The sequence below is a fragment of the Eschrichtius robustus genome, chromosome 16, assembly GCF_028021215.1.
Source record: "Eschrichtius robustus isolate mEscRob2 chromosome 16, mEscRob2.pri, whole genome shotgun sequence".
In the NCBI taxonomy this organism is placed as follows: Eukaryota; Metazoa; Chordata; class Mammalia; order Artiodactyla; family Eschrichtiidae; genus Eschrichtius; species Eschrichtius robustus.
The window spans coordinates 15,258,214-15,319,161 of NC_090839.1; the positions used below are offsets into that span (position 1 = coordinate 15,258,214).

The 60,948-nt window shown below is 42.4% G+C and overlaps 3 protein-coding genes across 4 annotated transcripts; 2 read left to right on the forward strand and 1 right to left on the reverse strand.

Moving 5' to 3' along the window:
* Positions 1 to 25,128: 25,128 nt before the first annotated feature.
* On the reverse strand, positions 25,129 to 26,711 carry WFDC10A (WAP four-disulfide core domain 10A). 2 transcript variants are annotated; one of them, XM_068525164.1, is made up of 2 exons: positions 26,624 to 26,711; positions 25,129 to 25,259 (listed from the first exon to the last, which is right to left on the reverse strand). In XM_068525164.1, exons 1-2 carry the CDS (start codon positions 26,709 to 26,711, stop codon positions 25,129 to 25,131), a joined length of 219 nt encoding a protein of 72 aa, XP_068381265.1. The 2 variants fall into 2 exon arrangements, with proteins under 2 accessions (XP_068381265.1, XP_068381264.1); XM_068525163.1 differs by having other exon boundaries at positions 25,129 to 25,277.
* A 6,051-nt stretch (positions 26,712 to 32,762) lies between these two features.
* On the forward strand, positions 32,763 to 34,016 carry WFDC9 (WAP four-disulfide core domain 9). Its single transcript, XM_068524719.1, has 2 exons — positions 32,763 to 32,853; positions 33,868 to 34,016. The coding sequence occupies exons 1-2, from the start codon at positions 32,763 to 32,765 to the stop codon at positions 34,014 to 34,016; spliced, it is 240 nt and encodes a 79-aa protein (XP_068380820.1).
* Positions 34,017 to 37,626: 3,610 nt separating this feature from the next.
* On the forward strand, positions 37,627 to 60,633 carry WFDC8 (WAP four-disulfide core domain 8). Its single transcript, XM_068524720.1, has 7 exons — positions 37,627 to 37,849; positions 39,233 to 39,380; positions 51,117 to 51,226; positions 55,384 to 55,524; positions 57,132 to 57,299; positions 59,394 to 59,534; positions 60,494 to 60,633. The coding sequence occupies exons 1-7, from the start codon at positions 37,627 to 37,629 to the stop codon at positions 60,631 to 60,633; spliced, it is 1,071 nt and encodes a 356-aa protein (XP_068380821.1).
* Positions 60,634 to 60,948: the final 315 nt, after the last annotated feature.

Sequence of the window (60,948 nt, forward strand, 5' to 3'; positions counted from 1 at the left end):
TGTGACTGGCCTTACACTGTGTACTCCAATCAGGGGGCTTTGGCAGAAATCCAAGCCCCTCCCAGCCACGCCCACTCCAGGGCCAGGTAGTGTTTTCAAACGCACACCCTCGTCACCCCACTAATCCTGACCTTGTTACATCTCTCCTCTATGTAGATCTTGTTAGAATCCTTTCACAAAAATTTAACAAATTTTTCCACGTAGTTCTGGCATGTCTTTGTTATATTGATTCCTGGAGGTTTGAATTATTAAAGTGAAATTGTAAATAGTATACTAACTTTTTAATTATTTCTTTTCATTTGTTGCTAATGTAGATAAATGACTTTTGTATATTGATCTGTTTACCTTGCTAAACTCTCCCATTGTTTATCATAATTTCGGGTGTGTTCTTTTCAGTGTTCAATGTATTCAACATTATCTGCAAATAACGACTGTTGTATTTTTCCTCTTTGAACTTTATGCCCTTTTTAATGCCTCGTGCCGGTCAGGACTTCCAAACATGATTGTGCAGAAGGGGTGATAGTGTATGTTCTTGTCTGATTCCTGATTTAAAATGAAAGATTCTTAAGTCTCCCTTTTAGGATAGTGTCTGTGTGTTTTTTTTTTTTTAAATTAATTAATTAAATAATTAATTAAAAATTTTTTGGCTGTGTTGCTGTATGTGGGCTTTCTCTGGTTGCGGTGAGCAGGGTCTACTCTTCGTTGTGGTACCTGGGCTTCTCATTGCATGGCTTCTCTTGTTGCGGAGCACGGGCTCTAAGCGCGCGGGCTTCAGTAGTTGTGGCACACGAGCTCTAGAGTGCAGGCTCAGTAGTTGTGGTGCACGGGCTTAGTTGCTCCACGGCATGTGGGATCTTCCCTGGCCAGGGCTTGAACCCGTGTCCCCTGCATTGGCAGGCAGATTTTTAACCACTGCGCCACCAGGGAAGTCCTTTTTTTTAATTGGAGTTGATTTACAATGTTGTGTTAGATTCTGGTGTATAGCAAAGTGATTCAGTTATACATATATGTATATATTCTTTTTCATATTCTTTTCCATTATGGTTTATTACAGGATATTGAATATAGTTCCCTGTGCTATACAGTGAGACCTCGTTGTTTACTTATTTTATATATAGTAGTTTGTACCTGCTAATCCCAAACTCCTAATTTATCCCTTCCCCTCCTTTCCCCTTTGGTAACCATAAGTTTGTTTTCTATGCCTGTGAGTCTGTTTCTGTTTTGTAAATAAGTTTATTTGTACCATTTTTTTAGATTCCACATATAAGCAATATCATATGATATTTGTCTCTCTCTTTCTGACTTACTTCACTTAGTATGATAATCTCTAGGTCCATCCATGTTGCTGCAAATGACATTATTTCATTCTTTTTTATGGCTGAGTAATATTCCATTGTATATATGCACCACACCTTCTTTGTCCATTCCTCTGTCGATGGGCATTTAGTTTCCTTCCATGTCCTGGCTATTGTAAATAGTGCTGCAATGAACATTGGGGTGCATGTATCTTTTTGAATTATGGTTTTCTCCAGGTATATGCCCAGGAGTGGGATTGCTGGGTCGTATGGTAGTTCTATTTTTAGTTTTTTAAGGAACCTCCATACTGTTCTCCATAGTGGCTGTACCAATTTACATTCCCACCAACGGTGTAGGAGGGTTCCCTTTTCTCCACACCCTCTCTAGCATTTATTGTTTGTAGATTTTTTGATGGTGGCCATTCTGACCAGTGTGAGGTGATACCTCACTGCAGTTTTGATTTGCATTTCTCTAAAAATTAGTGATGCTTCTATAATTTTGTGTCTATATGAGATGATGGATGTTCACTAAACTTACTGTGGTCATCATTTCATGATGTATGTAAGTCACATCATTGTGCTGTACACCTTAAACTTATATAGTGCTGTATGTCAACTATATCTCAGTGAAACTAGAAAAAAAGAATAGAAAACAGGTACTAAAAAAAAATACTTGTACACAAATGTTCATACTGCACTATTCACAATCACCAAAGGGTAGAAACAACGCAAATGTCCATCAACAGATGAATGGATAAGCAAATTGTGGTATATACATACACATATATATGTGTATATATAACTGATTCACTTTGCTGTACACCTGAAACTAACACAACATTTTAAATCAATTATACTCCAATAAAAATTTAAAAAATAAACAGAAGAAAATTTTTTCCTTGTTATGATAACTCAGGATTTACTCTCTTAAAAACTTTTATATATAATATACAGCAGTGTTCAGTATATTTATAATGTTGCACATTACATCCCTAGTACTTATTTAACTTATAACTGGAAGTTTTATTATCTTCATCAATTCTACCCCCGCCCCCACCTCCCACCATCTATTTTCAATTCTTTTAAGTATATACCTAGCAGTGGGATTGCTGGGTCATATGTTTAATTTTATATGTTTACATTGAGGAAACTACAAACTATTTCCACAGTGGTTGAACATTTTTATCACTAATGCATGAGGGTTTCAACTTCTCCACACTATTTTCCTTTTTTTTTGGGTTATACTCATCCATGTGGGTGTGAAGTGGCATCTGACTGTGGCTTTAATTTTCACTTCCCTAATAACCAATGATGTTGAGCATCTTTTCAAGTACTTGCTGACCATTTCTACAACTTCTTCGGAGAAATGTCTATTCAAGCTCTTTGCAATTTTTTAATTGGGTTTTTTAATCTTTTCCTTCTTGAATTGTAAGAATCCTTTATATATTCTGGATATTAGACCCTTATCAAATACGTGATTTTGAAATATTTTCTCCCTCTTTATAGGTTGTCTTTTCACTTTTTTAAAAAAAGTTTTTTTCTTTTTTGGCTGCATTGGGTCTTCATTGCGGTGCATGGGCTTCTCATTGCAGTGGCTTCTTGCTGCGGAGCACGGGCTCTAGGCACACAGGCTTCAGTAGTTGCGGCATGCAGACTCATTCGTTGCAGCACGTGGGCCCTAGAGTGCATGGGCTTCCGTAGTTGCGGTGCATGGGCTCAGTAGTTGTGGCTCGCGAGCTCTAGGGCTCAGGCTCAGTAGTTGTGGTGCACGGGCTTAGTTGCTCCACGGTATGTGGGATCTTCCGGGACCGGGGATCGAACCCATGTCCCCTGCATTGGCAGGTGGATTCTTAACCACTGTGCCACCAGGGAAGTCCCTTTTCACTTTCTTTGATAGCCATTTGATGCACAAACTTTTTAAAACTTTGATAAAGTCCAATTTATCTATTTGTCGTTGTTGTTGTTTCTGTGCTTCTGGTGTCATTTCTAAGAATCCATTGCCTAATCCAAGGTCATGATAATTCACCTCTATATTTTCTTCTAGGAATTTTGTAACTTATATTTAAATCATTGATCAACTTTGAATTAATCTTTATATATGGTGTGAGATAGGGGTCCAATTTCATTCTTTTCCATGTGTCCTGTCATCATGGCTACTCCGTTCATGGGTCCATTGTGAAAGCACTGGTATGGCCTAAGACAGAGTCTGACCTACATGAATTGGCCAAGGCATTCAGTGTATCCAGGTGTATCATGCCTCTTCTGCAGTGATGCACACTTAGCACCCACTTCCATTCATCCAGCCACATCTCTTCTTCAAACTCCTTGTCTCCAAGCTTCCTGGCTTGTTGTTTCTTTCAGACCTCTGGCTAACCTGCCAAGCATTCACCACTATTTAAGAGTGCCACAAATACCCCTATCTCAGATCCCTTCTCCCAACTGATACTCCAGTTGTATCATCTGAACCTCTGTCCACAGGGAGGAATTCCTCTGCCCTGTCTTAAAAACAACACCTCAGGCAGCGCATCAGTAGGAAAGTAGTGTGGCATTTTCAGCTGACACACACATAGAGACCCAACCCATCCGTGAACCAGACTTCCTCATTTTTTCCTGCTGCATCAGCTGATAATTAGAGAATAGCTCCTGAAGCCACAGGTGGGAGCTGACAGAGAAGCTTAGACATAACAGTGTTAGGTGACATAGAGACCTAAACCACCTGTCTGTGTATTTTTCTTGCACTATATGGACCTGCTTGGCCTTATCCCAGATGTACGACTTCTAGTGTACAATAGATTGCTTCCGGTCTTTAAAATTTATTTTAATTAAATATTTTATTTTATTTTAAAATTTAAGTATAATTAACTTACAGTGTTGTGTTAGTTTCAAGTGTACAGCAAAGTGATTCAGTTATACATACATACATACCTACATACATACATATTCCTTTTCAGATTCTTTTCCATTATAGTTTATTAAAAGATATTGAGTATAGTTCCCTGTGCTACACAGTAGGTCCTTGTTGTTTACCTATTTTATATTTAGTAGTATGTATATGTTAACCCCAAACTCCTAATATTATCACCCCCACCCCCAGTTGCTTCTGGTTTTATCTGAACTTGTGTCTTGCTGGATGTGACAGCACCCAGCTAAAGACGAGCATGTTTGATAACAGCTACTTGATGCCATCATCTCAGGTACTCAGTCTTTTAAGGACCAGATTACATGCTAGAAGCTATTTTCTTACTGGTGTATAGTTTTCTCCTGCAGGAGGCTTTCCCCAAGATTAATGATAAAAGAACTAATGTGCGTTGAGCACTAACTTTGTTTCCCACACTGAGCCGGGATATAAAGTTTGCTACTCCCTTTTCAGAATCATTCCTCCAGGAATCCTTTAGTTATTCCTCCCAATTGAGGTCAGTAGACTCTTTTTTTAAAAAAATTAATTAATTAATTAAATTTTTGGCTGTGTTGGGTCTTCGTTTCTGTGCGAGGGCTTTCTCTAGTTGCGGCAAGTGGGGGCCACTCTTCATCGCGGTGCGCGGGCCTCTCACTATCGCGGCCTCTCTTGTTGCGGAGCACAGGCTCCAGACGCGCAGGCTCACTGATTGTGGCTCACGGGCCCAGTTGCTCCACGGCATGTGGGATCTTCCCAGACCAGGGCTCGAACCCGTGTCCCCTGCATTGGCAGGCAGATTCTCAACCACTGCGCCACCAGGGAAGCCCTCCTGGTCTTTTTAGAAGCCTGTGTGCAGCGGCCCAAGGCACCTCTTTACGGGAACCACAGTTCATATTTCCTGCAGTGTCCACACAAAACCATATGCTGTTCAACCTTCTGCGGGAACGTTTGCATGAACATCCTGTGAGTCAGAGAGCAGGCTGGGCTGTGCTTCCTGCTCCCCCCAACCCTCTACCCAGAGACTGTGCCTGCAGCCGAAGACAAGGACCTGACCACCCGGAATGAGGATGTCAATAGGAATGCCACCCTCCCCACCGTCCGAACTACCTGTTCCTGTCAAATAAGCCAGAACAAACGAGCAGGGACCTGCCTCATTCGCTCCCAGTGCTTGTGATCGTTGAGAACCCGGCACAGACCCCAGAGGGCCCCTGCCTTTCTGGGTCCAGGTCTCTGATCTCTTTCCCCTTGTCCTGCTTCTCTACCCTCCCTCCCTTCGGCCTCCCCGCCAGCCCCTGGCAGGCTCCGCCCCCTTGTTGCTCTGCTCACTGAACCAGTACTCCCAGGGGGAGAAACTGCTCATGTGTGGCATCTCTCGGTGCTAAGGAGAGCATTCCTCACCCTGGAGCCACAAGGGCAAGTTCAACATGAGATGCGTGGAGACTAGACCCTGGGACACAGAGTGGGAGGTCCCCAAGGAGGGCTCTTCTTAAACTTGGTCCATTCTCCTCATCCTCCTTGAGAGGTTCAGCTTACTGTCTCTTTACAATGAAGAAAATGAATCCCAGGGAAGTTAAATGACATGTTCAAGGTCAAAAGAGTGTGAGAAGTCATGATCTGGCTAGAGGAGGAGGTTTCCTCCGTGCTCCCTGTTTGCTTGCTTCTTGTGCATGTGGTGAGGCTGTCCACAGGGTAGAGAGTGCCTGTGCTGACCCTGACTCTCCCCCACTCCATCACCCACCAATAGGGCCGCTCTTGTAATGGGGCCTGGAAAGGGATGCCAGGACCTGCGACTCTGGTGAATTCCTTTAACTGAGTGGTTCCCCACCTTTCCCCAATCCTCCTTCTTATGGTTTCATTCTTCTTTTTTTTTAATTCAGAGGGAAGCCATAAGGTGGAGGAACAGGTGGTACATGGTGATGCGACTACGGATTAACTGGCATAGGATGGGTATGGGTCTCGCCCATGGTTTCATGGTGAGTCAGTGGAAATTCATCACTGGGGTACAGAGTCCCTACTGCTCTGCACAATCACCACTCCTCTGAAATGTTCCTGGGACTAAGTCCAGAGACTGGGTCAAAACGTGTGGCCAGTTGGGACACGGGGTCAAGTGTGAAGAATTCAGGTGGGCAGGCCCTGCTGGAGGAGGGGAGGCGGTGTTATGCTCCAGTCCAGTGCTTCCTGCTGAGCATCAGTGAAGGAGACATCAGAGGCAGGACATGCCTCCCTCGGGCTAGAGTCTCTGACCCACCGCAGAAGCATCACAGGGCTCCTGGTACGGAAGGATCTCCTCCATTCTGCTAAGAGCTGCCCTTGCACAAAAAGAGCTTAGGAAAGAGGTCGTGATCCACCACCAACACAGACATCATTGGAGGTAGTTGGGTGCTAAGAGCGTGCTGTCCAGGAACTCATATTTGGTGCTTCCTCAGATAGCCTCACTCTCCCAATGCTTGGCTACGCCCCAAACAACCTGGGAGAAACTATTAAGAGAGGCAAAGTTACCTGCCAGGGCCACATAGGGAACGACCTCACATGTCCAAGTCCAGGGCTCCCTACCACGTGGATATGCCATAGGTGCCAGGCTCACCTATTCCTTGCCACTGGCATGAACACCATGGACTATGAATTTTACTGGAAGGAGTTGCCCTTCTCCCTTGTGGTAACTGGTACCCTGACGCTCTCTGGACAGTCCACCCTGCCCTAGAGAAGTGAGAGGCTACACCTTGAATGCTATGGCTATGCCTGGACACCACTGCATGTCCTATTTTTATTGGAACAATTGCATGCCTCCAAATCAAGTAGAAGGGAGGAGTGGGGTCCCTTGGAAGACCTTGAATCTCATGGAGGCAGAAGAATAAGCAAATGCAGATTCTGCCATGATCTGGGTCTCCAAAATATTAAGTTCCAGCCTGCAGAGAATCGCAGATCAGGGCTGGTTTGTTTATGATCAAACACAAAGCCTCGTGATTACTATGACTTATTTATTTGTTTATTTATTTATCTATTTATTTATTGCGTGATTTGTTCTCTTCTCAAGCTCTAGATCTTCCCGTAGCAAATTTTTTCTTCCTATTCCTATCAACTAAGATAATCGGAAGTAGCTTTCTCACATGTATTGACCTAGCAATACACCTTCACTGTCTTACCTCTTACCTTACATACTGTCTTCACTGTCTGTCATTAGAGATGACTCATTCATCTCTTTGGTCCTTTGACTTAATAGTCTGAGGAGACTTTGATCACTTGATATTCTGTAAACCATCATCCCCTTTCCTCACATCTATGACATTCTGCTCACGGGCCTTAGAGAATGGAAATAGCAGTTATCCTAGGTGCTTTGTCACATGCATGCCAGAGGGTGGGCGATACACCTGATAATAGTCCAGGACTTGATCCACTGGTGAAATTTCCAGAGGTCAAGTTGTCTGGGGCATATAGGGATAGTCCCTCTGAGTCAGGGGACAAATTGCTGTCCACCATGAAGAAAGACACAATGCTTGGTGGGGCTCTTTGGTTTTCGTTGTTGTTGTTTTTCAGCAGCTCCACGCGGCACGTGGGATCTTAGCTCCCCGACCAGGGATCAAACCCGGGCCCCAACAGTGAAAGCCCCGAGTCCTAATCAATGGACTGCCAGGGAATTCCCTTGGTGGGGCTCTTTGGATTTTGGAGACAACAAAGGCCACTTTGGGGGCATTCTCCTCTTATCTACTTCCTGGTGGAACGTAAGGCTGCTAGTTTTGAGTGGAATCCAGATTAAGGAAAAATTCTGCAACACGTCCAGGATGTTTTGAAAGTTGCATGCCACTTGGATCTTAGCTCCTAGTATGTGCATTACATAAAGTGTCTGTGGCAGATTAAGATGCTGGATAGAACTTTTGCAAGTCCTAGTAGCAGAATCAGAGAATACACACCTGGAGTACTGAGGTCAGCCTTTTTCTTCTTCTGTTGACATGTGGTTTCCTTTTGAGAAACAGCTTCTTACTTGCTAGTGGACCCTGGTAAAGACCCGTGCCTAACCAGGGTACATCAAATCACTCTACAACTGGAACTTTCCATCACAATTTGGGGGTTATCTGATCTATGAAGTCTCAAAATGGGGGGTGTATAGAGGTAGTCCGTTGTCGAATGGAACTTGTATAAATGAGACTGGGCTTGATCAGTTCCAGAGGAAATGAGTAACCTGTATAATCAGGTGTTTGGACTCTGAGGACCCACTGATTTCTCCTCTTGCTTCATTCTTTCCCATTGCCACTAAGTCTACAAGAGGTGCTGCCCTTTCCGCATCACTGTTGGCACCCCAAGAAGTGGTGTCTTCCTGTCTACTTAGGTCTCTTGTACTTTCAAATCCCTTCTTTTTGATTTCTCAGGAACCAGGGATCTATTGTAAATGTCAGCCTTGTTCTCAATATTCTTCCATTTGAGTTCAGACTTCCATTTTCTGAGGGTGGTTTTATCTGTGTCCTATGCTAAGGCCCCCCCGCTCCTACCTTATTTCCATGCATGCAGTCTCTTCGGTCTTTGTATATACCTCTGCGTGAACACGGACTCTGACACTATGTCTGCTTGATTGGGGTGTTTATTCCTCTGCTAACAGATTGTTGGAAATTTGTAACTTTCTCTATTTCCTCATTAGGCTGAGGGTATAGGTTATGGACTGATTTATTTGCTCCTTGTTGATGTGTGTGGGTTTTCTGAAGAGAGCTAAATTTAGGCAGCCACAATTACACTGTGTCTATTTCTTTACTTATTATTTATTTATCTTGCCTTTAAGAACTTAAAGGAATTTCTGGCAGTTCTGTCTTGATTTTAAGATTCAGAAACTTAAGACTTTCAGAAACAGTTTTGGTAAAAAAGGCGATCATTTCACACAATTATCGATTTAAATTTTAAAAATCCATTTAAATATTTTACACTTCTTTGCTGATTCTCTTTTGAATTTCCTAGGACTGCCATAACAGAGTACCACAAACTGGATGGCTTAAAACAACAGAAATTTATTCTCTCATAGCTTACATGGCTCGTAGTGTCAGATCAGGGTGCTGGCAGAGCCATGTGCCTTTTGAAGGCTCTAAGGAAGAATCTATTCTATGTCTTTCTTCCAGCTTCCTTCAGCCCCTGGCAACCACCATTCTACTTTCAGTCCCTATGATTTTCACTACTCTAAGTATCTCATACAAATGGAATCACATAGTATTTGTCTTTTTGTGACTGGCTTATTTCACTAAGCATAATGTCCTCAAGGTTCATCTGTGTCATAGCATGTTGTAGATTTTCCTTCTTTTTTAAGGCTGCATAATATTTCATTGTATGTGTATGCTACTTTTGCTTATCCACTCACCTGTCAGTGGACACTTGGGTTGCTTCCATGTTTCAGCTATTATGAATGTGCATGTACAATTATCTCTTTGTTAATCTGCTTTAAATTCTTTGGGCATATACCAAGAAGTGGAACTACTGGATCATAGGGTAATTCTATTTTTAATCTTTTGAGGAACTACCACACTGTTTTCTATAGTGGCTGTACCATTTTACATTCGTTCCCATCAATAGTGTACAGGTTTCCATTTTCTCCTATCCTCATCAACACTTGTTATTTTGTTTTTTGATAGTAGCCATCCTAATGGGCATGAGACGGTATCTTGTTGAAGTTTTGATTTGCATTTTCCTAATGATCAGTAATGTGGAATATCTTTACATGTGCTTATTGGCCATTTGTATATTGTCTTTGGAGAAATGTCTATTCAAGTCTTCGCCCATTTTAAAATTGAATTGTTATTTTGTTGTTGAGTTTTAGGAGTTCTCTATAGATTCTGGATATTAATTCTTTATCAGATATATGATTTGTAAGTATTTTCTCCCATTATGTGGGCTGTCTTTTTACTCTACTGATAGTGTCTTTTGATGCACAAAGTTTAAAAATTTTCATGAAGTCTAATATTTCTATTTTTTCTTGTTACCTGTGCTTTTGATGCCATATCCAAGTAACTATTGCCAAATCCAATGTCATGAAGCTTTTGCCTAGGTTTTTTTCTGAGAGGTTTATAGTTTATAAACTACATAGAGACATTTATGTCTTTAATCTATTTTGATTTAAGTCGTATATGTGGCGTTAGGTAAGGGGCCAACTTCATTCTTTTGCATGTGAATATCAAGTTTTTCCAGCACTATGTGTTGAAAAGACTGTCCTTTCCCATTGAATGGTCTTGGCACCCTTATCAGAAAATTATTTGACAGTATATGCAAAGGTTTATTTCTGGGCTCTTTCTTCTGTTCTCTTAGTCTGTATGCTGCCTTTATGCCAGTATCCCTCTGTTTTGATTATTATAGCTTTGCTTTAAGTTTTAAAATCAAGAACTGTGAGTCCTCCAGCTTTATCTTTCTTTTTCAAAATTATTTTGGTTATTTGGAGTTCCTTGAGATACTGTATGAATTTTAGGATGGGTTTTTCTATTTCTGTAAAAACATTATTGGGATTTTAAAAAAGGATTATATTGAATATATAGATCACTTTGAGTAATATTGACATCTTAACAATATTAATTCTTCCACTCTATGAACATGGGATATGTTTCCATTTATTTGTGTCTTCTCAATTTCTTTCAGCAATGTTTTGTAGTTTTCATTGTAAAGTCTTTCACTGCCTTGGTTACGTTACTTCCTAAGTGTTTTCTTCTTTTTGATTCTATTGTAAATGAAATTGTTTTCATAATTTCCTTTTAAGGTTGTTCATTGTTAGTGTATAGAAATGCACTGATTTTTGTGCACTGACTTTGTATCCAGCTACTTTGCTGAATTCATTTATTAGCTCTAACAGATTTTTTTTGTGTGTGTGGAATCTTTGGGATTTTATACATATAAGATCATATAATCTGCAAAGAGACAGATGTACTTCTTCTTTTCCAATTTGGTTGTCTTTTATTTCTTTTTCTTCCCTAATTGCTCTAGCTAGAATTTCCAGTGCTATGTTGAATACAAGTGGTGAAAGCAGGCATCCTTCTCTTCCTGATCTAAGAGGAAAAGTTTTCAGTCTTTCACCATTGATTATGATGTTTGCTCTGGGTGTTTCATACATGCTTTTATTATGTTGAAGTTTTGTCCTTCTGTCCCTAGTTTGTTGAGTGTTTTTATTATGAAAGGGTGTTGAAATTTGTCAAATGCTTTTTCTGAATCAATTGAGATGATTATGTTTTTTTTTCTCGTTCATTCTGTTAATGTGGTGTATTACAGTGATTGATTTTCATATGTTGAATCACCTTTACATTTTTAGGAATAAATCTCACCCAATCATAATGTATGATCCTCTTAATATGCTGCTTAATTCAGTTTGCTAGTATTTTGTTGTGGAGTTTTGCATTAATGTTCATAAAGGATATTGGTCTGTAGTCTTCTTTTCTCGTAATCTCTTTGTTTGGCTGTGGTATCAGTGTAATACTGGCTTCGTAAAATGAGTTAGGAAGTGTTCCTTCCTCTTCAATTTTTTGAAAAAGTTTGAGAAGGATTGATATCAGTTCTTTAAAAATATGGTAGAATTCACCAATGATGCCATCAGGTCTGGGGCTTTTCTTGCTGGGAGATTTTTTGATTACTGAGTCAAACTCATTACTAGTTTTTCATCTATCCAGATTTTCTATCCTGTAAGATTTAGTCTTGGTAGAGTTTATGTTTCTAGGAATTTGTCCATTTCATTTAGGTTATCCTATTTGTAGTTCCTAGTACTGGTATAATGCTTTTATTTCTTTAGAATCAGTAGTAATGGGCACACTTTCATTGCTGATGCCAGTAGTTTGGGTAGTCTCTCTTCTTTTCTTAGTCCATCTAGTGACATGTTTGTTAATCTTGGTGATCTTTTCAAAGAACCAACTTTTGGCTTCATTGATTTTTTTCCCTATTATTTTTCTATTTTATTTATCTCTGCTTCATCTTTATTATTTCCTTCTTTCTGCTAGCTTTGGGTTTACTTTGCTCTTATTTTTCTAGATCAAGTTGTAAAGTTAAGTTGTTCATTTGAGATCTTTCTAATTTTTAAGTGTAAACATTTAAAGCTATAAATTACCTTGTTAGCACAGCTTTTGCTGTGTTACATAAATTTTGATTCGTTGTGTTTTTGTTTTCATTTGTCTCTAAGTATTTTCTAATTTTCCTCTGGTCCAGTGGTTGTTTAAAAGTGTGTTGCTTAATTTCCATAGCTTTGTGAATTTTCCAGTTTTACCTCTGTTATTGATTTCTAACTTCAACCTGTTGTGGTTGGATAATATCTATCTTTTAAAATCTACTGAGACTTAATTTGTGGTTTAAAACATATGGTCTCTCATGGAAAATGTCCCAAGTGCCCTTGAGAAGAATGTATGTTGTTGTTGTTGGGTTGAGTGCTCTGTGTATGTCTGTTAGATCTAGTTGTTTTACTGTGTTGTTTAAGTCCTCTATTATCCTAACTTATCTTCTGCTTAGTTGTTCTATCTATTATTGAGGGTGGGGATGGAAGTCTCCGATCATTATTGTAGAACCGTCTCTATCTTTCACCTCAGTTCTGTCAGTTTTTGCTTCATATATTTTGATGATTATCAGTAGGTGCATAGATGTTTATAATTGTTGTACCTTTTTGTGGTATTGAACCTTTTATTAATATATATTGTTCTCTTTGTTTCCTGTAACCTTTTTCCATTTAAGATCTATTTTGTCTGATATTAGTATAGCCACCCTGCTCTATTTTGGTTACTATGTGCATGGAACACCTTTTCCCATCCTTTCACCTTCAATCTGTTTGGATCAAAAGTGAGTCTCTTGTAGACAGCATATGGTTCATGTGTTTTTATCTATTCTGCCAATCTTTATGTTTTGATTGGAGAGTTTAATTTGTTTACATTTAAAGTATTTATTGATGGGGAGGGACATCTGTCATTTTCCATTTATTTTCTATGTGTCTTATAGCTTTTTTGTCTTATATATGTATATATTGATACATATATATGGATATACACAAATGTATGTGTGTATATATAAAATATATGTGTGTCTGTGTGTATATATATAAACACATACACAAAACTGTTAGCACAGGGTGACAAAATTAAAATTTTAAAATTTCTTTGTCATTTTCATAGATTTGCAAGATTTATGCACTAAGCATGGGATGTTCTTTTAATAGTGCAAAAGCAACAAATGATGTTCTGGAAAGAAATTATTTTTTTCTACAGAGAGAAGCAAATGGGATGAAGTGATGAGGGGCCCCAGGAAGAGGTTAAGGTCAAGGATATGTTGTAGCCCCCAAGAGAACTGGGGGCTACACTGTCTGGCATACATGGCATACATGGCTCTGGACCCACTTCTTTTTAAATCCTGTACCTGGCACTTACTAGCTGTGTGGCTTTGGGCAAGTTGCTTAACTCCCCTGTGCCTCAGTTTCTGCATCTGTAAAATAGGAATTATAGTAGTACTAAACTCATAGGGTCATTGAGAGTATTAGTTAATACATGTTAAATATCCGGCAGGTAGTGAACTTGGTATTAAACTGGGTGATGCTTGACACTTCATTGGTGTCTCATTTGTTTATTTAACAAACCTTACATAGCACTGTCTGTATGCCATACATTGGTTCTAAGTGCTTAACAAATAAATCATTCATGTAACCCTCACAACAACCCCATGAGGTAAGTATCGTTATTATCCACACTTTGCAAATGAAGAAACTAATGCACAGAGAGGATTAATGACTTGCCCAAAGTAACTGGGGGCTAGGATTTGAATCCAGGTTAAGTCTGTATTCTAAATCTCCATATTAGGTGGCCTTTCCCAGCTCTCTTTGCAGAACTCTCTTTTTTCATTAGATCAAAACCCACAAGACATTGTGATAAGGTAGTGTTAGGGTGATGTAGCCGTGGAGAAATCAACATAGAGATGGACAGGACTTTACAAAAGTCATCACACAAATTTTAGAGAAAAATAGATACACAGATCCTTCCCTACCTACACAGTCACCCAGACCTCCAGGAAATGTGTGTGTTGGGGGGAGGGGAGGCTCCTGCAATTCTACAGTGTTCTGCTTCTACCTGTATTACCTGAAGCAAAAATAAAAAAAGAAAGTACTCTTTGAATAGGAATTCAGTGACAATGTTCTGTACGTACCCAACTTACGGGCAGAACTCCCAGATCTGCCACAACCAGAACCATGATTACATTTTGAGTCTTTGAGCTCTGTTCTGCTCGTCAGCTTCACCCTGTGCAGGGGCTTGGTGGTTCCCAGAGACCAGGAAGAAGAGCCATCAGGCAAATAAATGCTGGCATTTCCAACTTGAACATCTTCAGAGGTAGGTGAAGGTCAGAGTCTTGGGGCTGGAAATGTGAGCCTGAAAATGCTTTCATCTGTGGCTTGTGTCCAATTCATGCCCCCAGATCATGCCAACACTATCCCTCTAGAAAAGAAGTAATTGTCCTTGTTCAAATGGAGAAACTGAGACAGAGAAAAATGACATGGGTGACACTGTGCCCCTTCACATGTGATACCCTGAGGACACTATGTATTGTCTACAGAGTATTCCTAGTGAGAAAGTATAACCTGCGTCTAATCCTGAAGAAATTTCAAACAAACCCCACACGAGGAATGTTTAATTAAAAGAAAAAAATGCCTATATTCTTCAAAGATTTCAATGTCATAAAAGACAAAGGGCATTATTGGGTGAATTTATAAAATGGGATACTGATGATAGATTTGATAAAAATATTTTGGAAATGTTAAATTTAATGAAGTTGATAGTTGTACTGTGATCACAGAAGAGAATGTCCCTATTGTTAATACTCACTGAAGTATTATTCCTAAATAAGGAACATGATATATGATACTTACCCTCAAATTGTTAAGGAAAAAACAACAGCAACAACAACAACAACAGAGGGAGAGAGAGAAAGCAATTAGGGGTAAATTCTTTTTTAAAAATTTATTTATTTATTTATTTATTTGGTTGTACTGGGTCTTAGTTGTGGCAGGTGGGGCCCCTCAACTGCGGCTCACGGGCTCCTTAGCTGTGGCTTGCCATGTCCTTAGCTGCGGCTCGCTGGCTCCTCAGTTGCGGCATGCATGTGGAATCTAGTTCCCTGACCAGGGATCGAACACGGGCCCCCTGCATTGGGAATGCAGAGTCCTGTCCCACTGCGCCACCAGGGAAGTCCCTAAGGGTAAATTCTTAAAATAGGTGAAACTGAGCAAATGGTGTGTAGTGTTCTTTATACTACTTTTACTCTTGTAACTTGGAAATTATTTCCAAATAATAGTTTTTTAAAAGTTAAAGGCAACCCATCTAATGGTCCATGTGCCTCAAATTTTATTTTACTATTTTATAATTTGTAACATATGCCAAGAGGAGAACTAGCTAGAGAGTTTTGCAAATTTTAAAATGTCTCTAGGTACTGTGTCTCCCTTTGAGCATCTGAGGGAATTTCAATCAATTCATGTAATTTATCTTCTGCTTCGTTGAAAACTTTGACGCAAAAATAAAGACTCTGAGGGAAAATTGGTTACTTGGAGGGAAAGAGACAGTTACTCCACTGTGACTGTTTAATTCACAGTATCCAGACTTCGCCTTTGTTTTTGCTTTTTTGTCTTCCTTTCTCTTTGGCTTCAGGAGCTTGGCGCACCAGGTTGGGGGTGAGAAAGGAGTGGGGAGAGGGAATTTTTTGGAACAGTACTTAACCTTTTCTTTCAGAACCCCAAATCTCACCACCAGCGAGCTGCCTAAAATAATAGCCAGCACTTATTTTTCATATTCTGTGTTCCAGGTGCTAAACCCTCTCTTATCTTCTCTCCTGAACACTGAGAGCCATCAATTGTTATGTGTTTCTTTTATGTATCTTGTTTATTGTCTGACCCCTCTACTAGGATTAAGCTTTATGAGGGCAGGGATTTTTGCCAGTTTTGTTCATGACTGTATCCTTGGTACTTAGAATAGTGCCTGGCTTATAGTAGTCACTTAGTGTAAATATTTGTGGGACAATTAAATTTAAGGCAGATGAGCAAAGGATAAAACTTTCCAAATAGGCTAAAGAGTAAAAAAAAAAAAAAAAGACCACAAAAAAGTCAATAAAATTAAATAACTTTCACCCGTCTGGAGAAGAAAAGAGAGTCTGAGCTTAATAATAATAATAATAATAGCCAACATTTATTTTGCACATTCTGTGTGCCAGTGATTTATATAGTCAACATTTGCTATGTGGATACTCTCATCCTCATACTACAGATAGGGAAACTGAGGCTTTGAGAAGTTAGGTGGTTGGCTAATCACGTAGCTTATATTAAGCTAGACGTGTTGGGGCTGAGATTCAAGCCCAGATCTCTCCGACTCCAGTGCCCATGTTTTGTTCTCTGTCTATACTACACTGACCGTCTTTAGTGTGGTACCAAGTGGGAGAGGATTTCCCTCCTATGGTAAGACAGGATGTGTATCCTGTTGGTAGAATAAACCAATCTTTTTTGTTTTTTTAAATTTTATTTGTTTATTTATTTATTTATTTTTGGCTGCGTTGGGTCTTCGTTGCTGCACGTGGGCTTTCTCTAGCTGCGGTGAGCGGGGGCTACTCTTCCTCGCGGTACACGGGCTTCTCTTGTTGCGGAGCACGGGCTCTAGGTGCGCAGGCTTCAGTAGTTGTGGCACGTGGGCTCAGTATTTGTAGCTCATGGGCTCTAGAGCGCAGGCTCAGTAGTTGTGGCACACGGGCTTAGTTGCTCCGTGGCATGTGGGATCTTCCCAGACCAGGGCTCGAACCCATGTCTCCTGCATTGGCAGGCGGATTCTTAACCACTGCGCCACCAAGGAAGTCCCAGAATAAACCAATCTTAATAGAGGAAGAATTGACACCAACCATACCTAGGGTTTGAAACAGGCAGTATCCTTTGACCAGGACCTCTGGATCTACAAATCTGTGCTCTGAAGTTAATAATGGATTTAACCAAATTTTAGTTGCAAGGAGGTTTCCAATGACATTTTTCCCCTAAGGAAGGGAAATCACAAATTTTCAGATGTCTTATGATCCATGGGAAAATATTAATGATATGTGTAACTAGCATGTTAGGAAAATATTCATGGGGAATATTACTAGTAATATGTCTAAAGGCTTGTCTTTTGTCTCATTTAAATTCATCCAGAAGAGCTACTTCTTTCCCTGCTTCTGTATGAGAGCTTGGCTATAGAACTAGATTTTTCTAGTCACTGCCTAAATTTAGAATATAATAATATATTATTAACTAATATAATAATATAGTCTAATATAATATAATACAATATAATGATATATTTAGAAAAAAAGTCTAAGCCCATGCAATAGTCAAAACGCTAAGCTTGAATTAAAATTGTGGCTTCCTCCACACCTAGAAACCTACAATTGGAGAAGAGAGTGGTGGTTTCCTTGCTCTTTCCTCTCCTCCTGCAGGTGGCTAAGTGCCATTTTGGAGGTGGAAGAAGAAGAAGAGATAAAGGGGTCAGAACAGCTCTTTTTGGCAAGCAGTGTTGCACTTTTGAACTTTGTACTTTCGGGGCTTGGTATTGCTTCAAGTTGACTCTGTCGTGGCTGGTTTCATGGGTTGAGTCTTCTCCCACCCCAGCTAATGGAAGTTGCTCACCTGTGGTTCTCTTGATCTGGCTGAATCCATCTCCTTTCTGGCTGGCTTATTGTGACAGCTTTCTCTGGCCACTCACTTTCTATTTCCTTCTGTTGAGTTCTCATGGCTTTTCCCAGCAACCTGCCTGGAATGAATCTGGCATAAACGCACACTGGCTCTTTCTTGCATTCCTTTGCCCTATCAACTTCCGTAGGGCAATAAGTAGCCTCTGTCTCGTGACCATAGGTGACTTCAGCTAGCCTCCTTTCCCTTTGCGTTCTCAGGTGTGACTCAGACACCCATTTACTGTGGCCCCACAAACACTTGGGGCACATGTAGAACTCGTGAGAGGTGTCCTTAAAGCCTTTCCAGTGACTTAGGATTGAGAGCTCAACATTCTTTAAAGAAAAGCTGCTCAAAAATCTCCTCCCCCAAATGTGTCAAATTCCTGACCATTTTCCACCTTTACAATGAGTAAGGGTTTTAAGAGTCATTTAACCACTTTTGGGCCATCTTTTTTTCTCTTTTTAAAAAAGTCCTTCAAGTCGATCTGTGACAAGCTCACTTTAGGGTCTATCCAAAGGTCTTTGCTAAAACTTTTATTTTAATATCAAGTTACAAATTTTTAAATAAAAAGTCATGATATACAACAGCAAGCCTGATGATTTCAGTTTTATAAAAACAATTCGTATTCATATATCTGCACCTATAAAAGACAGGATAACATACACCCATATAGTGGGATTACTAGAAATACTTCATTGTCTGCCTTGTACTTTTTATGTTTTAAGGATTTTGTATGGTGACAGCTGGAAACTAAACTTTTAAAAAAATTAATTTTATTTTTGGCTGCATTGGGTCTTTGTTGCTGCGTGTGGACTTCTCTCTAGTTGCAGCGAGCGGGGGCTACTCTTCGTTGCTGTGCATGGGCTTCTCATTGCTGTAGCTTTTCTTGTTGTGGAGCACGGGCTCTAGGTGCACAGGCTTCAGTAGTTGTGGCTCGCGGGCTCTAGAGCTCAGGCTCAGTAGTTGTGGCGCACGGGCTTAGTTGCTCCGCGACATGTGGGATCTTCCCGGACCAGGGTTCGAACCCGTGTCCCCTGCATTGGCAGGCGGATTCTTAACCACTGTGCCACCTGGGAAGCCCCTGGGAGCTAAACTTTTGGTGGCAAGCGTGCTGTAGTGTATATGGAAGTCAAAATATAATATTGTACATGTGGAACATGTAATGTTATAAACCAATGTCAGCTCAAAAAAAAAGAAGAATTAAAACAATTTTGTGGGACTTCCCTGGTGGCGCAGTGGTTAAGAATCCTCCTGCCAATGCAGGGGACGCAAGTTTGAGCCCTGGTCCAGGAAGATCCCACATGCCGTGGAGCAACTAAGCCCCTGCGCCACAACTACTGAGCCTGCGCTCTGGAGCCCGCGAGCCACAACTACTGAAGCCCACGTGCCTAGTGCCCGTGCTCCAGAACGAGAGAAGCCACTGCAATGAGAAGATCACGTACCACAAGGAAGAGTAGCCCCCACTCGCTGCAACTAGAGAAAGCCCATGCGCAGCAATGAAGACCCAATACAGCCAAATAAATAAATAAATAAATAAAACAATTTTGTAAGCTGAATTTGAATTATTTTTTAATCAAGGGAAGGTAACACAGTAAAAAAAAAAAAAGGTTTTCCTGCAAAAGGTAGGCATGAAGCTCGAGATGGAGAGACACTTTTTAGCAGAGTCTGTGTCCAGCTTTGGTGTGTACCTGTGACTGAGTGCTGGAGGGCAAGGAAGAATAACTAGAAGACAAAGTGTAAAGAAATTCCACGAGAATTTCCTCTTGCTTCACAACTCTCTTTATGTCTTTTGATCTCTGGCAACAACTGGGAAGGAAAAACTCCTGACAACACCTATTCAGGCGTATATGGTCAACAGCATGAAGTGCTGGACACCCTTACTCATGATGTTCCTCTGTATGGTGCTACTGTCTGTGCTGGGAGGAATGAAGGAAAAACATAACCGCAGGTGATGAGGCTGGGTTGGGGATCAAAAGGGGTGCTGGGGCTGTGCTTGTTTCTGGACAAAAGAAGAAGTATCGTGCCTGGCACATCTGACTCAGGACTCACCTTCCCTGGATCACCTGGAAAGGCATCAGTTACCTTTCTATACACAGAGATCCAAGAAATTATCAAGCTGAAGTCTTTCAAAGTCCTTTAATGCTTCCTTTTCCAACCTTGAAAGTAGCAATGTGTATCTGTCAGCTTTTAGATACATTCCATAAATTATAAGGATATAATATTTTCCCATGTCAGGCTATCTTTGAAGGGGAGGGGGGTACCAGTACAGAGCTGCCATATTTTCCCATTCTTCCAGAAGCTCTGTGTCCTACCTGTGTGCACTTTGAAGAGTACCAAATGGGCATTTCTTGATATATACCATTAATTTAGTGGTAGGATATTTCAGAATGTGAAAAGATAGAAAAGAGATATGAGATGGGGCCTTAGTGGGGCAATCATGGGGGCCATATGATGAGAAAATGAAGTCAGTGGAGGGAGCCAAGAAAATTAGGTGAGAGAGATAAGAATTTGGAGAGAGGCTGAGTTATTAAAGGCAGGGTCAGCAAGGAGGGGAAGAAAAGTGGGGAGAATCTCTTCCTTACTCTCCGTGGTCTAGCTTCCCACACTATGAAATAGGTGTGATAATGAGGCTAGAGGATATCTCAGGCTCTGAGATCTCCCATTGTAAAAATGTAAATTTTGTAGGAGGGCACATGAATGCTGGGAGTATACGGAGTCCTACCTCTAGGATGCTCAAAGAGGACTCAGAAGCCTGCAACACTGTAGGACTTGGGGAGCAGAGAAGGCAAAGAGGTCAGTGAAGATGCGATGGGGTCAGTGAAAATGCAATGAGGAGGATAAGGAAGGGGATTTCTCTTAGAAGGCGGATACCTTGGTGGAGACTTGGGGCTGGGATTCTAGGAGGGGCTGTTGAGCTTATGAAGGGCTTCTCTTCCCACACTTGCTATGTGGTCCCTGTCAGCTTCTTATCGTCTCATCTCAATTTCAGGTGGGAATTGTTACTTCAGGAGTGCTGGGGACAGCCAACAGTCCAAGAATGTGCCAAGAAGTGTTCTAGAACCTTTAGATGTGTAGAAATAAATCACACATGCTGCTGGACGTACTGTGGAAACATCTGCTGGGAAAACACAGTGAGTTTGGAGATGTGTGGTTGGGTCTATGTCTTCACTGATTCTCACCTTCTTCTCAGATGCTGTTATCCCTAAACAGAGGACTGAGGTACCCCAAATCCTAGGCACAAAAATAGCAGAAGACGATGTCCCCCTAAACCTGGAAGGCAATCCACTGGCAAATAGACAAAGATACCAGCTTGGGGCACCTTGCTTCTTTCATTATATAATCAATGCCTGTGCTGTCTTCATTACATTTTTCAACAGTTTGCTCTTTTCTTGTTTTTCTAGTCCAGATTTCTAGCCATTGTTTCCAGAGTCAGACTTTTCCATGAGCCCCGTTAGCTCAGCCAGGCCCCAAATCTCTACCTTTCTCTGTTCAATGAACCAATAACCCCCTAGTCAAAAGTAGACAATTTCTGTTGTTACATGAAGTATTCCTGTTCCAAGGTCTGGTGAGGATGAGTAATATTAAGCTTGGGAATGAATTCCTGCTTCTCAGAGTTTCATAGCCTCTGAGCATCTAACCTTTTTCTCTTGTAGATAATCACTGAAAGACAGCTAAAACCCTAACCTCACACTGGGACACCAGTGGGACACCGCTATTCTCACTGAGGGCTGGGCAGGAGTAAATCCTTGGCAAATAAACTCATTTGCCAACAGTGGTCTTTGGCTTTTTTCCACTTTATTCCACTACCCTTGAATCCCGCCCTATATTTTTCCCATCCTATAGGGTACATAAGTTTCCAACTCTTGCTTTCAACACAGCCAAAAATAAATAAATAAATTTATTTAAAAAAAAAAAAAAAGTGAAAATTGAAACATTTCTGCCGGAAAAAAAAAATTCTCCCACTAGAACAACCTTGAGTCCGAAAAGAAAAGTAATACACCACTGCAACTTTTGAAAAAAAATTAATTAATTAATTAATTTTTTGCTGCGTTGGGTCTTCGTTGCTGCGCACGGGGCTTTCTCTAGTTGCGGCGAGCGGGGGCTACTCTCTTCCTTGCGGTGTGTGGGCTTCTCATTGCGGTGGCTTTTCTTGTTGTGGAGCATGGGCTCTAGGCGCACAGGCTTCAGTAGTTGTGGCTCGTGGGCTCTAGAGCTCTGGCTCAGTAGTTGTGGTGCATGGGCTTAGTTGCTCTGCGACCTGTGAGATCTTCCCGGACCAGGGCTCGAACCCATGTCTGCTGCACTGGCAGGCGGATTCTTAACCACTGCACCACCAGGGAAGCCCCAGCACTGCAACTTTAATTACATATTTCTAAGTAAACATTTTAATGTATGAAAAAATACCTTAGTCAGAAATTTAAAAACTCAGCACATAGGTAGACAAAAAACCAGGAAGACATGAAATAAGAGGTTGATAGAACATAAAAAATTGAAGAAAAAGATAAAAGTCATCTTAGAAATAAAGACTGTTACAAGATACTTAGGACAGAATAAATTCAATTAAACTATAATAGGAATTGAGAAAAATAATGAAAGAAGCCAAGGGACCAAAAATAAATACATGAAGTAAAAACAGTAAGAGAGAAAAAGTTTGAGTTTTAGGGTTTTTCAAAAAGAAAACCTGAATCAACAACAACAAAAAGGACCATCATAGATCCAGCAAATATGATTCAGAATAGTCTCAGATATCAGATGCTTGGTGCCTTCTAATTTAGATTCTTACTTCTACCTTCTCATACCCTCTCACCAGTGGTTTTCAGGAAGTGAACCCTTCCCAAGCCAAGACACTGGACACTATAATAACTGATGGATATACTCCTAGATAATGTAATTTTAGACTTAGGAACATCTTCTGGAGAAAAAGTCTTCCCTGAATATTTCATGTCATGCCCATTCTAATTATATTTGGGCTGATGGGCATTTCTTGGTGGTAGATCTTACACTCAGCACCTAAACCCAACTCTTACATTCCAGATACCTTCCCTTAGCTTCTTAATTAGGCATTCTGGGTCTGTTATGACATAGACAGCTACCAGAAGTGGGATGGGACACACTTTGCTGATCAGTATGAACCCACCTGTGAACACTGGGGGCAGCCAAAGGAGTTGACCAACATCATGATGTATGAGATGAGGAGGATATTTCTAGAGTCCTTCCATATGCTTGACATAGAGAAGGAGCAAGAGAAGAGAATAAATCATGCAAAAGTCATTGCAACCGTGAGGCTGTGGGTTGGTCGAAAACAGATCAGTGCTGATCTGCGATTCTCTGCAGGCTGGACTTGACATTTTGGAGACCCAGATCATGGCAGAATCTGCATTTCCTTCTTCCTTCGCCTCCAAAAATTTCAAGGTATTCCAAGGGACCCCCAGTTCCTCCCTTCTACATATTATAGCGGCCTACAATTGTTCCAATAAAAACAGAACATGCAGTGATGTCCAGGCAAGTACTCCTCCTAGCCATAGCATTCTAGGTGTAGCTTCTGACTTCTCTAAGGCAGGGTGGACTGTCCAGAGAGGGCCAAGGTACCAGTTACCACAAGGGAGAAGGGCAACTGCTTCCAGTAAAATTCGTGGTCCATGGTGTTCATGCCAGTGGCAAGGAATAGGTGAGCCTGGCACCTATGGCATATCCACGTGGTAGGGAGCCCTGGACTTGGACATGTGAGGTCGTTCCCTATGTGGCCCTGGCAGGTAACTTTGCCTCTCTTAATAGTTTCTCCCAGGTTGTTTGGGGCGTAGCCAAGCATTGGGAGAGTGAGGCTATCTGAGGAAGCACCAAATAAGAGTTTCTGGACAGCATGCTCTTAGCACCCAACTACCTCCAATGATGTCTGTGTTGGTGGTGGATCACGATCTCTTTCCTAAGCTCCTTTTGTGCAAGGGCAGCTCTTAGCAGAATGGAGGAGATCCTTCCGTACCAGGAGCCCTGTGATGCTTCTGCAGTGGGTCAGACTCTAGCCCGAGGGAGGCATGTCCTGCCTCTGATGTCTCCTTCACTGATGCTCAGCAGGAAGCACTGGACTGGAGCATAACACCGCCTCCCCTCCTCCAGCAGGGCCTGCCCACCTGAATTCTTCACACTTGACCCCGTGTCCCAACTGGCCACACGTTTTGACCCAGTCTCTGGACTTAGTCCCAGGAACATTTCAGAGGAGTGGTGACTGTGCAGAGTAGTAGGGACTCTGTACCCCAGTGATGAATTTCCACTGACTCACCATGAAACCATGGGCAAGACCCATAGCCATCCCATGCCAGTTAATCCGTAGTCGCATCACCATGTACCACCCGTTCCTCCACCCTGTGGCTTCCCTCTGGATTAAAAAAAAAGAAGAAGAAGAAGAATGAAACCATAAGAAGGAGGATTGGGGAAAGGTGGGGAACCACTCAGGTAAAGGAATTCACCGGAGTCGCAGGTCCTGGCATCCCATTCCAAGCCCCATTACGAGAGCGGCCCTATTGGTGGGTGATGGAGTGGGGGAGAGTCAGGGTCAGCACAGGCACTCCCTTCCCTGTGGACAGCCTCACCACATGCACAAGAAGCAAGCAAACAGGGAGCACGGAGGAAACCTCCTCTAGCCAGATCATGACTTCTCACTCTCTTTTGACCTTGAACATGTCATTTAAGTTCCCTGGGATTCACTTTCTTCATTGTAAAGAGACAGTAAGCTGAACCTCTCAAGGAGGATGAGGAGAATGGACCAAGTTTAAGAAGAGTCCTCCTTGGGGACCTCCCACTCTGTGTCCCAGGGTCTAGTCTCCACGCATCTCACGTTGAACTTGCCCTTGTGGCTCCAGGGTGAGGAATGTTCTCCTTAGCACCGAGAGATGCCACACATGAGCAGTTTCTCCCCCTGGGAGTACTGGTTCAGTGAGCAGAGCAACAAGGGGGCGGAGCCTGCCAGGGGCTGGCGGGGAGGCCGAAGGGAGGGAGGGTAGAGAAGCATGACAAGGGGAAAGAGATCAGAGACCTGGACCCAGAAAGGCAGGGGCCCTCTGGGGTCTGTGCCGGGTCCTCAACGATCACAAGCACTGGGAGCGAATGAGGCAGGTCCCTGCGCGTTTGTTCTGGCTTATTTGACAGGAACAGGTAGTTCAGACAGTGGGGAGGGTGGCATTCCTATTGACATCCTCATTCCGGGTGGTCAGGTCCTTGTCTTCGGCTGCAGGCACAGTCTCTGGGTAGAGGGTTGGGGGGAGCAGGAAGCACAGCCCAGCCTGCTCTCTGACTCACAGGATGTTCATGCAAACGTTCCCGCAGAAGGTTGAACAGCATATGGTGTTTGCTTGGCACTGTTGGTGATGTGTGCAGGGGAATGTGCACAGATATATTTTGGCTCTCTTCTCACACTCCTTGATTTCTGGCGATAGCTGCTTTTCTGAAACAGAGCAGGAGCAGGGTCAGTGGAACCAGGCCCCTGGAGAACACCTCTCTAAAACCTAGAGCCAGACTTCCCTGGTGACGCAGTGGTTGGGAAGCCACCTACCAATGCAGAGGACACGGGTTCGAGCCCTGGTCTGGGAAGATCCCACATGCCACGCAGCAACTAAGCCCGTGCGCCACAACTACTGAGCCTGCACTCTAGAGCCCATGAGCCACAACTACTGAGCCCACACGCCACAACTACTGAGCCCATGCACCACAACTACTGAAGCCCGTGTGCCTACAGCCCGTGCTCCGCAACAAGAGAAACCACCAAAATGAGAAGCCCGCGCACCACAACAAAGAGTAGCCCCCGCTCGCCTCAACTAGAGAAAGCCCGCGTGCAGCAACAAACACCCAACGCAGCCAAAAATAAAAATAAATAAATTTATAAATATAAATAAATAAATAAATAAATAAATAAATAAAAACTTAGAGTCTCCTCCAAAACCCCAGGCACAGTCCCATTCATGACACTCTTGGACTTTTCAGGGAATTCACCCTCTGCCCTTCACCAAATCCTGGTGATTTACAATATCTTAAATCCGGTTCCTTCTATTTTTACCCAATAGACCTCAATGACTGGACTTCCTAGACCCTCTCCATAATCCTGTAACCAGGACCCCGTCTCCTCTATTAGTCATGGCCTTGGCCAAGTCACCCCCATAGAATCTACACCCTAACCCTGAGAACTCAACAAGTCTGGGACATCCTGCCAACCCTCCCCCACTCTCCAGAATCTTCAGAGAGGGAGATGAACTTGCCTCTTCATCCTCTCTCTCCTCTCATACTGTCACTGTCTGCAGGATCCTTGCCCCTTCCCAGAAAATACCACTTTCAATATTTCCCTTCCACTGTCACCATGCTGCTCCCTCTGAGATAACTTTAACTTGACCTGTGCACCCCAAATTTTGCTCTCCCATTGTCCTTTCATTCTACACCTACTCCCATGAACATCTCTGGATGGTTACCCATCACATTTGTGCGTAAATCAAAGAATAGTTGTTTTGTTTCCCTACCTGATTCTCAGCTCTGTTGTATCTTTCACTACTGTAGGTACCATGTGTCTCTGGATTTGGAGGATGGAGAATAAAAAGACGTAGTTTCTCCCTCCATCCCTATCACTCTTCACATGGCCAGATAAAGGAGCTGGAGGGCCATGGTTTAGGAAGAACCAGAGTCTTCATAGTGCTGAGGTCAGAATAGGATGTGCCGAAAAGTTCCAATTCCCAGGTTCTCCTTAGACTGGACACAGCACCCCCTCCCCCTCCCCCCCCCTTTCCCCCCTAGTCCATCACCTACTCTTCTTCTTCTGGTTATAGGACCCTCCCTGGGCCTGCAGCAGCAGAACACAGAGAAGCAGGATAGGCAGCAGAGCCTGGGTTCGCATGACTCTGCCCAGAGTGGGGAGCTCTCAATCTGGCCCAGACTCCCCTGGAGAGCTGAGTGTGGAGAGTGAAGGAAAGAAAGAAGAGGTGATCCTGGGCTCCTCCCTGCCTCTGCTAGCCAAGCCAGGGCAGAGCAAGGAGTCTTTGTTTCCTCCCCTTGCCTGCCCCTCACCATGGCCCATTCATGTGAGACTTGGGCTTCTGCAGAGACGACTCCTCCTCTCACATAGCTAACCCTCTCCTTTTTTATTTTTTTTAAAGGTGTAGGCTTATTTATTTATTTATTTTTGGTTGTGTTGGGTCTTCGTTTCTGTGCGAGGGCTTTCTCTAGTTGTGGCAAGTGGGGGCCACTCTTCTTCGCGGTGCATGGGCCTCTCACTGTCGCGGCCTTTCTTGTTGCAGGGCACAGGCTCCAGACGTGCAGGCTCAGTAGTTGTGGCTCACGGGCCTAGTTGCTCCGCGGCATGTGGGATCTTCCCAGACCAGGGCTTGAACCCGTGTCCCCTGCATTGGCAGGCAGATTCTCAACCACTGCGCCACCAGGGAAGCCCCCTAACCCTCTCCTTTTGCAAACAGAATTTTTGTTTGCTGAAAGATGTAATCTATTTCTATTTTCTAATTACAAAATAATTTATAGAAAAGGGAAAAGCGAAAAAGAATATTAAAAAAGGTGGTCATCTCACTGCCTAAAATTAACATGAGCCCTGTTGTACTAGCTTTCTAGTTTCTTTGCATATTTACTATACGCGATTTTTTGTTTTCTCACGTTTTGAATCACCCACCTTTTGTGACCCATCTTGTCCACACTCCATGAATCGTATAAATATTTCACAAAACGTGGTTTCTCATAATTGCACTGTCCTCACTTAAAATAAATGCCTGTTCAGTATCAAAATCTATACACTGTATCTATGAAGAAGGGAAGCAAATTCTGCACACTATTTATAACCAGTATGGTAAATCCTTCAAAAAATTCAAGCGAATTTAAAATATTAATGCTGAAATTGTTGTTCATTACTGAAAATAATATATAATTGTTAGTAATCAAAAATCCTCAAAGATTGTTTTACTTCGTTAAGATTTTAAAAGCATAGTTCTTAATAAAAAATGTATCTTGTTTCTTTAGTGTTAAAAAATGCCTATTGTCAAACATCTGTATTATACTAGTTACTGATTATCTAGACAATATCCTGTTGAACATTTTATTCATGAAACCTTGAGTTTTTTAGAGTAAAGTAATTTGTGGTGGAATCTGTGGGTGAAAAAGTAAGTAGGTAATTTAAGTGTATATTGTGTGTGTATATATATATATATATATATATATACACACACACACACACACACACACATACACACACACACACATGCACACACACAGCTATCCCCAGAAACCAAGGGGATATCCCCAGAAATATATATACATATATTTGTATGTATACACACATACACACACACACATAGAGAGACAGCTCAACAGAGCTGTTTTTCTAAATTCTGCATAGCTTTCTGCAAACCCATGTGCATGATCCAGAACCAAGAGTGGCAGGAATCCTGGGCAGAACCTCCCTGGCACTCGTCAGAGACTGTACTCCTTAAACAGGCCATTAAGGTTTCCCAATATCCGGGCTAGATACAGAGCATGAGGCTGTGATTCTCCTGCATGAAACATCATTTTCCTGCCATAGAAACCAATGTCTTGGGAACCTGTAATCCAAGCATTTTAGGTTTGGCACCATTTGCAGTCCCCATCAAAGTTCCCTTCAGTTGGCTCCCACACCTTTGTATCCAGGTGCCCAAATTCTGCCTTTTGTCTCTGTACTGGTTCACCCTCAGCAAAATCCCCAGAATCTTGGCATGTATTTACACCACTCAATGCACCCAACAGATCCTGGGAAAAGTCACTCATATATGGACATCTCCTATCACTGTACAGAATATTCCAGTAGACAGGGTTTGGGAGGAGGAGGTCTATTCTTTGGGGGTCCCTGGCCCTTGCCCACTTGACTCTTTTTTCTAATGAACTCCAAATCATGTGTACATGTGCTCAATATAATGCACTTCTCTGATATTTGTGAACAAATCTCCCCACTCCTCAACTCACAAACCTGGACCAAGATCTCAGTGCTAGATTTGATCACTTCAAATCTATCTTTTCTAAAGTGGTCATCTATCATTTCTAAAGTGTTTCTTATTCAGTCTCTATTTATCCAATAAAAGCCATAGGCCATTCGGTGGGAGATGATGTTGTGCCTTAATCAGCAAAGGACAATCAATACACAGAAGGATTAAACAGCACCCACAAGTCAAAGGAAAACAGACATACAGACTGTCCTCCACTCACTACCTGTGGATGAACCCAGATGCATCAGATAAAGACTCTAGACTTGAGTCTGTTGGGGGTGGCCAGAGCTGCAATCCAGGTACACAGTGTTCCTCCTGGCTTAGTAGGAGATATTGCTCACATCAAAGAAAATCCAGGACTTCTGGTTGGGTGAGTATCAAAGAGTCTGCGATATGACCACTATGTTCCTGAGTGGGAATGAAAGATTGGCCGCAAAAAAATCACCTTTAAGTTCTCAGCCTTTGAACTTGCTTTTTCTCCTCTCCTGCCCCCTGTTCCAGGCCACAACACACCCCCCCCCCGCCACAGGCCCCTACCTCCCCCAGTAGGAAGAGGCCAGATAAAAAGGTGTCAGCCCGTTACTACAGACACTCAACTCAGACACTTTCAGAGGTAGGTGGGAGTAAGGGTCTTGAGGCATGAGCTTTTACTTGTGGCTTGCTTGGATGAGTTCCCTGCCCGGGTGGCATCAACACTATTCCTGCGAGGTGAGGATTATTCCCTGTTATTCAAATAAGAAAATTGAGAGAGAGGTGACGGGAACTGTCTGAAGTGCCATAGGAATAAGGGGCAGAGATTAAACAAGATACCAGCATTCCTGACTCAAAATCCACTACTCTCTCCTTTAACATCTGGAAAGCCCAGCATCCTGAATTTGGGGGAGGGGGGCAATAGGTCTGTGTCCTTGTGATGCCTAGCGACCTTTTCATCATCATACACCCTATCTCAGGATGGCCAAAGAATTCACCCAGACCTCTGTATGTGAGTGGTACTCAGCCTGGGCAGGATGATGTTTTTCTTCCCTGGGATCATTTAGTGTACCTGAGGTGTGCAAAGAAGGGTATTGGGCATCTCCAGGATCCTGAACACCCTTTAGGGGCAAGTGAGAAACTCAGAAAACCAGACTAAGAGTGAGGCCTTTTAAATGAACAGATCTCAAAGCTCTGGAAAACGTGGGTCTCTAATGGGGTTTCTGAATACAAATAAACAGCTTCACAGGACACAGGGCTTTGGATTTCTTGTGTGTCTGTCACTGGGTGCCAGACTTCCTCCTTCTGTGTGCAAAAGGCAGGTGTCAGGAATCCAGAGGCCCATCCCAATCCGTGCGTATCTTCACCCAGTTACCTCATACCTCATACCCCTGCCAGTAAGTGGATAACAGAGCATCTGCCTTACACATCTGTCTTGCTATGTGCTGGTGCCTTCAGAGGATCAGAATAACACTCTGAGCCAGGCTCAAGGACTGGGAATTCTACTACTGCTAGCTGGCTTTCCGGTGCAAAAAATGTGAGTGATTTACAGGATTTCTGGAAGCCCAATGTGTTCAAAGATATTTCTCCTTTGGCCTAGAGCTTCAACAATTAAGTTGTATCCTTCGGTATAAACATTGCCCAATGGTCAATGAGTCAGTAGGTGAACTTAGCAATTCTCCTTCACCAAGCCATGCTGAAGCAAGCTGGCAAGAATGGGGGTTCTAAAAGGAGAAGGTTGGAGCGCAGATATAAGCAGCTGAGTGGAAGCCCCCAAACATCTGATCTTTTACCTTTTAAGGGCTGTTCTCCTTTTCTTACTCTTATCTCCTTCTCTTACTCTTGTCTCTCCTTGAATCTCCTAAATCCAATTTGCCTCAAAGACAGGAGGTAGAGGCACATACATTTGATGTCTTGTTGGTGGAAATACAACCCAACCCTTAGTGAGAAAACGGGGCAGCAATTATTCAAAGCCTGAAACGGACAACATCTTTTGCCCAGCAATCGTTTTCTATTGACCCACACTAAAAATAATAATAATCTATGTGACAAAGCTTTAGCTGGAAGGAGGTTCATCAGGACATTTATATAACAAAAATAAATTGGAAATATTTGGGTCTTCATGATATGGGGAATGATCATAATATTTATCATTGGATTGTTGGCATGACTTGTGTAACGTGATCATATTTTTTTTGGTCTCCCTTGTTCTGTTAGACATTATTCAGGATAGCTAGTTATTTCCTTGCTTCTTCAGGAAAACTTAGGTAGGTCCCCACAACTTCTGTGACTTCAGTCACAAAACATCTTCTCAACCTAATAATTAAAATGTGCAGGCCCATGAAATTAGCCACAACTTCATAAATTGTTTAGAACTGTGGACCCTCCTTTTTCTCAGAGGCTCCAGTTATGGAAGAGAATGTGGCCAACATTTTTCTCTTGAGCTCTTTGTGATTCTGTTCCTTCACCTCCAACTGGCTTAAAAAATTTCTGGCTCCTGGGTGGTAGAGGGAGGAAGCACCAATAAGAGAGAGTGGGAGTTCTTACACAATAGATGTGATCACAGGCTGGCGTTGTACTTCTGGTCTCCTTTCTTTCCCCCTTCCTCCCTTCCTCTCTTTCTTTCTTCCTCCCTTCCTCCCTTTCTTTCTTTCTTTCTTTCTTTCTTTCTTTCTTTCTTTCTTTCTTTCTTTCTTTCTTTCTTTCTCTTTCCTCCCTCCCTCCCTCCTTCCCTTCTTTCTTCCTTTAAGAAATGTTTTCCCCATTTTTCTTTTCTTCTTCTTCTTCTTCTAATATTTTATTTTATTTTATTTTATTTGGCCACACTGTGCGGCATGTGGGATCTTAGTTCCCCAACAAGGGATCGAACCCAGGCCCTCTGCAGTGGAAAAGTGGAGTCTTAACCACTGGACTGCCAGGGAAGTCCCCTGGTCCTCTTTCATGGGAGATTTCAAGGGTTCATTGGAGACACAAAATGGCATCAGGCCATTTACAATTCAGATACTTCCCAAACTGTAGCCCTCTTCTCTGCTACTACAGGTCACGTTAGCCAAATTCCCCACCCTTCAGAGTCTTTAGTCAGGACTCGAACACAAGTCTATGGTGTCCCTGCAAACTTTTGGGGACACACCGTAAGCTCTGAGTAGTATCCACAGAGCATATTCTCCCAACTTGGAATTAGAAGGCAGTATCTCTACTTTCCTTGGCAAAGCGTTTGACTAATAACATCTCCTTCAAAATCCTCTCTTATAACTACTTCAACTTGGGATCATCTATGTAGAGGAAAGTTTATTAAAAATTTTTTTTTAATTTTTACTTTTTAAAAAATTTTATTAAATTTTGTTGGAGTATAGTTGCTTCACAATGTTGTGTGAAAGTTTTGTTTTTAAGTTTAAGTTTGGTTAGCAATTTTTCTCAAGTCCTGCTGAGTAATCTATCTCATCCACTCTGTCTTAAGGTCTCAACTAAAACTTCCATTATATCATCCTGTTACCTATGTTCTTAATTAGCAAATCAGGACACTTCATGTGTTCTACTCTTCCAATTTCATAAAAATAATGACTACAACATGAAAGTATACACGTATACGGTTATCTCTGGGTGGTGGAATTATTAATGCTTATTCATTTCCTCTTTGTATTTAAAAAATGATACAACCTGAAGATTTATTGCTTTTTGATCAGAAAAAAAACCAATGTGTTTTTAAAAGAAATAGCTTTGTAAAGGAAGGGGTACATAATGTGAGATGGGGAAGAAGCCCGGGGAAGCCAATGGCTAGCTTGCTATATAGGTAGGTGCCAGTGGGTGGAAAGGGAAAGTAGGAGAAAGAATAACACAGTATTCACTAGCACTTTCTCTTTCTTTCCTACCCTATTCCCCTTAATTCCTTCTCTACTTTTAGCAGCATCGAGAAAAGACCTGTCTTCTGCCAAAACTTAACCCAAACACACGCAGAAACTACCATGAAGCTCTGGGCTCTCCTCCTCATCATGCTCACCTGTGAGGTTGTGATGCTTCTGCCCGCGCTGGGAGGCCTCAAGCACAAACCTTTCTGTAGGTGATGGGGCAAGGGAGGAAGGTGCTCTGCCCAGGCCTAGGATGTCTGCCACAACCGATTCAGGGCCTACCTTTCTAGGATCACCCTTTAAAGGACCAGAAACTTCTTTTAAGCGGAGACATCCAAGAAAGATTAGGTTGAATGTTCCCAATCTGGCATCGTTTCAAGCTTCCTCTCCCAGTTCTGAAGCAATAGTGGGTACATCGAGAGGGAATGTAGCTTTTGCCCACATTCCATAAGCTAGCAGGAAACAATATTTGCCAATGTCAGACCACCTTGTGTAGAGGAAACACCAACACAGAACTTCCCTCTGAGCCCATATTTTCAGAATCTCTGTGCCTGATCTGAGTGAGCCTTTGATGAATACCAAAAGGATAATATTTAACGCATTCGTTTAGTTTGAGGGGAAGAATCTTTTAGAATATGAAAAAGTGCAAAAGACAAATAAGGGGTCCTTATGAGTGAAAGTTTGGGGGTCATACGATAAGAAAATGGGATAATGAAGTGACCTCAAGGGAGGATTATGGGCCAGTGAAAGATGTGGCATTTGGGGAGAGGCTGAGTGCTTAGGTGGTATCATCAGGGAAGTGAATAGAAAGAGGAAAAAGTAGGTTCCTATCCTCCCCTGGCTCAGTTTTCCAATCTGAAAATTGGGTATGGCAATTGGAACTAGAAAATATTGCAGACCCTGAAATCTAAAGTTATATGGGAATGGACTTGGTGAGGCGGTGTCATCTGTGATGGGGTTGTCCTAGGTCCCATCTTTAGGGAACTTAGAGAGAACCCAAAGACCTGCAATGCTGTGGGAACATGTGGAAAGAAGGAAGTCATGTCATGTCAGGATGGTCTTCTGTAAAAAAACCACTGGCTGGAATTCACAGAAGGGATTCTCCTCAAAAGCAGAAAAATACTTTGTTGCTTAGAGCTCAGGGCTTTTTAAGCTTGAGAAGGGTCTCTTCTCTAAGTTGTGGGTGGATGGACACTGCCAAATTCTACCGTCTCAATTCCAGCTGAACTAAGAGATATTGACCAGTGCTGGGTACAGCCTCCATCACTAACGTATTGTTTAAAAAGGTGCACTAAAGCAAAGGAATGCTCCTTTCCAAATCATACATGCTGCTGGACCTACTGTGGCGACATCTGCTTGGACAATGAGTGAGTTGTTTGGGGTGGGAAGGTTGGGCCTGGGGATGCTTCCTCACTGCTCCTCACCCTCGTTCAGAAGCTATGGCCTGGAACAGAAGACATAGTCACCTCAATCCTGGTCACAGAAATAGGCAGCATAAGGCAACACCCTCCTGCCTCCACGCCTAAGCTGCCACTCACTGTAAATTAAACCAAGATACCAGCATGGGAACCTCCACATTTCTTTTCACTCTCATTCAATTCCCCCCAAACATCACCCATCAGTTTGTTCATCCCTCCCTTGTCCAAAGTTCCAATTATTGCCTCCTTAGTCTGGCCTCTCCATTGGCCCCCTTATCTCAGCCAAGCCCAAGAAGACCCAGTCTCTACCTGTCTGCTCAATTGGCAAATCTCTTGAGAGAAATTAATTAAAAGTGGGTAACTCCTGGGAATTCCCTGGTGGTCTAGTGGTTAGGACTCTGTGCTCTCACTGCTGAGGGCCTGGGTTCAATCCCTGGTCGGGGAACAAAGATTCCACAAGCTGCGTTGTGTGGCCAAAAAAAAAAAAAAAAGTGGGTAACTCCTGATCTTACAGGAAGAATTCCTGTTCCCATTAACTGTGGCTAAGGGTGCTATTAAGTTTGGGAGTGGATGTCCCCCAGGGTTCCCTGACTCTTTTAACCACTTAACTTTTCTCTTCCAGAGAACCCTTTAAATTCATGCTAAAACCCTAGATTCTAGCTGACCCCCGACTAGTGTGGGCTGGAGGTTGACTGTGTGGTCAAGAAGAGGGCTGCCTTGTTCTCTGTCGGGATACCCACTCGCTCCAGCTCAGGACCTCTTTGTTCTCTCCTTGACCTCTCTATCCTGAGAAGGCTCAAGTCTTTGCCAAATAAACTGATCCACCAACCTGAGGGCTCTGTATTTTTTGGTACCTCATCCCTGTAACTTCATTTCTTTCATTATAATCCCCAACAGCCTCCAAAGTTTTTCCCATCCCATCATGGGCACAGGCACCCAACCCTGCCTTCCAGTTAGAACAATGTATTAGTCAGGTACGCTCATGGCTGTAGCAAAAATACAGAGATTTATAAAAATCTCATGGGGCTAACACAGTAAAAGTTTATCCTTATTCACAATACATTTCCCTGAGGGTGATCAGTGAACAGCCACCCATGTCATGATTCAAGGACCCTGGCTCCTCCCACCTATAGCTCCACTGTCTCCTAGGACCTCTTCTGCATCCAGCCAGTAGCTGGGAGAGGAAAGGTAGCACAGAGGCTCATACAGAAGGGCCAGGCATAGAAGTGGGGTTTACTATTTCTCTCCACATCCTATTTGCCATAATGTAGTCATATGGTCCCACCTATTTGCAAAGAAGACTAAGAAATATAGTCTAGTTTTATGTCCAATAAGAACAGGAAAGGGGATTTGGTGAACACACGGCAGTCTCTGACCTGCCTATTTATGCAAAGCCAGACTCCTTAAGTAAGACCCAGGACCCTGGCCTCCACATCACTCTGTCCCATGGAACAAGCACGCGCTGGTAAGAAGCTGGCATCTACTGTCATTATGGAAAGAGTTCCTGACCTCAAGGCGGGTACTCAGAGCTTCCAGAATGATTCCTCCTTCTGCCAAACCTAGTATCCTCTTATTTCTGCCGGGTCAGTTTTGTCTGCCTGTCAGTTTTACCTGGGTAATATTACTCATATCCTGAGATTTCATGTAATACAAGGCAGGCTTTCCTGCCCATATTGTTTCCCCAAATTACATCTGAATTTCTACCATTTGTCATCAGTATCTTGAAGATCATTTAAAAAATACAACTTCTCCTGGATGAGGGGTACCTACTATATATCCAGGCTTGTGCCTCTTCCTGGTCCAGATGACAAGATATTCTCACTTAGATGGATGAGTCAGTCTAAGTTGATAGCTGAGTCATGCCTATCAATTTACAGCCTGAAGAAAGGCTCAGGAATGTGATATAGCAAAGCCCAAAGCCAGGCAAGAGACTAAGTCCTAGTAGAACACTGGTTAGTGCCTTAGAGCTCAGAATAATGAAAACGGACAATGGCTCAGGGGCTCAGGTAAACATCCTTCACGAGTGGGGCTCCAGGCTCCCCACTATGGAGTGCCACTGGGGATTTCCCTTCACCATTATAGTAGTATTTTACTTTCTCCTGGATTAAAGATCCTGTTTCCAAACCCCACCTCTCTCTCTTTCTTAACAACCTCATTTTGGTAATATATACCCTACAGGGGCTTCCTGAGAGAGGGTACTTGAGAACTAACTAAATAAAGTAAATTTTAAAAATTTGACATTTCATGCCTTCATTCTACCCTTATCTTAATGTATAGTTCGGCTGGTATATCAGTTTGGATTAGTTTCAACTACATGTAACAGCGACAACAAAGAAAATGGTGGCTTAAATAAGAGAGGTTAATTGCTTTTCATGCACTAGATTCAGGATTAGGTATCCAGAACAAGTTTGATAGCACCACAAAGCCATAGCATATCCAGGCTCTTTCTGTCCTTGACGTGAGGCTTCCATTTTCAAGGTCACCTCATGACCCACAAGGACTGAGCAAGATATCAGATATTCCCCTCAACTAAATATAAAATTCAGGCAGATTAAAAAGTTAAATCAGAGGGCTTCCCTGGTGGCGCAGTGGTTAAGAATCTGCCTGCCAATGCAGGGGACACGGGTTCGAGCCCTGGTCTGGGAGGATCCCACATGCCGCGGAGCAACTGGGCCCGTGAGCCACAACTACTGAGCCTGCGCGTCTGGAGCTTGTGCTCCGCAACAAGAGAGGCCGCGACAGTGAGGGGCCCACGTACCGCGATGAAGAGTGGCCCCCACTTGCCACAACTTGAGAAAGCCCACGCACAGAAACGAAGACCCAACACAGCCAAAAATAAATAAATAAATAAATAAATAATTTAAAAAAAAAAAAAAAGCCTATCCCCTCACCCTTTAAAAAAAAAAAAAAAAAGTTAAATCAGAGTAAGAAAACTCAAAGCATAGTAAAACTAGAGGAAAATGGAATAGACTATGCCTTAAAATTTGAGAAAGAAAGACTTCAAGGCCTTAATAATAAAAATGGCATTTGGTGTCACATTTTTGAAATATTAATCATTATTTCAGTTGTTTCAATCATTATTTCTGCAATTCCTTTTTTTTTCATCAAGCCCTCTCACCATGAAACTAGAACGTGGTTTTTGTCAGTAAAATATTTATGTAATAAATAGGTACAAGTTTTTTTTTGGAATTAATGAACTAAATTTTTAAAAATTGAAGTATAGTTGTTTTACAATGTTGTGTTAATTACTGCTGTACAGCAAAGCGATTCAGTTATACATATATATACATTCTTTTTTAAAATATTCTTTTCCATTATGGTTTATCTTTGGATTACAATTTTTAAAATTTGGGAGTTTACAGCTCTCTTTTATGAAAGATAAATGACCCTAGTATCTATCTATATCTAGTTAATGGATAACTGATAACACTTCATTACTTTTCTTCATACTTTTCTGTGTTTTTCAAATGCTAAAATGAAAAATGAAAAAGTTACAAAGAATTCATTTCTGCAATGAGAGGAGTATAAAGTATAAGAGAAGGAAAGTACTTCATGAGACGTCAATGCCCAGCCCGGGAGTGGTGGACAAAAAAGGAGAGGAGGTAGAAACAGATGGGGCAGTGAGACGCCAGTCACATGATCTCCCAACTCCCCACTCTGGAACCCTTCTCTACTCCCTGCAGAACCTGGCCAAAATTCTGGGTCTCCTGCCAGACTCACCTTCAGATGTCCAAGATCAACATTATGAAGTGGTTGGGTCTCCAGTTGCTGACGCTCTCCTACGTGGCAATACTGCCAGTTTCAGGAAGCTGGAAAGAGAGAGTGGATTCTTCCCTTGAATTTCCATCTTACAGTAGGTATTCTGGCTGGGCTTCAAAATGAAGAGTGAGTAGGGAACAAAAGGACCTTTCTAAGTCCAATTGCAGAGAAGAACCAGGGGCTGGTGTGGATAAAAGCATTGGCTCTTTTTTAAAGCCAAAATACCTGAGGGAAGCTGAGTGTTTAGTTCTCAAGCTTGAGGGTCTCCTGTTGCTACAAATAACACATTTTTTTTTTTTTTTAATGTGTGTAGATGGTGTTTTTGTCGGGAGGACACTTAGCAGTGAAAACCTCCATAAAGTCCAGAGCTTAGCTTGAGCTACCAGGAGTTTATATTCTCAGGAGTTCCGAGGATGAGTGGCACACTGGAAAAGGACTATTAATTATTTCTTGAAATATGCCCTGTTTACAGACCTGAATATTTCAGAACATTGGGTATGGAGAGGAGAAATAAAACACATGCTCGATGAAGAGAAATTTGGAACTGCTAGTGTAAAAAAATTGAAATAGTAAAATTGAGGGGAGAATAGTAGGTAATTAACTAGTGATAAAGGTTTCTAGGGAAGGGGGACTTCCCTGGCAGTCCAGTGATTAGGACTCTGCGCTTCCACTGTAGGGGGTGTAGTTTCCATCCCTGGTCAGATCCCGCATAGCTGTGCAAGATGGCCAAAAAAAAAAAAAAAAAAAAGAAAAAGTGTTTCTGGGAAAGAACTAGGTCTAGGTTTGTGGGCCATTTCCGCCAGAGGTGGAACAGTGGAGCTCCAAGGCAGGTTCCTTCCCTGCTCTGGGTCTCTGTTCCTCTCACTCTGTGAAATGAGAGTGGGGCGCTAGAAGATCTCTTGGGACTCTTTGTTCTGAGACTTGGGTTTCAGGACCCAGGCTCTGTGAGTTTATTTTATTTATTTATTTTTAAAAATATTTATTTATTTATTTGATTGCGCCGTGTATTAAGTGCGACAGGCAGGCTTCTTAGTTGTGGCACGTGGGCTCCTTAGTTGTGGCATGCCAACTCTTAGCTGTGACATGCATGTGGGATCTAGTTCCCTGACCAGGGATCGAACCCAGGCCCCCTGCATTGGGAGCGCAGGGTCTTAACCACTGAGCCACCAGGGAAGTCCCTAGGCTCTGTGAGTTTAAATTCCATGGGGGTGACTTCACAGTGGCTGGGTTTGTTGGGGGCGGGGGTGGGAGCAGGATCTTCACACCAGGCACCAAAAAGCCCACCTAGATCCTTGGTCAGGGAGAAGAAGAAGAGAAATCAATGGAGTGGGTCCTGGGTTCTTGGAGGGGCTGCTAAGAGTGAGAGAAACTCTTTTTTCTGGGAGTCAGTGCTCATGTACTCCTTCTAAGTTGAACCAAAGCTGAAACTGAAGCCCTGCAACAAGACTCCCACTAATGAGCAGTGTGCCACCAACTGCAAGTTTCGCACAGTGTCACACTGGTCGTCACTGCTGCAGGGCCTTCTGTGGAGATGTCTGCATGCTTCTCAAGGAAAACGGTAGGATCTAAGAGGCACCTTTTCCTTGCCATTTGGTTCTCAAAGACTGTGGGCTCCCAAGTGGTGGGGAGATGGACAGCAGGAGACTCGGCATCTCCAGTTCCAATGTGCAATGCATCCTGGGCACCCCTGCCTCTTCATCCATCTGAGTCCCCACTGTCCACCTATGCGTCTACCTGATTTATCCAAACTTCAGGAGGTCCGACATTTATGTCTCCTTGCTCATGGTTGACTTAAAATATCCCAGGAGAAGCCTTGTGTGAGCCTTCCCTACACCATAGAACACATCTCTGCCCCTAGGGTTTGGGAGGATCTGTTACGTTTAAAAGAAACACGTTTCTCTGGATTGTGTGACTGCTGAGTACCTACCCCTTCTCTCTTCCAGTGAGCAGCAGTCCGGATCACAAAATCAGCAACACCCTGTCCACTGTTGAGCCCACAAAGCACCAGTGAGAGTCGGAGGATATGTGGGAGGCTTTGCAAGAATGTGCCATGACCTCCAGTAGGGTCATCCTCTTGCCTCAGCTCTGGGTAGGGGAGTGGGTCCAGGGCAATGTCTCTGCCAACGCTCTTCCCTAAGCTATTATGTTATCGGCTTTAATTCCTTGACAAAAAAGCTGTGACAGTAAACCAGACCTCTGTTTCTTCTTCCATAGTCCCCGTTTCGTTCACTGACCGCCCCTGCCCCTCTTTACCCAAGCCCCCAACTCCTGCCTCCCAGTTTGGATCTCCCTGCCTTCTCACCCTTTAGGGGCTTGATGTCCTTAGCCAAGAATTCTGGATTCTACTCTTCTTTGTCCATTGACTGACATCCCTGGGTGTTCTTAAGGCTACAGAAAACACTGTTCCTCTGAGATCCCCATAACTTGGGGCAGCCTTTCTCCCATTATCTCAGACCTGTGATTTAACTAATCCAGGGAATTGTAAAGATGATAGGACCAATGGTCTAGAATGGAAAGGAAATGCCACTGGCATCCTTAGTTCTCTTCCCGGACAATATCTAATGTGTTACTATTATTTATTCAATCATTTGGGATCTACAGGGATATTTTCAAATGTAAATACTCCTAGAAAGAATAAGCAACCTTCAGAGGGTTATAGCCTACTATGTGCCCAAGACGGTGGCAAGGGCCAGTCTACATAAATGGGGGTGTCACTAACTCTATCTGTTGGCATATAACACCAAGAAGGGGTTAAGTCTTATGATCCAAACAGGTAGAAACCAGGATGGGACATAACAAGAAGGAGCCAATGGACAGGCAGTCAGTGCATGAAAGTATAGAAGACAGAGGAGTTGGTATGTGTTGTGGCATCAGGTTTCCTGGAAGAAGAGATGCTTGTTCCTACCTTGAAGGATAGGGAGGAACTGGAATACCTCAAACGATAGTTATTTTTCTTTTTTCTTTTTAACATCTTCATTGGAGTATAATTGCTTTACGATGGTGTGTTAGTTTCTGCTGTATCACAAAGTGAATCAGCTATACGTACACATATATCTCCATATCCCCTCCCTCTTGCGTCTCCCTCCCACCCTCCCTATCCCACCCCTCTAGGTGGTCACAAAGCACCGAGCTGATCTCCCTGTGCTCTGCGGCTGCTTCCCACTAGCTAGCTATTTTACATTTGGTAGTGTTTATATGTCCATGCCATGCTTTCACTTCGTCCCAGTTTGCCCTTCCCCCTCCCTGTGTCCTCTGATAGTTAATTTTCCTTCTCGACCAGATTAAATATAGACTTGGGGGGGGAGGGGAAGGGAACTTGAAGACATGAAAGCTTTGCTACCCTATCCTCCCTCTGCCTCCAATAGCAACAGATGAATGTGCAGAAAATGTTGGATCATGACTTTGGTATTAAGCTCTATGACCCTAGTATTTCTAATTTGCCAACTTTTCCTTTTTGGTCTGTGTTGTTATACCCATAAAACCTGCAGAGAATAAGTATTGTTTGCCAAAATTAGCAAAGGAGAACAAACAGGCACGGACAGGTGACTGAACCTATTCAAATTCACTCAGCAAGTTGATGATGAATGAATATACAGACCCCATTCTCCAAACACCTCCGTACTTGAGTTTCCTGAAATACATCTATGTCAGGGGCCCAAGATGTGCTTCAAGGAAGGGGTCTGGTGGGCAATAAGGTTGGGGAGAGGCACTGTGCAGAAAGAACATTAAGTGAGATGCGTGACGGAGGACAGGTCCTTAGTGTTCTCCTGGGCCAGCAGGGGATGATTGCCTTAGGACAAAAGCAATGAACTGTTCCCTGCTGAACAATTAAAAGAAGAAGCGGTTGAGAAAAATCTCTGGCATCGCTTGGCAGATAGAATACTCTCATTCACCCCCAGGTGTGCTAGGAACACACTGAACCTTTGTACTTGGTTGTCTAGCTTCAAAGCCTGGAGTTAACCCACTCTGGAAGTAGGTGGTGATTGGTATTCAAAGGTGTGGACTGGGAGTCCCCCAGGGGATCTCATTTTGTCTTTGCTGGAAGGATTGGTCCCTAGTAAACTGGCCTGCCATGGCCAGAAGAGTGATTGACCAACTGACAATTTTAACATACTTCTCTCCGTAACTGATAAAATAGGAAGACCCACCTGCTCCCTTACCCCCCAAAATCAGCAAGGATATAGAAAATTTGAACAACATAAATAAAAAAGTGACTAATCAACATATCAAAAAGAAATCAGCATTGCCATGGAATATACTTTCTTTCCCAGAGCACTTGAACATTAAAAATGTCTCAATGAATGTCAATAAATTGAAATCAAACTGACTACAGTGGAAATTCAAACTGACCACTGTGGAAATAAGCTAGAAATAAATAAACTGAAATAACTGGAAGATTATCCGTATGATTAAAAATTAAGCAAGGCAATTCTAAGGAACCATGGGTCAAAATGAAATCATGATAGGAAATAGAAAATATTTTGAACTGAAGAATGAAAATATGACATATCACAACATATGGATACAGAATGATGTCAATAAAATGGTGACATAGGACCCCAGCCTCTGTTCCCCCACAAAGAACAATCATTAGACAGCTTTCCATGAACAAAAACAGCTCTGGGAGAGATCTGGAGTCCACTTAAGAAAACTGAGCAATGCAGAAAACCTGAGAAGGACCGCCTGAGAAGAGAAGGGAACCATAAGTTTGTTTTCTATGTCTGTGAGTCAGTTTCTGTTTTGCAAATAAGTTCATTTTGTAGCATATTTTAGATTCCACATATAAGTGATATCTTACATATAAATATAAATATAACTGAATCACTTTGCTGTACACTAGAAACTAACACAACATTGTAAATCAACTATACTTCAAAAAAAAATAAAAAAAATTTTAAAAAAAGGAGAAAGGAGGATGGCCTACATCATCCCATCCCCCAAGCTGGTATTGCTCAGTACCCAGTACTGAGAGGAAATCTCCCAGCTAGAAAGAGCTCCCCTCCCCAGAAAAGGAAGGGCAGGGTGAGTGACCAACTTCCCTAGCCTTCTGGGACACCTTGTAAAAGTCCAGCTTTGGTTTCACCCCGCCCAGACTGGCAAAGCTGAGACACGTAGAGACAGCTAGAAACAAAGAAGAAAGCAGGGGCTGCCAGTAGCAGCCCCACACTAGGAGTGATCTTGGTGGATGGTGACCTGCTCTGCAGACAAACCTAGCAGACTTCACCCACAAAGAAACCAAAGGCCAGCATATCTGCCACAGACCCCTGCAGGTTTCACTAGCTTTTGCCACACAGGTATTACATACACTGACACCGGCCACTTGAGTCCCTCCCCACTCCTTATCCCCTTTGTCCCCAGTGGAGGCCAGAAACTGCACTAGTATCTAGCCCAGGCCTCTGTAGCTTCACAACTGCAAGATGCCAACCTCGACCCCCGTGGTTGACCCCTCATTGCAGTGCGCATGCTCCGGGCTGGCCCCTCCAGCTGTGCACTTGCATGCCGCTGGTCTGATGCCCATCAAGGGCCTCCACTGCAGTGTGCACAACCCAGGGGACGCAGTGAAGCCATGGGGGAACACACCTGACAGCCAGGGCCCCTGCAGCTGCTTGTGGTCGTAGATCAAGCTCTATCTTCAGTCACTGACTTGCACCACTGCACCCATCTGCAGATGGCCCCTCCAGCTGTGCAACTGCACACCCCCCAGCCCGACCGTTATTACCGGCTCCCACTGCCATGTGCCCATGGCAATACCCAGCAGCTGTGGTAGTGCATGCCAACAGCCACGATCCCTGTAGCTGCCAGTGAGCCCATAGTTGATCCCAGACCTTGCTGCATGCTCTGGCTCCCACCACTATGTGTGTGTCTGCCACCAGCCACTGCCTCTATACAAGCACCTGCACCTGGCCCCTGAAGCCAAGTGTATGCACATCACTGGCTCTGGCCATCACCACTGCTTGCCCTGGTCCCTATGTGCTGGACCTGGAGGTGCTGCTGAGGACTCCAATAGCCTTTGCAGCCACTGCAGACCCCTGCTGTGCTTGCCAAGGACCACACTGCAGACCCCTGCTGTGCTTGCCAAGGACCACACTGCAGCCCCCTGCTGTGCTTGCCAAGGACCACACTGCAGCCCCCTGCTGTGCTTGCCAAGGACCACACTGTAGCCCCCTGCTGTGCTTGCCAAGGACCACGCAGCTGTTGATGTTGTGAACCCTATCAGCTTGAACCAAAGAAATATCATGCCCTCTCTGGACCTGGTGCCATTACATGCCCTTGCATATGGTACCCTGCACCACTAGACCTGGGGTCACAGCACCCTCAGTCATGACCCTACTTGTGGGTGAAAGTCTTCCTTTACTGAAGTCAGTCAATAAAGTCTGGAATTATTGACTGCTTCTTCAAATGCTCAGATACCTAAGCAAGGCTACAGAGAACATGAAGAATCAGGGAACTGTGACTCCACCAAAGGAAGAGAGTGTAACTCCTGTAAATGGCCCCAAAGAAATGAAAATCCAGGAATTGCCCAACAGAGAATTAAAAATTTTGTTCTAAAGATGCTTGGAGAGCTACAAGAGAATATGGATAAAAAATTTAACAAAATAGGAAAGCAATATAAGAATAAAAGGAGAAGTTCAACAAAGAGATAGAAAAGAAGAAGAAAAAAAAAAGGACCAAACAAATTTTGGAGCTGAAGAATACAATGACAGAATTGGAGAAATGAACCAAGAGCTTCAAAAGCAGAGGTGGCCAAGTGGAAGTTAGCTAGAACACAGATCAACTGAAATTATCCAATCAGAGGAACAAAAAGAAAAAAGAATGAAAAAGAATGAAGAACATTTATAGTATTTATGGGACACAATTAAAAGAAAACATCTATGTATTGTTGGAATCCCGGAAGGAAAAGAGAGGGAGAAAGGGTTAGAAAACTTATGTAAAGAAATGTTGGCTGAGAACTTTGGAAACCTGAGGAGAGATTTGGACAGCTAAGTTCATGAAGCTAAGAAGTCATCCAAATTTCCAATCCAAAATGATCTTCTTGATCACAAAATTATAAACCATTAAAGTTAATGTTCCATTAAATGTAAGATCTCACACACACAAAAAATTGCACACAGTTTAAGAAAACAAGAAAAATGGGGAAAAAAGTCAAGAGAAACAGCAGAGCACACATAAAACAATGACAACATTTGCTCACACCACACACAAAACTAAACTCAAAATAGATTAAAGACCTAAATGCAAGACTTGAAACCATAAAACTCCTAGAAGAGAACATTGGCAGAACACTCTTTGACATAACTCATAACAATGTTTTTTTGGATCTGTGTCCTATGGCAAAAGAAATAGAAACAAAAATAAACAAATGGGACCTAATTAAATATAAAAGCTTTTGCAGAGCAAAGGAAACTAGAGACAAAACAAAAAGACAACCTATGGACTGGGAGAAAATATTTGCAAATGGTATGGCCAACAAGAGGTTAATATCAAAAATAAACAAACAGCTCATACAACTCAGTATCAAACAAACAAACAACCCAATCAAAAATTAGGTAGAAGGCCTGAATAGACATTTTTCCAGAGAAGACATTCAGATGGCCAACAGGCACACAAAAAGATGCTCAGCATTGCTAATTGTTAGAGAAGTGCAGATCAAAACAACAATGAGGTATCAGCTCACACCTGTCAGAATGACTATCATCAAAAAGTCTACAAACCACAAATGTTGGTGAGGATGTGGAGAAAAGGGAAACCTGTGCACTGTTGGTGAGAATGTAAATTGGTGCAGCCACTGTGGAAAATGGTATGGAGGTTTCTCAAAAAAACTAAAAATAGAATTATCATATGATCCAGCAATTCCACTCCTGGGTATATATCTGGAAAAAATGAAAACACTAATTTGAAAAGATACATGCACTTCCAAGTTCATTGTAGTATTATTTACAATTGCCAAGATATGGAAACAACCCATATGTCCATTAACAGATGAATGGATAAGGAAGATGTGGTATATATATATACAATGGAATATTACTCAGCCATAAAAAATGAATGAAATTCTGCCATTTGCAGCAATGTGGATGGACCTAGAGAATATTATACTCAGTGAAATAAGTCAGACAGAGAAAGACAAACACTGTATGATATCACTTATATGTGAAATCTAAAAAAAAAAAAAAAAATCAAACTAGTGAATATAACAAAAAAGAAAAAGACTTACTTGGGGAATTCCCTGGCGATCCAGTGGTTAGGACTTGGCACTTTCACTGTCATGGGCCCAGGCCCAATCCCTGGTCAGGGAACTAAGATCCCGTAAGCTGTGTGGTGCAGCCAAAAAAAAGGATTCACAGATATAAACAACAAACTAGTGGTAACTAATGGGGAGAGGGAAGGGGGAGGGGCAAGATAGGGGTAGGGGGCTAAGAGATACAAACTACTATGTATAAAATAAATAAGCTACAAGAATATATTGTGCAGCACAGGGAATATAGCCAGTAACTATAAATGGAGGATAATCTATAAAAATTTGAATCACTATGTTGTACACGTGAAACTAATATAATATTGTAAATCAACTATACCTCAATTAAAAAAAAGACACATAAATGCCTGGAAAGGTTGAAAGCAAAAAGAAAGAAAAAAGTCTAGGTAATTGCAAACAAAACAAAAAATGGTATAGTTCGATTAATATCAGGCAATAGAAAACTCTAAGATGAATATTTATTTTAGGGATAGAGAGGAGGTCACCATATAATGATAAAAGATTCAGTTCACCAGGAATGCATTTGTATTTACCTAAATCAATAGAATCAGGATATATTAAACAAACACTGATGAAATTGCAGGCATAAATTCAGAAATCTATGGCTGTATTGAGAGCCCTCAACACACCTTTTTCAATTATTGATAGGTTAGAGACAAAAGAATTAGAAAGATTTAAGATATTTAAACCACACTACGGAGATATACAGTGCTCTGCACTCCACCCTTAGAGACTGCCCTTCCTCAGTATCAGAATGTAGATCACTGAGTAGGAGTTATTTAGAAGGTTAGGTCTTTGGAAGAGACATCTATGTACTCTGCCTGAACTTAGGGCAAGGTGTATTGAAGAGACCCACAGAGCTAATTGTCCTCCTCACGGTCTTCTGCTCAGGGACCGAGGCTCAAGGAACGTTCCTGGTTGAGTAGCCATGCAGGAGACACACCACGCCATTGGGTTGAGGAATATGTGAACAAGGAACTCTCAGCCATGGAAACAGGGCTGGGTTTGCTCCCAGTAGGGAAGCAATAGCATAGTGGGACGTAGTGGAGTCTTAGTGGGGCCTTTACCTGTAGTTCCAAAGATTGTAACCTGGAAATTCACATGTTCCCCCAGCTCCTGGACATCTGTAGACCTTTTGATTGCAAAATGCTCCTCAGTTTACTGCCAAGAGCAATCTCTGCCACGAGGGGAAGCTGGGCAAAGAGGTAGGTTCAATGATGGGGCTCTGGGGCAACTCCTGACCAACCAGGCTCAGGAACCAAGGATTGCACTGGGTTTGAAACTGTCCTAAGGAAAGCTGGGAAATAGCAGAAATCTCCCTGCCATCATTCTGGGTGACTTAGATTCTTAGTGTCCCAGAAATTTAAGCTAATTACTTTAATCTCTTAAAATGTCTTGCAGTCTTACCACTATGCATCTTTAGAATGATTAAAATTAAAACATTTACATTAACATATATACACTACTATATATAAAATAGATAACCAACAAGGACCTACTATATAGAATAGGGAAGTATACTCAATGTTTTGTGTTAACCGATATATATATAACATATATATATATATATGTATAACTGAATCACTGTGCTGTACACCTGAAACTAACATGACATTGTAAATCAACTATACTTCAATAAAAAAAAATTTTTACAATACTAAGTGCTAGCAAGTACGTGGAACAAGTGGAACTCTCATCCACTACCAGTGGAAATGCAAAACGGTACAGCCACTTTGGAAAACAGCTTGGCAGTTTCTTATAAACATATACTTGTCATATAACCCAGCAATCCCACTCACTGGTATTTACCCAAGAGAAACGCTAGCTGATGTGCATGCAAAAACCTGTATGCAAATGTTTGTAGGGGGTTTATTCATAATCACCCACACTGGAAAAAACCCAAATGTCCTTTAACCAGTGAATGGATAAACAACCTGTGGGACATCCATATAAAGGACTATGACTCAGCAATAAAATGGTACAAACAACACACCACAACACGAATGAATCTCAAATGCATTACGCAAACATGCTGTAAATATTAATATTTTAAAAAATCTGCTACATAACTTTAACAAATGGACCAAAACACCATACTAATTTGATACCCACCATCATTCATTTAAAAAATATGTGAAAAGCACTTGAACAGTTGGAAAATTTAAAACACTTTTTCTTCTCCTTCAACTGCTATTTCCATTCCTCTTACCCCACAGGCTTTTAACCTGATGAAATACAATCTTATGCTCAAAAGCCTTTTATTCATGACCTTTTCACACTGCTATGCAATAAGAACATGAGTATAAATTAAAATTTAATTTTTTCATTTACTGTGACCGTAAGACCTTAGGAATAAAATGTTTTCTTCTGGATTGATTTTTCATTCCATTCGTTATTTAAATAACATAATAATAATGAATGTATAAATAAATACATTGAAACTACAGATAAATAAAAAAATTTATTGATAAACAAAATTCCTTAGGTAATGCATCCCTTAATGAAACGTAAGTACAGGGAAACAAAAGGAGTTTTAAGTATGTCGCTTGGTGCTTTGAACCTCTAGCAAGTAGCCAAAAATCACATAATACTGCATAATCAAAAATTATTTAATGATCTAATTGAATATTAAGAAACAGTTTGATTAACCCCTCTTTCAATTTTTATTAAGGCATAGAATTTGAAACCTTACACTTGAAAATAATTTGTTTCCTGATAATTAGAATACTGATCACAAACCACAAGTGATTTTCTTAATTTCTGGAAAGTTTACTGGAAAGGCTTTACCAGCATTTACCAAATGATCAAGAATGTTATTGCTTACACCCATTACTCTTTTACTTAGACACCTTATGTAATCTTATACATTCTGTAAATGTTGGAAAGTTTGAATACTATTAACTTGGTAGACTTTGATAACATATATTTCATAAAATGCATTGATCTTATTGCATTCTCTAAATATATTTTAAAAAATCTTTGATGCTACAGATTTAACTCACTATATTTATGGAAAAATGTTAACCAAATCATCTAATTGGAAAATCAGTCCTCAATCAGCCAAATCAGATGACTTTCTCCCATAAAAAGACAGAATTCATTTTTCAGTTGGGATAAATGTTCCAATACACATCCCTGTGGCAACCATCACACTTCTGGATTCTAATTCTCTTGCCCAAGCAAATCCCCCTCCAATGGAAATGGATTTATTCTGTTTTAAAGTTGCCTGATTTAACAAATACAAATACATAATGACCAATTAAATTTGAATGTTAGATAAACAATGAATAATTTTTAGTATAACCACAGTCCTTACATTGCATGGGATATATATATACTAAAAATTATAACTGGACAGCTTGTATTATATTTGGCAATCTTATTAATCTACATCCCTCCCTTTACCCCATCCCAGGAGCTCTGCTTCCTACTAACTGACTACAGGCTAATCTGATCAACTAACTTTCAAGAGTGGTTAATAGGTGTTACTAGGTTAAGTGGTAAAATTTCAAACCAAAAGGGTGACTTGATCATAAGAATTTAAGGCATCATAGGGCTTTTTGCCTAATCTTTTAGGGGAACAGAAGTAATGATATACAGTCTTTGACTAGCAGACTCAAAAGCTAAAAAGGTAATAGGTACCATTTTTTGCATTCACTGTGTTGTTTACTGACTAAAATATATTAAGCACTAATTATATGCCAGTCATCATGCTTTACACAATCGTTCAATTAATTCTCAGGTCTATGAAGTGGGTGTTATTATTATTTCCTTTAAGAAAAACTGAGGCTCAGTGAGGTTAGGTGACTGAGCCAATGGGACCACATAGCTGGTATGTGAGAGATCCTGGAAGTGAACTCAGGTCCAACTCCAAACATGAAATTTTTGACCATTGCATACCACTTCATAAATAATCTTCACGCCATCTTGTCTAACACTCACAATGAGACAAAGCTTCTAGGTAGATTGTATTATTCCCATTTTCTAGATGAGGAAACTGAAGATCTAAGACATAGCTATAGCTACTAGTGACCAAAATCAAGATCCCTGTGTTTGGGGCCATAATTCCCATTACTGAACAGTCCAGGCAGTATTGTAAAATTTGGGGAGGATACAGGGTTAGAATTCTGAAAAAAAAAGGAGGTGATAAATTACCACAGGCCTTTACTTTTAGGCAGCCATATAGTGTGGGTTCAGGAGATCTGGAAAAGATTACCTCTTTCTCAGTGTCTGAAGTTCTCCCAATAATACAGATGCATACTGTGGCATAAAGACTCTCTCTCCTTCTCTCTTCTCACCCCCCTTCCTTTATGTCTTCCTCCCTTTCTTCCTTCCTCCCTCTCTTGCTATTTTTGAAATGCATTTACTCCAAGAGAGGTAATGCAGTAAGACATTATCAGTTCTTCACATTACTAAAAAAATATACGTAAAGGCCAGGAAGAGGCATATAGAAAATGGAGGCTTGAGTGAGTGGGGGGAAGATGTCTGTTTATGTGGTTGTCTGAAAGTATCATAAGCTCCTAGGCTTGGATAACACCAGAAGGAATAAGAGGCAGCCCTTTGTTAACCCAAGGTCATCTGGGATCTTTTTGGCACTTGGGGCACTAAAACCTAATGGGATATGCCCAGGTCCTCCTGAAAATCCCATACCATCAGTTTCTTGTTCAGTGGAGCAAAGAAAAATTCTCACTTAGTGCCTGGGGTTGCCCCAGGAGTGATTGTGGGCAAATCAGCCCTGCAACTCTTCCAGAAAAATCCCTGTGATCCTTCATGTGTGGCCTCTCACCCATGAGCAAGATGATGGGCCAGCATCTGGCTAGATAGCATACAGCACCCCAGCAGAGTGTGGGGCTACTGGGAGGGTCCTGGGACTGAAGATCCTGCCCTACTTGCCACGTGACCTCACATGATGCATCTTGGTTTTCTCATCTACGAACTGAGGAAATTGGTGGATCATTCCTAAGCTTCCTCTGCAGACGCTTGTGTCACTCTCTGGCTTGTGCCTAATCCCTGCCCTCTTCTCACCCCCCTCCACAGGCACCTTCCTCTCCAGAGCTCCACCTTCTCCTGGAGGAATGTCGCTCTCCTGCTGCTTCTCTCCCTCTCTTTGGAGCAGACATCTGCATCGCCAGGCCGCAGAGTCAAACGTGGGTTCATAAAAACTTCAACTGTTCTTTAGGAGGTGTTCTTGGGGACTGAGGATTAGACATGAAGCAAGGACTCGTGTCAGATGAGGCCACTTCTACTGTGGTTTCAGAGAACTAGCCCTACTCACCCACTCTGAGCCCTTCAAGCCTTCCCTGACCTGCTCCCCACCCCACCAAATTATTCCCCGAAAATTTCCTGATATGTGTCTTTTCCAGGTTTAATTTTTGAAAATTCATCAGTCACTAGGCAGGAGACTGAGGACAGAGGACCAGTGAGGAGACTGGTACAGTAGTTAAGGAGAGAGATTGGAGGAGGTCAGGAGCTGACCTGAAGAAGTGGTAGCAAAGAGGGAGAGGAGATGGGATTTGGAGAGAGATTTAGGAGGTAGAATTGACCCAAGTCCATGACTGATAGGATGCTGGGGTGATGGCGAGCGAGGGGAATTAAATCTCAGGGTTCTGATAACAGATTAGAACTGGGGATGCCAAATATCAAGATGGGAACAGAGAGAAGGTGCTGCTTGGGCATGGGGAGATGCCAGCTTTGTTTTATTTTATTATTTTTTTAATTGAAATATAGTCGATTTACAACGTTGTGCCAGTCTCTGCTGTACAGCAAAGTGACTCAGTTATACACAGATATACATTCTTTTTAAATATTCTTTCCCATTATGGTTTATCACAGGATATTGAATATAGTTCCCTCTGCTATACAGTAGGACCTTGTGGTTTATCCATTCTAAATGTAATAGTTTGCATCTACCAACCCCAAACTCCAAGTCCATCCCTCTCCCTCCCCTTCATCCCCTTGGCAACCACAAGTCTGTTCTCTGTGTCTATGAGTCTGTTTCTGTTTTGTAGATAGGTTCATTTGTGCCATATTTTAGATTCCACATATGTGATTAGTTCCATTTTAAACATGTTGGAACAGAGGTGTTTATTAGATGCCCAAATGGTGTTTTCACCAGGCGGTTGGATATAAGTGTCTTTAGCTTGGAAGAGAGGATAGGTCTGGAGGGAGCTATGGGAATCACAGTTGGGATCGTGGGAATGGATGTGATCTCCCGGAAAGTATGAGTCGAGGAATGACAGGAGAGTGCTGACACCATCTCCTCTTCTTAGCTTCAGGCCATCTTTGGAGTGTGCATTAAGGGTAGTAAAATATAGTTGGAAAGCACTAAAATTCTTAGTGGCCAGTCCTCACCAAAGAAGTGGAGCTTCTGGAGTGAGCCATGGATTGGAAGTCCCAGACCTGCCCCCAATTCACTATATTATCCTATTTGACCTCTTTTTTTGTTGTTGTTAACCTATGCAAATAGGAAGTTGATACCAATGATAAATATGGTCTTTTTAAATCTAAACTTCCGTAATTCCAAGGTTCAATAGTATCCAAAAGAATTATGTCTCTCTGGTCAGATTCCACCAGAAAGATGCTAAGTTTAGAGACATGGAGCCACATTAAGCATTGTATCGGCTGTCTGCTGCTGCATAACAAATTACCTGTAGGTCAGAAGTCTGGCAAGATGTGTTGAGGTTCTCTGCTCAGGTTCTCACCAGGCTGAAATTAAGGCGTCCATCACAGCTGCCATTCTCATATGGGACTCAGGGTTCTCCTCCCAGCTCACTGGTTGTCAGCAGAATCACTCCTGGCAGCTGTAGGACTGAGGTTTCCTTACTGGCTGTCAACTTTTAGAGGTCACCCTCATTCCTGGGCAATTTGCCTCCTCCATCTTCAAAGCTATGAATAGCAGGTTGGATTCCTCTTATACTTTGAATCTCTCTGACCTCTTCTTCTCTACCAATCAGAAAAAAATCTTCTTTTTAAAGGACTCAACAGACTGGATCAGGACCTCTCAGATAATCTCTGTGTTTTAAGGTCAACAGACTTAGGGCTTTAACTTTATCACAAAATCCCTTCACAGCAGTATCTAAATTATTCCATAACCAGAGAATGGGAATCTTGGGGGTACAACTTTAGAATTCTGTCTGCTACCAACACTGAAATCGGGAAGCCATGTCCAGACCTAAAAAGGAAGACAGCAAACCCATATCTGCCAAGCTCTTACCAGGTACTGGGCACTGTGACAAGTGCATTATGGGTATCATCTTACTTCTTTTATTTTCCTTCTAGTTTTATTGAGATATAATTGACATACAACACTGGATAAGCATAATGATATGACTTACATACATCATGGCTGAGGCCAGGGCTTCCTGGGGTTAGTGCCGGCTCACTGGTGGGTGGAGCTGGTTCCCAGGGTCTCTGGCTGCAGAGCCCTGGGGTTCTTGGAGTTGTTTTGGCTTGCTGGTGGGTGGGGAAGGGACCCAGGTGGTTTTGGAGCTGATGCCTGCCTACTAGTGGGTGGAACTTCATCCCTGGGTCTCTGGCTGCAGGGTGCTTGGGGTCCCAGGGCTAGTGCTAATTCACTACTGTAGGGGGGCTGGGCCCAGGGCCGTCTGGTGGACAGGGCCACGTCCTGAGTTGGCTGAGGGCTCTGGGGGTCTTAAGGCATCTGGCCTGCTGGTGGATGAGGCTGTATCCTTGCCTGGCTAGCCACTTGGCCTATGGGGTCCCAGTGCTGGTGCCAAAGGGCTGGTGGGCAGAGCTGGGTCCTTGTGCTAATAAACTAGAGGGAGGATTCCAAAATAGTGCTCTCCAGGACCAGTGTGCTTGTGGTAGAACAAGCTCCTAAAAATGGCTGCCCCCAGTGTCTATGTCCCCAGGGTGAGCTCCAGTTGCCTCCTGCCTCTCTGGGAGGCTTTCCAAGATCAGCAGGTGGTTCTAACCTAGGCTCCTTTCAAGCTGCTGCTTCTGCCCTGAGTCCCAGAGCATGGGAGATTTTGTATGAGCCCTTTAACAGTGGAATCTCTATGTCTCACAGCCCTCTGGCTCTCCTGAAAGTTAGCCCCACTGGCCTTCAAAGCCAAACATTCTGGGGCTTTCTTCCTGGTACAGGACTTCTGTGCTGGGGAGCCCAATGAGGGGTCCAGACCCCACACTCCTTGGTGGTAATCTCTGCAATTGCAATTATCCTCCTGTTTGTGGGTTGCCCACCCGGGGGTGTATGTCTTGAGTATATATCTCCACCCCTCCTACCCATCTTATTGTGGTTCCTTCTTTATATCTTTAGTTGTAGAAGATCTTTTCTGCTAGTCTTCTGGTCTTTCTCATCCATAGTTGCTGTGTAAAGAGTTGTAATTTTGGTGTGCCAGTGGGAGGAGGTGAGCTCAGCGTCTTCCTACTCCACCATTTTAATTCTTAGAAACGGACTGTAAGGTAGAGATTATAATTCTCATTTCACAGATGGGAAATTTATAACTCAGACAAAGGAAGAGATTTTCCCCAAGATTATTTAGCTGTTGTGGTGGAGTCAGGCTCCGAAGCCAGAGCTGTCTTATTTATAGTGCTCTTTCCACTCCACCATTTCTTCCCCTTGAGAGATAACTGCAAAGTCATACGGTAGAACTCAGCTTGGTCTTGAGTTCCCAAGGAGTCGAGAACCAAAATCAGGTCTCCTGACTCCTATTTCCACCACTCCTCACTATTTAATTTCCCTTATCAACTAAGATACAGGAGGCAGAGGAATTAGGCATTAAAATAATTAGTTTTAAGAGGAGAAAGGAGCTCCTGAATTTAAGGCAAGGGTCTTGGTCCCTATATAACCCCCTGCCCTGGAATCTGAATGGATGAAGAAGATGTGGTGCATATATACAACGGAACATTACTCAGCCATAAAAAGAATGAAATAATGCCATTTGTGGCAACATGGATGGACCTAGAGATTATCATACTAAGTGAAGTAAGTCAGACAAAGACAAGTATCATATGATATCACTCGTATGTGGAATCTAATTTTTAAAAAGATATTAATGAACTTATTTACAAAACAGAAACACACTGATAGATTTCAAAAACAAACTTATGGTGACCAAGATGCTTTCCCTTTGGTTTTACCTGGGCACAGATTCCTGATTCAGATCTACCGAAATGTGCTAAGAGTGGTGAGGCAGACCTAGTCCCTAAATACAAGCAGAGTGAGAACTGAGAATTGAAGGTAGAGGATAGGGCTGAAAGAATTCCACTATTCACTTTTTTCATGGGTGGAGAAGAGCTGAAACCCTCAAAAGATGTGAATTTGGACATTTCTTTCTTACAGAGAAGCCAGGAGTGTGCCCCCAAGAAAGGCTCACCTGTAGTACTAAAGCCCCAGACTTGTGCAAAACAGATTTCAACTGCGATGAACACCTGAAGTGCTGCTCTTTTGCCTGTGGGAAGAAGTGCATGGATCCATATGAAGGTAGTGGCATGCAGGGTGAGAGCAGGGGTGTCTTGTGAGGTGTCCTACTTCCTGCTCTGTCCAGAATTGGTGGAACGATTCTCTTGAATGGTAGGACAAAGAGGCCAGGGTTCAAGCTTTTCTCCTTCTCTAACGGGACTCCTAACCCTCAAACGCAAACAATGAGTCTAGGCATGGTGGACATCAACTGATACTATTGATGTTAGTCTTCTTTGGTCCAGTGTTCAATCATTCACAGTGATTAATACTTGCTGCACGGTCACTATGTGTCAAGCGAGTATAATTGGCACTGTGGCAAGTATAAACCTCAGTCAACGCAGAGGCTGGGCGTGTTTTCTGATTCTTTGGCCTTCAAGGAGGTTTTGTGGTAACTCAAAGTATCTAATAATAGGGAACTGTGCATTTTATATAGATTCATTCATTCAACGAATAACTATTATCAATGCCCTTTGCCAAAGACCACCAGGAATGGACCTGTCGTTGAACAAGTTGATTTTATTACTTGTTGCCATGAGGGAGAATGTTCACCAAAGACAATGTGAGGCATCTCAGGAAGAAGCTGTTAGGAGGAATCTACTACAGGATTGAGGTTTTTTGTTTTTTTTTTTTAATTAATTAATTAATTAATTAATTTTTGGCTGTGTTGGGTCTTCGCCTCTGTGCGAGGGCTTTCTCCAGTTGCGGCGAGCGGGGGCCACTCTTCATCGCGGTGCACGGGCCTCTCACCGTCGCGGCCTCTCCTGTTGCGGAGCACAGGCTCCAGACGCGCAGGCTCAGTAGTTGTGGCGCACGGGCCTAGTCGCTCCGTGGCACGTGGGATCTTCCCAGACCAGGGCTCGAACCCGTGTCCCCCACATTGGCAGGCGGACTCCCAACCACTGCACCACCAGGGAAGCCCCAGGATTGAGGTTTTGATTGGGTAATTTGGGGGAGGATCTAAGGAAGTGGGGGTTTGCCCTAGATTGGGTGCTGTCAGAAAGTGGGGACAATTCTGTGATTGAGAATCCTAGTGAATCTCATCTATAGAGCGGGCAGGCTAGAATGAGGATAAAGCTGTAATTGGTAGAGAAGCACAAATCACTCATAGGTGTTTGGTATTTTGTGGGTTTTACAGTGATCTATTTTGGTCCCACTATATCATCTCAAAGTGACTTTGTGTGATGTAGATGTCCTGTGAGATTGTTTATGTCCAACAGGAGAACAACATGGCTTAGCTGTGAGCATCAGATCAATTTCCAGACATGAGGGACTGCTCTTTTTCTTTCTCAGTATCTCATTCTTTCCATGTGCCAGGCACTTTGTTAGGCACTTTGGATATAGTTCTTGAACAAGTCTTGTTCTTTCAAAGCTCAGAGCGGTGGAGAAGAAAGATCAGCTCCAAATCATTCTTATATGCTCTTTGTTATGTCCTTTGCAAGGTAGAAATGATGTTCAGAGATGTTATGCAACATACAGTAATCATATGGAGCTAGGACCAGAACTTTTACTGACCATGGCTCTTTCTATGACTTGGATGATAACACCGTGAACCATACAGAAGCTGGGGACCTGACGCCTTCCTTTTTGGCTACCATTTATGTTCTTCCCTCTCTGCTTCCTGCTCTTAGAACCCTGCATGCTACCCTTGGACCGAGGAAAATGTAAGAATACAGTCAAGCACTGGTATTTTCACACCAAAAGGCGTGTATGCAAAGCCTTTAATTATGGAGGCTGCCTTGGGAATGCCAACAACTTTTCCAACAGGGAAGACTGCATGACGGCTTGCTCATCAACTGGTAAGACTCATACCCTTGGCAATCTGCGGGCCTTGTCTAACGAGAAATAGTATACCAGCCCAGTTGTAGACTCAGGCTTTGAGGTTAAACTGCCTTCATTCAAGTCTCTGCTGTGTCATTCACCGGCTGGGTAGTCTTAGATCAGTTGCCTACATTTATGAGTTTCAGTTTTCTTGTCATAAAATGGGGATAATAATAGTATTTACCTAATGGAGTTGTCCCAAAAAGTGAGATAGTGCACATCAACTGTTGATAAACCTTGGCCGATGGGACCTGAGAGTCAGGTCTACCCTTTGGAAACAGGTATTTCCTCATTGCATTGGCCTGCTGAGTATTACCTGAGGACTTACCCAAGAATGAAGCATAGACAGGCCAGCTCTGGAATCCCATGGAATAGGGGTAGAGCATGGAGTAGAGTGGGGTAAAGGTAAAGGCTGTGGACTAATTCCTTAGTATATACAATGGCCATCATCACCACTAATGTTGGGTGACAGTGTGCTACAGAGCTTAGGAGCCAAATGACCTGGATAGAAATCCTACTTTTCCCCCTTACTGCAAATTTCTTCACCTCTTTGAGTTTCAGTTCCCTTCCCTGTAATATTGGAATAATAGCAAATATCTCACTGAGTTGTTGATAGGATTATATATGGCCAAGGACACAAAGATTTGACATGGTGCTGTATAGTTGTGGGGGCTTACTAAATGGTAACAACTGAGATGGTGACCATTGATCTTCAAAATGCAGTATTGTGCGATTTACAAGGCAGCATTAAAATTTTGACCTCAGATTCTGTGAGGCAGGCTGAAAAGTGTAAAGGGAGAGAGGTAAAGTTAGTTGCCCAAGGATTCACAGTGGGTCAGGAGTAGAGCTGGAATTTTAATTCCATGGGCCCAGTGAGCCTGAATGGCCAAGGAAATCCTGTGGTCTGCAATGAGGACTACAAGCTTCCCTTTGTGGAAGGTGGTAAAGAATCATGACGCTGTGGACAAGACCTTGGCCTTCTCTCAGGAGCCAGAAGGAAAAAGAGGTCAGAGAAAAGAGCCTGGGCTGGTTTGCAGGAAATTTAGGTTTGAAGCAAGAATAAGGAAGAGGAGGGGAAGGAGAGGGTGAGGATGAGGGTGAAGGGAGGAGGAGGAGGCGGGGAAGGAAGAGGAGCAGAAGAAGGAAAAAGAGAAAAGAAACACTTGCTGCTGTCATAGAATTTGCAATCAGATGAGGATAAAAGGAGACAGGTACAGAATCCTGAAGAACTGATTTAAATACCATATATGTCCTAGTGACCCACAAAGTTGTATCTCCAGCCCAAATCTGACTCCCACACTCCAGTTGCCTACTCTACACCTCCATCTGGATCTCACGAATACCTCACACTTAGCTTGTCTAAAACTGAACCCCTTGTCTTTGCTCTCCCACCTCTATCCACTCTTCTCCCCATCTTGGTTAGAAAGAACCTGCTCTATCCATTGTTCTCCCCATCTTGGTTAGAAAAAACTTCTGAATTATGCCTCTCTTGCTCAATCAGCATCCTTTATTAAGAAGTCATTTTAGATCTACCTGGCAAAGAGATCCAGAATCTGACCAGTTCTTACCACCTCCACAGCTGTCACCCTAACCTGAGGTGCTATCTTCTTACCTGGATTACTGCAACGGCCTCCTAACAGATCTCCTTGCTTCTGTCCTTCCCTTCTTACAGTCTGTTATGAACACAGTGGCCACAATGATTCTTTCAAAATGTGTCAGGTCATGTCATTCATTCAAAGTAAAGCACATGCCCTAAAATAGCTTACATTGATTTGTGTGGATTTCACATAATTAATCTTATCTTATAGAGAAGGAAACTGAAATCACTCGTTAAGTGGCAGGATGGGGACTTTACTTTGGGGCTTCAAACACCAAGCTTAACTCTCTTTCTACTGCATCTCATGATACGGTGAGGCATTTCATTCCTCCACAGCCTACTAGAGATGGCTGTGGACGGGGTGGAATGACCCATGTCACAGAAAGAGGTACTAGTTTTGAAGAGAAGGAAAACCTATTTGAAGGGTGATGGGAGGGGGTGGGGTTTGAAGGAGCTCACATCGTTCTCGTTTCAGTCAAGGATGGGCAGTGCCCACTCTTCCCTTTCAAGAACCGTATGGAGTGTTCAGCTTCGTGTAAGAGTGACTTCGATTGCCCCCCAAATGAAAAATGTTGTGAATCCATGTGTGGCTTTGATTGTGCCATGGCCTGGACAGGTGAGGACTAGGGTTATACCTTGCAAAGTCTACTGGGCATATGTTAGGAATGCCATGCTGTCCCATGGAGTGGGGGATGCCCCTTAGGTTACCCAGAGGTCTCTTGGGAAACTTTCCCCATTTAAAGCCCAACCACTGCTCTCACGTTGCCCTCTTGACTTTGGGAGACTGTTGTGCTATTCTTCCAAGCCAGTCATGCATGGTATCCTCTTCATTTTTCTCAATGAAAACTTATTTATTCCAAGCCTCATTCTTCAACGACCTACAAGGTGACAATATCCACTTATTCATGCAAAAAAATTCATAACCATTAGGTATAATCCTAATAAGTCCTTATGTCTGCACGGAACTTCATGTAAGGTGTGCTGGGGAAAAGATGGGTAGCAAAATGCTGTTGGGGTAGAAGTGAACTCTCCAGCCTCTAGGGATGCTGTTCATTCCCCCATGCAGTGCTAAGATACTATGGTCTTGTCCCAGGAATTGTCGGTGTTTTGAGGAACAGCATGGTATGGTGGAAGGAGTCAAAGGCTTTTCAACTCACTTCAACTTTCCTACTGGTTTTCTGTGTGACCTTAGGCAACTCACTTCCCCCTATATGGTCCTCAATTTCTACAGTTTATAAAACAAGGAAATTCTTAGTGCTCTCTAATATTCTTGCTTCTGGTACGCTGGGATTAGATTACCCAAATCTATCAATTTTATAGGGGCAGTCAGGGATCCTATCAGATTTTATAAATCAGAGATGGCAAGACTTTTTGATGTTCCTCAAATAATTATTAAAATTATTTATCAAATAGAAAGTTGATACTCTGCCTACTCTCCTCTATTGTTACTCTAAGGGGAAGGATAAGAGGCTTAATCAGAAGAAAACCTTGTTTAGGGTTCCCAAGATTCCCCCAGTTTGTCTCAAACTGTGGTCAAGTATTTCAAGGTCAAGTGTCTTGTTTTACCCCATAAAGTCAAAACAGGTTTCTGCCCACACAAGCCGCCGACATGTTCCAGGATTGAGAAACCCAGGTGCCTGCAGGATGATGATTGCCCATTGACAACGAAGTGCTGTTCACTCTGTGGACTGAAGTGCCTGGAATCCCTAAAATGAATAGTTAGTAAGTTTAAAATGTTATCATTAAAGTAGTTAATTATGAGTAGTATAGTAAAGCTATCAATTTTGTCTTGCATCCAACTACTTTGCCAAATAGTCTTATTAAGTATAAAAATATTTAATGGGGTTACTTTGATTTTATATATAATCATATCATCTGAAAATGATGATAAATTTGACTCTTCTCCAACCTCATGACTTACTTAAAAAAAATTTTTGTCTTTTTTTATATTATGTAGAACCTCTGAAATAATGTTGAAAATAAAGGCAATGGCATCTGTCCCTGTCCAGTTCTTTACTTTAAGTCAATGT

Bases quoted from the DNA above. Each gene is read 5' to 3' on its own strand.
- WFDC10A (XM_068525163.1), bottom strand. From the start codon at position 26,711: ATGCGAACCCAGGCTCTGCTGCCTATCCTGCTTCTCTGTGTTCTGCTG. The intron at 25,278-26,623 runs GTAGGTGATGGA...GCTCTGTTTCAG, and splicing joins CTATAACCAGAAGAAGAAGA to AAAAGCAGCTATCGCCAGAA.
- WFDC9 (XM_068524719.1), top strand. From the start codon at position 32,763: ATGAAGCTCTGGGCTCTCCTCCTCATCATGCTCACCTGTGAGGTTGTG. The intron at 32,854-33,867 runs GTAGGTGATGGG...TCTCAATTCCAG, and splicing joins CCTCAAGCACAAACCTTTCT to CTGAACTAAGAGATATTGAC.
- WFDC8 (XM_068524720.1), top strand. From the start codon at position 37,627: ATGCCCAGCCCGGGAGTGGTGGACAAAAAAGGAGAGGAGGTAGAAACA. The intron at 39,381-51,116 runs GTAGGATCTAAG...CCCCCTCCACAG, and splicing joins CATGCTTCTCAAGGAAAACG to GCACCTTCCTCTCCAGAGCT. The intron at 55,525-57,131 runs GTAGTGGCATGC...TCCTGCTCTTAG, and splicing joins GTGCATGGATCCATATGAAG to AACCCTGCATGCTACCCTTG.